Source organism: Mytilus galloprovincialis, chromosome 6 (assembly GCF_965363235.1).
Source record: "Mytilus galloprovincialis chromosome 6, xbMytGall1.hap1.1, whole genome shotgun sequence".
Classification (NCBI taxonomy): domain Eukaryota; kingdom Metazoa; phylum Mollusca; class Bivalvia; order Mytilida; family Mytilidae; genus Mytilus; species Mytilus galloprovincialis.
The window spans coordinates 77054464-77126552 of NC_134843.1; the positions used below are offsets into that span (position 1 = coordinate 77054464).

Genomic DNA, 72089 nt, shown 5'->3' on the forward strand with positions numbered 1-72089 from the left:
TTCACTTTCTTATTTTATCTATTGTCTTTTTTATAGAGAATAATATATACTCATACTATATAATAAACAATATCATCAGATGCATACTACATAAGGTAGAAAACAATCATTTGCAATACTATTTTACAGTATTACAAATGATTTATTTCTACCTGATGTAGAAGGCATTTGATGATATTGTTATCTCTAAATCAATACAGAAGGCAGAAATTGCATGAACCAAAGATGGAAATCCCATAAACCATAAACAGAGTTCATGTAAAGAAACATTAGGGTGCTTATATATTCTAAAACATCCGAACAATTAAAAAGAAACCGGCGAAATGGTAAGTAATGTGAATTATATATTTATTGCAGTCCAGGAAAATATTTTGTCATATACATGTATACACAGTTTGTCTGACGTGTCTTTTCAGAACTATCAAGGACGTGCATGTGATACACGGTCTTTTCAGAAGGAAATAACAGTAATTGTGTATGTAAGAACAAGGAAATGACGTATGAATGCCAGTTAGACAACTATGCACCTAAGTTCAAATAAAGTAAATGTACGGAATTATTGGCAACTGTACGGCCTTTAACAATGAGAAAAATCCCATACCGTATAGTCGGCTATAAAAATAACCAACATGAAAAATATGAAACAATTCATTTGAATACTTTATGACAAAGATATACGACGGAACGTAGCTATAAAATGAAGGATATGCTTACACATTGACATGATTAAATAAAAATAAGAATTTTAGATTATGCTAGAAAAAAGGGCACATGATTGTCCTTACTAAATAATAGCCGTTTTATTATAAGATGATTTTAATTATTTTTTAAACTTATAGATTATCCAATTCAATGTTTTATATACATCTCACCTTATTATGCATACACTTATATAATACAACCATAGAACATGTTATATTTTATACATTAGCCAAACTGTACAGATTTGTACTAACCGAAAAAAAACTGCATGTAAGCATTACAAATTTACCACGAATGATAAAAATATACAATATCATTGCGATTTGTTTTGCCAATATAAAACTTCTCCGCGTCGTTTCATATTAAAATTATAAAATAAGTTGTCTTATTTGAAATCCTACCAAATCTTCATATTATAATTTGTTATTTTTTTTAATCTTTTTAACGGATTCATTAAATGATAAATTGTCTGCCTTAAACATTTCTGTATTTGTATACATTTAGATTGTCTGACGAGAATAGAAAAAAGAAGGACTATTCCTAGTCGATATTTCTATATGTACCGTCCTTGTTTTTTTCTTTAATTCAAGATTAAAAATATAGATGTACATCTTAAAGAATCATTTAAATGACTTGCATGCCAAAAATACATATCCGAATGTTTAATTTTGTTTCGACCCAAGTGAATCAAACTGTTAAGCGCTCAATAGTAAACTTCAATATTCATAATTCGTTAATGTTTGAAGCAAAGACAGATGTATTTTATTTTTTTACTCCGCTAAACCATTTATTTGATGTGTACTCTGTTTAGTTGGCATACAAATTCAAATTGGTGTACATTTAAATTGCAAATAAACAATAACACAAAATTTTTTGATTGACAGGAACTGTCATTATCGGAGAAATGCAAAACCACATATCGATATTAACCAAGAAAATCTATCACGGCGCAATACACTGAATTTTAAGATCAATTAAAAAGGGATTTATTTTCAAATCTGTCGTTATCTCGTATAATGCCATTTACCATAGTCGAAGCTTGGGTTTGGTTGAACAAACAATTACGGATTTTGGTCTCTCCAATATAATAATCTGCAAACAGTTTAGGATGGCTAGAAAATAAAAGTTTAGCCAGATAGTTGAGAAAGTCTTCGATTGTGTAAACGTAAATTGACGAGTTATTAATATTTCCACCAATGAATGCAGCTGACCAGCCCATCATTTTTTTCGAAGGTTCATTTGCACCAGAGGAATCGCAGCACATCGCTGTCCAGAAATAATCTGGTACATTTACCCTGCCATTAGATATTGTCGTTCCACTACTAGGAACAGCACCGGTGATAAAATAACGTTTGGCTCCAGCAAAGTTACAGCTATCATGCGTTGCATTATAAAGTGATCTTTCTAACTTATTCCATATCCGTTTATTAAAGTCTCTAACCTGTGGTGCAACATTAGTCAAACTATTTGTAACCATTCTTGCCACGTTAGTTTCACTGTGATAAAAGGATGGATTTAAATGTCCCCTATCATATCCACTGGCTTTATAGTCTTCATCTAATGCTTGACTATCCCTATACTTAGGTTGATTATTATCGTTAACTAAGTTCCCAGAATATCCTTTGTCGGCTAGCTGTGGTTCAAGCAACCAGGAATCGTGACGTTTACCACCTGTATCAAATGAATCAATCAAATACGCACTGTAATAAGGTATTCTGTGTAAACTATTGTAGTTGATTGCAAAAAAATACCGATTTAACATTGATCTATGTCTTTGACATATTTGTACTGAATTCTGTTCCGTTAAACCATTAAGATATGGTGGAGTATTTTGAAAGAAGCAATGTTTACAATTGACAAAATCTTTCGACACTTCAGATTGAACAGTTAAAGAATTCTGCATGAAAATTAAAAGGTAAAAAATGAATATTCCAATCTTCATTGTTTACCTGCAATATAAGAATCTGAAATTAGAAGATACAGAGGAATGTTATAGAATTCGGAACAAATAAAACAAAACAATGACCAAAATCAAAACGACAAAAAAAAAAAAAAAATTATCATAGTTTTAGTCAGTAAAATAAAAACTTACAAGTTTCAATAAAACTGCACCTAAGATTTCGAGAAAGGATGACCTGTACCTGCTGTATCATTGCTCGTTAAACATGTGTTAAACAAAATATGTTAAACTAAATTATAAGACACAAGTAAAGAAAAAGGACGAGTAAAATGAGTAAAACAAATAAAAGACGTATGTTTTGTCCCTTAAAGTATCTTCCAACTTTCCCATTTCCTATTGATAAACAGGGTTACATGTTTTGAAAAGTTATGCCTGGCATGCGTCATACCTTACTGGTTGTTGTTATTTAGAGATTTGTGATTACGGCAGATCTTTGAGATATCCTATAAATCACAACTTTCATTGACTAATAAAATTGAGAAAGGAAATGGGGTATATGTCAAAGCGAAAACAACACGACCATAGAGCAGACAACAGTTTTAAAATTTGTCAAATCATATTGACACTTTTCAACTTTGTATATGATTATGCCTTCCAAATGCTTTAATTCGATCGCCACGTATGAGTCTTATACATACATATGCATACAAAATTATTAGCCTAGTATCTTTAATGAATTATTGTTCTTTTATTTACATGCGGAACACTTTGCATAGTGTCGTTTAGAAAATAAGGTAGTATTATCCTTTTACTTTACGTTCTTTTTTTACACAGGCTTTTCTCTCATTAGATAGTTCCCAGTTTGGTGATTATGTTGAAGACATTTATATCATCGATGTTGAAATAAAGGATACCCAAAATACAAATAATATTAACAGAAGATGCAGTATGACTGCCTTATGTCTTGACGTATGTCTTATATCTAGCTCAATTAACAATGAGGGTCAATCAAGAACAAACGTAACGACAAAATAATTAAGTCTCAAATTTCAAACCTTTAGTTGCTATATAGCAAAAATTTCATTTTTTTATAGTGATGAAGATTATAACACAATGATGTACCCCTATTTGACATTTTTACCTATTATTTCTGTTTGTTTTGTGTACATATTGTTATCAATTTAATGCCTGTACAAAGTCAGGAATATGACAGTTGTTATTCTTTCGTTTAATTTGTTTGAGTTTTTGATTTGACAATTGAATAATTAAGGACTTTACGTTTAAAATCTTCCTCGGTGTTCGATATTTTTGTGATGCTGATACACGACTGAAAACACGTTGGATATGTATACACAAATATCAGCACATGTATAAACAACATATATAAACATGATGAGTTCAAGTATATAACAAAACGTTTCAGTAGGTAATGATTCTCATATTGGTAAGAATTAGTATCTGTTATCATTTAATTGTTTGCTTTGAAAAAAATACTTTTTTCTTTACTATACTTACTATACAGAATATATGTTTAAACACAATAAATAACTGTACCTACTTACTCGTTTTGTCTTTATTAAACGCCTGCATTGCAATGGCCTCCAATATATTTATTATTTAAATTAAACCTTTATGACGTCATGTTTATCTTTAAATACCCGGGTCTTTTCATATTTCGGCGAAAAGTAATCTATTTATATCAATGAAACAATTGACCTTGATATTGGGACGAATACAGGTTCTACTTCCTTGTCAAGTTATGGGTCATTCCTGTCTAAAAATAGGCCAACCAATTATGAACTTTTTTATCTTTATTTGTTTACTTGAAGAGGATTGAAGACTTGAGCCAAGAAATAGCTTGATATATGTATTGTATAAATAACCATTTGAATTGTTGAATACTGTGAGTTGAACTCTATATGTCTTCGTTTGAAGTTGTATCATTAAAGAAGACAACACACTTCTTTTCAAAATCGATTTGCATTTGTTTTCAATTTTTAACAAACAATTTCAACATGAAACTGGTATTAGCATTTTTAAGTTCTTATAACTTTTCCCCCCGCTTGAATACAAGATTATATATATAAATATCATCAACACATTATAAAACTCTCAATAAAGTCTACGAAGTTTGGCTCTATTGTTTAATATGTATATAGTCATTATCTTCAAATACACAAGGCAATGCCATGCAAATAAAAATAAACTCAATTTAATATCACTAACCATGTTAAATAAACATATTGAATGAACAGAGCACAAAATGGTTTGTCTAATACAGATATATGTGCTATGATTGTCAAAGAGACAACTCTCCACAAGATACCAAAATGACACAGAAATTAACAAATGTAGGACACCGTACTGCATTTGATAGGTTAACTTTGTTTCCTTTTGCTACGACAATGCATGCTACTTTGATGGAGTTTATTCATTTTTCACCGATCGCAAACTGAATTGAGTCTGAATGAACAAGTGTGTTGATGGAAAGGAGTTGATACATGAATGAATTCATTTAAAAATCATCTCAATTACTTATCAAATCAAAACATGTCATTAATACTTACACAACTACACATGTCACAGTTTATTTCTTAATTTTGTTATCATTCGTTTTTGTAGTGAATATTTTTTTTTCTTTTCTGATGATAACAACACTTTTATTATGTTGTGAGGATTCTTACTACATAGTTTATCCAAATTAAATCTTGGAAATACAATTTTGCTTTGCGTGTTCAAATATAAAACAAAAAAAAACTTGACACAAGCTACTTTTCGGTCTGAACATCGGAACGTCAGTCTGTCGGTCTGTTCATCTATCCATATTTCGGTCTGTGAGTCGGATCGTCCGTCCGTCCGTCCGTCCGTCCGTCCGTCCGTCCGTCCGTCTGTTCATCCACCCTTTTTTCGATCTGTATGTTTTGCTTCAGGTTAAATCTTTTTGTCACGGTAGTTTTTAATGAAGTTGAAGTCCAATCAGTTTGAAACACAGTACACATGTTCCCCATGATAATATTTCCAATTTTATTGCCACATTAGAGTTTTAAACCCAATTTCACTGATTATGTCAACGACAAGCAGAGCGTGTTCGTGGTTATCTGTGACAATTCTTTTCTATAAATCATGATGGTGTTGTGAAACTGAAATGGTATTTGGTTAAACCTCGATCTTTAATAATGATTTCTCAGGAAATCTCATTCCTTAAGTATTATTTCTGTTTGCCCAATTTGTGTAAAGGTATGACAGACCTGGTTAGGACATTTTTGTCTTGTTTAATTTATTAATCAACGTTTTCGGTAGAGTTTACTGTGTTGACACATTTTCCGCCAAACCGTAGTTCCATGTTTAGTGCAAGAGTTGTCGTTCTTTTCACAACAAAGAAGTTATTTCTGAAATACGGGATTTAATTCCGGGTGTGCTTATTGAAATATTGTTATTATGGAATAAAACTACTTATTGTATATAATTAATGGTCATGCATATTTGTCAGTGTAATGATCGCGTATACGAGATCCGCGAAATGTAAGTAATTACGGGAAATAGTCCGTGATAATGACATCTTGGTTGCGAACGTAAACAACTTGGTAAGTTGAAATTTAACTGTCCCAGAGATCGGATGTTTTTCGTTCTCCTAACATATTTATTTCACGTTTGGCATTGTGAATTTATATAAGAAGCAAAGTTAAGCTATTTTAGCATTTATTTACACATCTTCAGGTATTAATTGTGTAAAGAGACGGTGAATTCCGTTACACATTGTATTTGACGGTGGCGTTTTTGTCGTGAAACTATTTTAGCCCAACCCTGGCCTAAGTTTGGAATTGTTCATTTTATTATTGAAACGTTTATTAATTGCTATTTGTTATTTTTGTCTAAACACTGACATTATGCAGGTTCTTTGACTTGGTTTAAATTGTGTGAATTATATATTGACTTTGAAGAATTGAAATTAATATTCCTGCATAATAAATTATTTTATTTAGAACTCTTTGTTAATTTGCAGCCTTGTCTACTATTCCGCTCGGTAGTTACATTTTTACAACAATGGTATATATACAACTTCTGGTGGTAATTTTTGAATTTTACTATTTAGATCCATTGATTTAATAAGGTTAGATATTTTTAGCTATTGCTTTTACAGTGATACTGCCCAAAAGTTGCCACGTAGTAATGGAAGGTTTATAATTAGGAAATTAGAATCATTCGATAAGTACCAAGTCAGGAATCTATTTGTTTTACTAGTTTGAGCTTTTGATTTCAAATTTTGATTAGAGTTTTGTACTTTTTTTATATTACCTTTTCCTAACCGACCCTCCGTATTGATGTCAATATGTAAATCAAAATATGGAGCATCCTATTTCACGTTCATTGAGATATATCCGATGAAAATACCAGTGAACAGTCATCAGTTAAATATACAGTCCGCCAAACGTTTAGCACCAACAAAATATTACTGGATAGTTGTTTTTTAACTATTGCGAAAAAATATTCATGTTTGGTGCTTTGCATTGCCTTTAATATACACTAAAAAATTCAGTACGACCAAAAAGATTGAACTCCGATAAACCCGTCAAGCAACGTTTTATTAAAGGTCATTTGAACTTATAAAAATAGACAGTTTTGATACCTTTAAATCATCTTCCTACTGTCCCACGTACATGTGAAATTTGACCTTCATCAAGTAATTGAGTAATATGGCTGAAAGTTTGCAAGCAATTGGCATGTCAAAAGTCGATTGGAGCACTAGAAGCATATTCAACCATTTAAATGTTAATCACACCGTTATTGTCAAACTTTAACAACGTCATATTGGCACAGGAAAGGTAAATGATAAACCAATATCCGGTGGACTACCCGTCGTGACGACAGACTGTTTATTCGTTGTGTTAAAGCAAACCCATTAACTCCGGCCTCGTAGCTTCGACTCCACTGACCTCCAGGTGTTCGTGTTAGTGTTGAATATTGGTACATCGACTTCTAGAGGCAATCTTATAGCATGTCGTGTTGTCAAGAGACCTGCCCTAACAGCCAGGCACCATTTCATCAGGTTTCAATGTTCTAACGACCAGTAGCAGGCAGATTACGGGTTTGGCGGGGAAATTAAATTGGCTATGACCAAAATCAAAATTATTAGCCAACAACTGCATTCGGTGTTGGTGGTGTTTAAGTATAGGGTTGATTCTCATACAGTTGTTCGCAAAGTCTGCAGGGTAACATGAACGGACAGACATACAAGAATCTGGTACTTAGAAAAATTGTAGTCCCTCATTTTGATAATCACGCACTTGCGTTAGGCCCTTGTACATAGACGACACCATTAGACCACACAAGGCAAGGATTGTTACCGATTACAAAGAGCACAGAGATCCACCTTTTCAAAATCCTGGCAATTTAGGCGTGGCATATGTTGATGAAAGGAATAGATATTCTAAAATTAACTTCAGAAGGCATGTAAAGAGTATGAAGCGACGTGTATGGAACTGTACCGGAAGAGAGCTGTTACACATCATGTTGACTCAAATATTGAAATTAAATTTGCCGAGAATACCAAAGATTAATATTAGAGAATTTTAATGGTATTGGGTTATGAATTATCGACAAAAAAAACCTCCGTTTCTGATTTGTGTAATTTGCACTGTTTTAGAATGAAATTCAAAACAGTGTGGCTGTGGCCATTGATTGACACATTAAATTCATCCATTGACTGGGACAATTTAAGTGAACGTTTGTATGTAACGACCACTGCTCACTATGCACTTTTTAAAGACACTTAAACTATGGGGTCACCAAAGGTTCTCAACACCTTAATAAAGTAATTCGAAAAATATTCAGAAATAACACGATGTTTTGATTTATATCAATTATATAAAATAAAACATAAAGGTTATTCATGATTAATTTTTCGAATCTTTTTATAATTAAAGGCGTTAAGAAACCTTTGGTGACCCCACAGTTTATATGTCTATCGTAGGTACGTCGTGGACAGTGGTCGTTACAGACAAACGTTCACGTAAATTGTCCCAGTCAATGGATGAATTTAATGTGTCAATCAATGGCCGGTATTGGAAATTGGCGTCACAGACCATTGATATTTTCCGTATCGCATTAAACAAAATTCCGTCAACCATTACATTGCACCATTTTCCTAAGAAGATAATTGGTTCTAAATGCTTTTCAGCTTCGAACTTTATTTGGCCTTTTTTAATTTTTTTTTAATTGAGTGTCACTATTGAGTCTTTTGTAGACGCAAATACAGAATTTCAATCCTCGTATCTATAATGAGAATATTTCTACTGTGGGAGATCTTTTACAGCAGCACCTGCATACGGGGTATATATCTCCCAATTGATACGATATTCCTGTGCTTGCATTTCCTATCATGATTTTCTTGATAGAGTTTTGCTGCTCACAAGGAAGCTATTAAACCAAGAGTTCCAAATGGTGAAGTTGAAATCATCCCTTCGTAAATTTTACGGACGCCATCACGAGTTGGTTGACCGTTATGGAATAACCGTTTCACAAATGATATCGGATATGTTCCTTACGTCGTAACTACAATCCCCTTCCCTTTCATGAATATGACCTACCGAATTAGACTATTTACCGGATTTGTAATCACATAATCAACACGACGGGTGCCACATGTGGAGCAGGATCTGCTGCCCCTTCCGGAGCACCTGAGATCACCCCTAGTTTTTGGTGGGGTTCGTGTTGTTTATTCTTTAGTTTTCTATGTTGTGTCGTGTGTACTATTGTTTTTCTGTTTGTCTTTTTCATTTTTAGCCATGGCGTTGTCAGTTTGTTTTAGATTTATGAGTTTGACTGTCCCTTTGGTATCTTTTGTCCCTCTTCTTTTACTAAGACCGGAATAGCATTTTCCAGCTTTGAAAACTGTTAATGCATATGTCTGGAGGTGGAGGACGGGTGATGAGTACACATCAGAAGATGTTTACTAAAAGTATGCCTCACTCAATTTCAGAGTTCATAATATATCGTTATCTGTTTCTATCTGAAGAAATCACATGTGAAGCATTGGTGATGCAAAAGGTTTTTCCTCCGCTAGTGAAAACTACCATGTATTAAGTCTCATTCGGGAGTCTCATTCGATGAATAGAGGACGATATTGTGGTTACAACATAACGAACATATCTGTCGTCAATTGAAAAACAGATATACATGTATTTTCAATTCCAATTTTAAAACATAACGGCCAACCAACTCATGGTAACATTAGTACATATTTTTAAAAGGAATATTTCAACTGCAATATCCGAAAATCTTTGTTCAATAGCTACATTAAGCTTGCAATCAACAACTCTCTATAAAGGCAACAGTAGTATACCGCTGTTCAAAACTCATAAATCCATGGACAAAAAACAAAATCGGGGTAACAAACTAAAACCGAGGGAAACGCATTAAATATAAGAGGAGAACAACGACATAACACTAAAATGTAACACACATAGACAAAATCCCACGAGAATAACAAGTATAACATATTATAGGATTAAACACATTTTTTCTAGAGGCTATTGATGTGTAAACCGGGGCGATTTACTCACAAACTGAATAAAAGTCCGAAGGACTTTTATGTAAAGTGTGTGAGTAAGAGACCCGGTTTACACATCAATAACCTCTAGAAAAAATGTGTTTAATCCTTATAATTCTTCAGCCAAACATACGCCATTTTTAATTTACATTATTTGGTTGACGGCTACTATATTTACCACCAAAAGCACAATGGCATATCGTAACTAAGGAGTACGGCGCCATCTTGACTTTCTAAAAACCATAAATGTCCGATAAATGCAACAGAATCTAAAATGAAATAGCACCTACCTCAAAAACTTCATTTTAATTAGATATTATCCGAATTTGAAGCGTACATGTTACGAAATAATCTTTCCCTTGAAAACTTTCATTCGTGTGACGTCGTGTTTTGCCATGACGTAAATTCGCCAAATCCTTCATGAAATTTCGCGGAATTTTATTAAAATTTTATTTTTATACATTTTAGAAGCTTTAGGGCAGTTATTTTATTTCTTTTTTTTTTGTTATATATGTATTAGAATAGAAACAACTGGTATGTAATTGTTTTATAATCTCAATTTTCTGAAAATCCCAGTATCCTAGCAAGAATGTGTATCGCGCATGAATAGATTACGAAAGTAGTTTCGGAAACATGGTTTATCGAAGTGTAAACCAAGAATAATATTCTAATTGACCAATCCAATTCAAGTATTTATAGATATGCAAATGATATAAGAATTATATATATATAACATCAAAACCAAATACATGAATTTGGGATAGACAAGTACCGTGATACGTCTTATCGCAATGTGAATTTGCACTCAAAAATAAGAGAAAACAAACGACACAACGTTATAATGTAATACACACAGAAACGAACTATAATATCATTTTTATGGCAAAATAAGAACATCAAACACACTAAATAAAAGGAATACAAGTATAAAATTCATGACGTGAAACATGCTTTTTTCGCGCCTGTACCTAGAGGGACGATAGATATAGATAGGGACAGTCAAACTCATAAATCGAAAATAAACTGAAAACGCCATAGTTAAAAATGAAAAAGACTAAGTCATGAGCCTGTGGCCTTCGTTAGTCTTGTATGATTTTTTATTTTAGTTTTTTTTGTATAATTTGGAGTTTAGTATGACGTCCATTATCACTGAAGTAGTATGGATATTTGTAAAGGGGCCAGCTGAAGGACGCCTCCGGGTGCGGGAGTTTCTTGCTGCATTGAAGACCTATTGGTGACCTTCTGCTGTTGTCTGTTTTATGGTCGTGTTGTTGTCTCTTTGACACATTCCCCATTTCCATTCTCAATCTTATCTTCCTTATGTAAAAATGGAAGATTAAACCTGATTTTATAGCAAGATATACCTCTCAATTGTACATTGACATCAATGTTTGAGTAGAACAAACAGACATAATAGGTAAAAATGTCGAAAATTGAAAGAAAGCAGTCAGTTAACTGTTATAATCCTGAATACTATAACAACAGATAACAATTTCAATAAAGAAAACAAAATGGCTTATAAATCTATAGAAAAAAGTGAATAAGAAAAAATGAATTACAAGAATACAAAAATGACCATAGCACAACAACACAATGGCGGATTGTATGAAAACATAATTCCTAATTCAGAGAAGCAAGAATGACATTTAATTTTTAGAGCATTTTTTAGAGCGAAGTCTGTTTGAAATGGGGTGCTTTCATGTCAAATGTATATCATTAAAAATGAACTAAACCCGCCACATTATGTATGTATGTGCCTGTCCCAAGTCAGGAGCCTGTAATTCAGTAGTTGTCGTTTGTTTACTGTGACATATTTGTTTTTCGTTCATTTTTTTAAAATAAATAGATAAGGCCGTTAGTTTTCTCGTTTGAATTGTTTTACATTGTCATCTCGGGGCCTTTTATAGCTGATTATGCGGTATGGGTTTTGCTCATTGTTGAAGGCTGTACCGTGACCTATAGTTGTTAATTTCTGTGTCATTTTGGTCTATTGTGGAGAGTTGTCTCATTGGCAATCATACCATATCTTCTTCTTTTTTTTTTTATATAAACAGTAATGTAAAAAACCTATACAAAGACAAATAAATAGAACACTATCACATTAATTTAAGATATTAAAAAACGTCAGTGACTATAGTCTATACTTAAAGACCATTATGTATCGTGCGTCAAGTTGATACGGTATATACGGAATATTTATCAACTAGGTCAAAGTGTTGTTCTCAATAGACCCACATTGTCAAAATTTTTTATGCTCAATATATGAGGCAGACTTAACTTAACAAATCACACAATGCATCATAAAATATTGTTCACCTAGACAAATCAAACTCCCATAAACGAGATGTTTAACTATACGCCATCAAACAGTAACCTTGTTATCTACTCTTTTTACCTACTTTTACTAAAGCTAGTCATGTTTACCAGTTACTTTGAAACATTCAGCTTGTCTACCTCTATTCGGTGTCTTATAGTTCTGCAGTCAAAGCATTCATAAATACATTTTTTTTTTCAAAATAGTCAGTTTTCCCGAGTTTGTTGTCATAAGGATGTGTCGTAGGAAATCCTTCATAGACTTCGGAAAATATACCGGCTATAGTCAAAGCTGATATCGAATTGTATGTTGATAAATGTAGGATTTTTACATGTAAAATAATTACATCCTTTTTTTCTGTCAAAGGCTTTGGCATGTTTGGATGATCCTTTTATGAAAACATACTCCGAAAATTTGCACCAAGTAGCATGGATTTATTGTCATATAATATGGCCACGCATTACTCTATTGAAATGTGTGTCAAGCGAACTAATCAAATATAATCAATTAGAATGTCAAGCACACACTAAATATCTGTATGTATAAGCGTATGAAGAGATTAGTAAAATTCATAACATTTTATTAAAATAATATTTAAAGTTTCAACCAATCATCTTACAGTCTTGTAGTCAAAGTAATTTTATATGTACCAGTTGTTTCGAAATAGTACGTGTCTTCCTACGTTTTTTGTCTTATTGATGCGTCTTGGCGAATCATTTCTAGCCTTCGTAAAATATATAATTATTATTGTAAAAGCTGTTTACATTTAAAACATAAAGCCATCCGTATGTTTTCTGTCATTGGCTTTGGATGATCCTGTGATGAAAAGATACTCCAAAAATTTTGCCCCAAGAAGCATGGAATAGATGTCCACTCAAATTGCTATTAATTGATTCATTGAAAGGTATGTCAAGGAAATCGATATATGATCGATAAGTATGTCATGCGAACACTAAATATATGTCTCAAAATACAAAAAGACATTCAAAAGTAAAATTACAAAAACTCCGATCTCCCAGGGAAATTTTCAGCGGAACGTCCCAACGCAAATGAAAAATCAAAAGCACAAAACATCAGAAGTAAAATAACAAAACTACTGGCTTCTTTATATAGAAAAATTATTAAACAAATTATTAAAATATTTAATATTTTGAATAATCATACAAAATAACTACACACACATCTTCAATCAACAACAGTCAGAAATTACACTGAGATATAAGTAGTCTTGCCAACTGGCACATATTCCTTATTTGTTTATCAAATAAATTGGCAATTATAATGTATAAATATAACATTAGATTATGAACAGTGAACAAACAATGCAAGGGCAGATTTGTTCATAGAAAAGGATGTCTGTGAAATATTTGTAAAAAATACGAAAAAACATATCTACATTGAGTTTAGAAATACCAAAAATGTAAACAAAAATGTAAAATATTTGTACATATTATATATGTATTACATTTTTGCATTTATCACAAAAGTTTCTCGTATACTGCCTTTAAAAAATATAAAAAAAAAAATAATGTATTGTTAAGGAAAAGTTGAATATCTGAGTTAAAAAATATCCTAAAAGAAAACAATTTTCGACAGATACATATTGCAGTTATACAATATACGATATGGTATATTATCTTACCTCCTATACATTTCTAGGAATGTGATTGGTTAAAACCGTCCGCGTGAAGTCCTTGTATATTTGATATTAGGTTAGTAGGGAGGCGGGGCTTATTTCATACACGGTTAGTAGTGGAGTTACGTCCCTTTATATTCCATATTAGGTAGTAGGGAGGCGGGGCTTATTTCATACACGGTTAGAAGTGTTGTTACGTCCCTTTATAAAAACAAAACAGAACTGAGAAAAAAAAAACCTTTAATGTTTCAACCGAGGTTTCAACAGACAAAGAAATTCAATTTGATGATTAAGATTGAAATAAATTCATTAAACACATATAAACCTTACAAGTTGTTATCGTTGGCTATTGTTCTTGTAGGATCAATGGAATGTTTCTTAATGCTAACAGTATTGAAGACTGGCTTGCTCATTTTGATAGATCAGAAGTCTTAATTTTACACGTTAAGATAGTCGGTAAGATAAATTATATAAAATAGTATACTATTTCAAATAAACAATCCAACTGAGTTTTTGTTTGGTTTAATCTCAAATATAAAATTGTATACTATTTCAAATAAACAATCCAACTAGTATAGTAGGCTTTGCATACGATTTTGGACCATATGTTATTACCTCCAGCTATTTAATTGGCCGATTGGTCATACATTTTATAAATATTTTAACATAATATAGTGTGCATCAAATCAAATATGTTCGCATAAAGTTTTAATACTTGAATAATTACTACTTTTCTATTGAATTGATTTGGTCACTATCAATGCATACCATAACACATGCACAAGATTTAGGATATGGGTTATGATCATTGGCAGTTGTATCATGTTCGAATGATTGGAATGATGTATGTTAAATATACCATAAAGTAAGAATTATTGTTTGAATAAGGCTGTTCTAAAAAATATGACAACATTGTTGATTAAGTCTCGTGAAATTTGCGATTCATGTGGTGTATAAAAAGTGTTAATCCTAATGGCTTAATTGATGGTTTAATCATTCTGTAATCAAACTTATTTTAGAATGTAAAACAGTTTTTCTTTGCAATTTTGTTTCAAAATTCTTGTATAACAAAATGCAGTAGTAAAATAAAATATTTGAAGTTGTAAAATAAATTTAAAAAATGCATCTAACATGGATACATTGAATGTAGTGGTAAACACATATTAGTTTTCTACAAAATCAATTATCAGTTTACATGCTAATCAATGCACAAATTTAATATAAATATCTCTATGTGTAGATTCTAACAACTGTGTACCGTGATATGAAAATGGATTTGCGGAATACAACAATCTTGAAAAATACATTATGATAACAATTACTTGGCTATGATTAAATCTATAATACTATAGAATTAAGATCAGTGAAAAGCAATAAAAACAATAGTTGTATTCACTCAAATACACTAATAACCTGGTGTACCCCGGTTATATTGTTCTGTGTATCCTGGAGCTTTGACAACTTGGTCGTATGCTGGTGGCGCCGATGATTGTGTTGTATTTGGACCTGTTATTTCGGTGTAAGGTGGAGGCTGTTGCATATATCCAGGATTTTCAATACCAGTAACACCACTGTCAGCTGGTCCATGAACCTAATAAAATAGTACATATTTATAACTCACAATTGAATAGTAGAACTTTTATGTTTTTAATGTTTATTGTGTATTGTTTCTAAACAAATTTAGTAAAATTCCCATATATGTAACAGTGAAATTTGTTAATCCAGAATGCTGATTTATCCCGGGTTTGTATTAAAAACTAAATTCCTTACCGATATTTTGTACCTACGACTCCTATTTATGTATAAAAACACAATAGTAATTTAATAGATATAGGAAGATGTGGTGTGAGTGCCAATGAGACAACTCTTCATCCAAATAACAACTTTATAAAAGTAAACCATTATAGGTCAATTTACGGTCTTCAACACGGAGCCTTGGCTTACACCGAACAAAAAGCTATAAAGGGCGCAAAATTACTAGTGTAAAACCATTCAAACGGGAAACCCAACTATCTAATCTATATAAAAAACGAGAAACGAGGAACACTTATAAATTACATAAACAAACGACAACTACAGTACATCAGATTTTTGACTTGGGACAGGTGCAAAATTTGCAGCGGGATCAAACGTTTTAATGGTACCAAACCTTCTCCCTTTTTCTGAAACAATAGCATAACATCACAACATAGAAAACCACACGATAAAATATCAATCAAAAAACGTAAATTAACACACTATGAACGAATAAATTTGATCTGCGATACTTGAATGCAAATGCACAGTTAATAAAATATTAGGGACAAACATGCAAGGCCAAAAAGCAAACAAAAGAGTCCAAACAAAGCCATAGCAAAACACCACCGCGAAATATATAACCCTTCGAAATTAATCACTTTTGAAAAAAAAACCGGTTTTTATAATATCTACAGGTAAATGAAAAAAAATCGTTTTAGGTATACTACTTATGTGTATAAAATTCTTCCAATAATTAGGAATACCAAAAAAGTTATGTCATATAAATAAATAATTTAACACTAGATACAAATTGGGGTGAACATCAACAATTAAACTATATAATTAGAGCTAGCTAAAACTTCCCTGTACTGATTTAAGGAGAATAATCTTGATGTTCATACAAATGTAGTACGAAGAAATGAAAATTAGTAGATATTCCAAATAATCAAAGCTGGTATATAGATAAGATCCATATTAATATAAAAAAATTAAAATAACATTATCAAAAGCATTGTTGCTGGAACTACATATTCGTCGTAAAGACAGTTTAAGTACTAGTATTCACAACTCTTGTAGAGGTTCTACGCCCTTCTACACACTTGTGCTCGTTGTACAGCTTGTAATACGAATTATCTTTTAAATGCATGACCAGCGTACAAACAAATGCTCAAAATATGTTAAGCATTAAAATATAGAAATATACATAAATAGATGTTGTCTATTTGAAGGACACATTACCAAAACAAGGATGCTGCATGACAAATGTGTGTATTTAAAAGTCTATTTTTATTGCAAAGGGATTGTCAATTATCACCTATTTTGCAGAATTATGTAAACATCCATAATATAAAATCGTACATAGACCATGAAGAAATTGATAATGAAATACTATATTAAATATACTTTATTTTAACAAATGTTTATACCAAATTTCTCTGTTTACATGCATTTCAACAGAAATAGAAAACTTTGAAAATTATATATTCATCATGTAAAAGTAAATCCTGTTGAACATCTTATTTCATGTAATTTTCCATCATTATAGATTTACACACGCAAACGTTTTATACACTTTAAACTTAAATCAAGGTTGGAAAATGTCAGTCGTTATCTTATAGTTTTTTGCTGCTCTTCATTGATTCTGTTTTTTGTTTTTTTCTCTTATAGTTGATGTTTCCCTTAGTTTTAGTTTGTAACCCGGATTTTTTTCTGTCAATCGATTTATGATGTTCGGTATACTACTGTTGCCTTTATTTATCCATTTGGTTATTGGCTTTAAAACAAACTAATGATACAATTTTTATATATCTCGCCATGTTTTGAAAATGTCAATGGGTGTGTTTTTGTGACATAATTTTAATCCTGTCCTCTTTCATAACCTTTCTGGATCACATGTGATTAACACTGTTTTGTGTGAAGTTTGCTTTATTGTTTTGTTGACAATTTGTTTGTATTTTCTTAGCTTTTCGATTTGTTCATCAATGAGTAAGTTTTTCTTAGACCTTCAGTTTGAATATCCCACGTTCATAACTTCCGCCTATTTATTCATTATTCCTTAAGTCTTGATCGATATCGATTAAATATTCACTTACCACAGTTCTGTGAATAATTGTGGTCGGATGGGCAATAATCACGCCTCGATTACTACATGAATTTCTGTATCTATCTGAACGTCTATAACAAATAGCTACCCAGATGATTATCTTTAAAAATACCACTATAGGAACTATCCTGAAAACAAATATTACAATACAAAACTTGTACTTGTTTTACCACTTTACAGTTTAGGTTCGTATGCATTGTGTGAAAAATAAGAATAGATGAAATTGTAAATGCAAAATGTATTTCGGAAAAAGTTTAGTGCTATAAGACGTCAGTAATATAACAGAAACAAAATGTTTAAATCCAAAATCAAAGAGCGTTTGTAGTTACGTGAATGAGATCACTCCATTTTTGAGCCTAAGGTCATACCACAGTATACATTAAGACATCATGTTTTGCAAAGTTCATTTCGACAAACACTTATTTGATATTAGTTTTCTCTTTTAACTTTTTCAATGTTTATGGGACAAAAAAAATTGAATTAAACTACTGTTCTTCGTGTGACGACCAATATTTAGATTCTGCCATTAATCATGATACATTTTGAAAGTACATTTTCAGTTTATTTAAATGAAAATGTTCGTTATCTAAGGTTGCCACTCCCAGGGGCAAAGACATGTGAAGGTATTTTGTTTATGTCCTGTTTGATTTTTGATGCTTCAACACGTTTTGTTTTTTTTTTTATTTGTAATCTAGAAGAATCTTATCATCTTGTTCATAGCTGGGTGTGATTTTTTTCATACCTAATATTTTGGCGCCATTTGCTTCTAGTTATAGGTTGCACTTTGTGAATACGGCTGTTTCTCAAAACACACCTCTTTTGGGGAGATCTTGAATATTCATAGAAAATTAATTTTGTTTACATACTGGTTCCCAGTTTTGCACTCTGTGTTCCATCTCACAGACACATAACTTGGGAAATGTTACCAGTAAATATAAAATGTGCATATTGTTTACATTGACATCTGTGGTAACCTTTCATTCGAGGAAGGGGTAGTTATGAAAATTAGTGTTAGATTAAACTATGAGAAGTTCAGGGCATATACACGTTGAAAATATGCCGCACAGCCCTATATTTTGACCTTTGAAAAACAATTGTGGTGCATATGAACTTTCAATTCTAGGATAAGATTTTTTTCACAACTTCACAGTAAAAGGAGTACAGTTTTAGCCGTAAAAGGAGTTCCTATGGGAAATTGCATTGTCAATATTTACAGAAATGCAACCTATAGGTGATTTGTCATTGTTTAAAGTATAAAAGATTGTTCACCTTTCACATGTGTCATATGTATGGATCTATTATACAGTTATTAGCTTTTTTATGCTTGTATATAATAAGGTTCTCGTTTGGCTTCAGAAAAGATAGTTATCCAAATATATCTATCTATATCAATGACTGTTATTTTAGTTTTGTATTAGATATAGATTCGTTTGTTGAGTGTTTCAAGGCGGAAAACAGTTAACACAATGATTCAATTGGACTTAACGTAAAATAACTGCCTAACGTCTTTGCTTTCACCAGGTTGAGGCTAAATATTTAAATATTTTACAATTATATAAATCTTTGTTTAAATAATTTACATGTAGCTTAATACTCGTATGCACATTTATCATCTGTGCCTTGTCTGTGTTTGACTGTCTGCGAATGCTTGAGGTTGTATACCGTTTAATTCAATATGTTTATACTTACACATATAATGACGATGTATCTCCCATTCTGAAATAACAAACAAAAAGTTGCACAATACAAGATTTTAATGTATACCATATCCGGTATTAAGTTATCTAAGTATTAGTCATACATATGATGTGGAAAAATCCACAAATTACATTCCATGTAAAAAAAGAATTTTACATCATAAATTCAGTTGAATTTATGTCCTATAGACAGGTAGAAATATACCAATAGATAATAAGATGAACGTGGGGAATACACTTCAGTCTATTATTATGATATTATTTAAACGTATGGGAGACATTTACACACTTTACCGACATGCTTTTAACATTAGGGATCAAACAAATCTGAATAATTCTAAACTTTTTGTCCTATGATTGAGAAAGAATTTTTTTTTTAGAAAGAATCTAAATTCAGGTGAAAGAATAAGATGGAGTTTTTAACATTGTAAAAGGGAAGAACGCGTTATACTTTTATGGCCGTTAATAAACCCTCTAAATGATTGTATACTTTTACAACTGACTACGACATCGACAGGTAAAAGTGTGTCAAATGTAAAGGGTCGTCTCAAAAATAATAATAAATAGCAGTAGATGTACTAATATATAACTTGTATATATCTTTATCTAATTTTATTATTAGTTATAACAATGAACGCTTCTAAAAGGTCCTCGGGCATGTGTCTATGACATGAGGTTCAAATATAAAAAAAAACATTTTTAATAGATATTGTCTTGATACATCTCGTTTTTCTAAGATTCACACCTTAGACTTTGAGACAGATGATGATATTTTATGTTAAAGGGTAGAACAGAGCACCCAAAATGGACTGATATCAATCAAAACGTAGTGAGAAGGAGACGTTTGCAAGGTAGAATCCGTAATAATTCAAAATAAGTTCCTTGCTTAGTTATCAATAGTATACCATAATAACGTATATGCATTGTACCATATACATAACTAGAAATCTTACAGGAAATGTATTATGATGACGGACTATATGTTACACCAAATATTTAGTCATAGTCATACACATGTCTATTTGTATTTCCAATCTCGTATTTGTACCTTTGATAATATGTGTTTATCTTTTTTATCTTTTCACGTAGAGGACTTACCTTTATTTATCAATGTTGTTTTCTTCTTTTAATTTCACATCGATAAAAGCTGAAATACTTCCTGAAAGCTTATATGTATTAATTTTACGTAAGCAATTTGGCGATCCTAATCGACCTAAAGCCGGATGTATATAAACTTACCTTTATAACCTATAAATAGAATATTTTCCCGCAAGAACTATAATGTTTAAATCGAACTAGAGAATGATTAAGAGCAAAGTTTTCGTTCAAGTGGCGTTTTGTACTGAAATGATTCTACCGGTCAACATTCTATAACAGAAAATCCTATTGTTAAAAATTGTTAGCATATATTTATAGAAAATATCATGAACTTGTCATGTATTTGGATACCTTAACCGACACCTTTTAATGACATATGTATATAGGTATAAGAAAATGTGGTATAAGTGCCAATGAGACAATTCTCCATCCAAATAACAATTTATAAAGTAAACAATTATAGGTCAATGTACGGCCTTCAACACCGAGCATTGTCTCACACCGAACAACAAGCTATAAAAAGCCCCAAAATTACAAGTGTAAAACCATTCAAACGAGAAAAACCAACGGTCCAATCTATATAAAATAAACGAGAAACGAGAAACAAATGTAAATTACATAAACAAACAACAACTACGGGACATCAAATTCCTGACTTAGGACAGGTGCAAACATTTTGCAACGGGATTAAACGTCGTATCTCCAATACATGTAATTAAGGTGTTTAAAACAACCCTCATCTGTTAACTGTAAAGAATTTTTTTAAGACCTAATTGGTTCTTATATACGCAGACAATTGATAATTAGTTCGTTGGCAATTGTTTTTCGTAGATCCCATATATCCTCGGCTTTCAAACGTTTTGGAAAAGCGTGTTTGATGGAGGTAAATTCTCGGACATTTCGGACGCATAAAATCTATAAAGAGTAATTTTTATTTAATGCACTATGGTGAATAATTGTTTTTGACTGTTAGTTCAAGGAGGTTTCAACAACTCAGTAGTCAATACAATTTTTAAGAAATTTCTCAAAGTACATTAAGAAATATTTAAGCTACAAAGGTTCAACAGCATCAGGTAAAACAGAAGCGAAATATATTATTGGACATTCAAACTCATTTATAAAAGTTGACTTTAGATAAATTTTGTTATTTTTCTCTCCCTTTTGTTCACTAGGTCTTCTCATGGTTTTTCTCATACATCATTGTCTTTGAATTGTATTGGTTTAATCTTTGACCTCTGTAAATACAAAATAGCGCTTCATACCCACTACATTGGCCAAGAGTTATTTTCAAAATAACATATATTTTATCAAAGATGTCGAATATTATATAAAAAAAAGTTAATCAAAGATACCAGGCTTTCGATTTGATACTCAAGAAGTGTGTTTCTAAACAAGCTACACTTTCGGATATTTATGTTTTACGATAATGCGAAATCAGCACCGGAAATACCGATACGCGTTAGAAATCAATGAATGTGTTTGTAGATGGATGTTTTTTTGTTCTGTTAAATTGTTCCTTTTAAAATTGTTATACGATGATGACTGATGTACCCACATTTTGACTGTTTTATTTATTGTGTCTGTTTAGTTAACGCATCAATGTAAATATAAGGGAATTTGATGAGACTGTCATCAAAGTGAGAGGGTTAGCGCTATAAAACCAGGTTTAATCCACCATTGTCTACATTTGAAAATGCCTGTACCAAGTCAGGAATATGGCAGTTCTTGTCCATTCGTTTTTGATGCGTTTTGTTATTTGATTTTGCCATGTGATTGTAGACTTTCCGGATTGATTTTCCTCTGAGTTCAGTATTTTTGTGATTTTACTTTTTTCGTAGTTCTGATTCCTTGTCCGAATTCAAAGATACCTTTCTGTCATGTTTGTTTTTAAGTTTTACAGATTTCTTAACAACCTTTCAGATATCAAATTGTGTGGCGTCGAACATCACTGAAGAGACATTTATTAAAAAGTCGAATTGTGTATCTGGTGCAGACAAATGAGTACGATCAATGTTATCGTGATGCATCTATTTTGCAAATTATACCTTAGATCAAATAAATATTATCTTTTTTTATTTTGAGGCACTACATTGTGATCATTAAAATTGCTCAAAAATAAAATTTTGCTAAGGGGATCTAAATTGTAAAACAACACATCAATTAATGTGTTACCTTCTCTGTTTGGTATTTGTCAAGGAATCGAAAGGAAGGTTTAATTAACGATAATTTTTTGCTTTGTTCGCTGCAGCATAAACAACGGGAAAATTTGACCCCGCCTAACTTTCCCTGCACTTTTCCAGATTGTTCGCTGTTAAACTGTTAGTTATCGAGTATACACATGATTTATATGTAAAGTCTTCTCACTTGAGATGGGAAATAACTTAAATAAAGGCACGGTAGTATACCTCTGCTCAAAAGTCATAAATCGACAGAGAGAAAAAACATCCGGGTTACAAAGTAAAACTAAGGTAAACATATCAACTATAAGAGGGGAACAACGAAACAACAGAAACACTGAAGTGCATAAAAAAACAATGCAACACACACAGAAACGAACTATAAGATAACAATTGCCATTTCCTTGACTTGGTACAGGACATTTTAATAAAATATTGTGTGTTGAACCTGGTTTTGCGGCTTACCAAACTTCCTGCTTTAATGGCATTGTTCAATATAATACTAAAATGATAACATTACATGACAGGACTGCAGTACAAATAAATGCAAGAACATTACGGACAGAGAAAAACACAAATAAACATTACAATAGGACATTTCGACATGCTAATTTTTATCAAAGGTACCAGTACTACATATCTAATACACCGAACGCGGTCTTTGTCTAATAAAAAAAAAAGTACAAAAAGAACCGATAAACTAAAATTCCAAAACGTTGTGCCAAACATGGCTAATTTTATCTATACCTGAGGAAGAAAATCCGTAGTGTTTAGAATAATTCGTACCTTTACAAACAGTAAATTGACTATATAATTGATGTTCATATCAACACTGAAGTGGGGACTAACCGCAGAATAAAAACGAAAACGTAAAAACAACCCTAGCTAGGACAGCACATAAGACAGCACAAATAAACCTGCATTGTCACACGATAATAACGCTACAAAAGAGACGTCGCAGGTAATTTCATTTTGTTTTAAATTGTTTAAAATCAGGTTTGTAATTTTATTAATATCGAATTGTGTTAGTAATTTGATTATTAATTGTATTATCTTGTTATGTCGGTATTTCTTAATATGACCGAAACTAAAATCTTTTAAATGAAATGGGTGATTAATCATCTTTACTTTTACATACGAATGGAATATCAAAAAAAATAGAATTACAAATAATTCGAAGCTACAATATCAGTCTTTTGTCATACTCAATAGAGCACAAGAATGTGCATATTTGATTTAGAATTATGTTTTCGTAACAATTGAATTGGCTAACCATAACGTTTGACTAAATTACAATCAACAGAATGTTCAGAGGTGTTAAACTAATTCATGTACACACTAGGGGATGCTACTGATTACCCTTCCGGTGCACCACCAGTTTTTGTTGCTCAGTCTTTAGTTTGTTACGTTGTTTGTCTGTTTGTCTTTTTGAGTTTAGTCATGGCTTTGTCAGTTTATTTTTGACTTTGAGCTTTAACGTCCCTTTTGTATTTTTCGCCTTTTTTGCTGTAGATATACGACATTTTAATGATTTTGTTAAAATTGAAGCATTTTGCATATAATGTATCATAAATAGAAATTAATCACTTTTTTACGGATGTTTGCATAAACTTGCTGTCACAGTGTTTATGTCATACCATTTGCTGCATTGTACATAATTTAATTTCTTACAATGTTCTTTTAGTCAAGTGTTTTTTAATTGATGGTAATCGTATTTAATTGTTGTTGATTCTCTTCAGTCACTCAAGTTCATGTTTTTTTTACATTAACCTACACTAGGGGTATTCTTTTGCGGGTATTTTTCAAATAAGCGAAAAAAATACGCCGTGAAAATTTCACTTGCCAAATTTGTCATCAAATCGGGAAAAAAATGATGCGGTATACAGAAGCCGTTAGGTGTTCATTACATTCGCACAAAGCTTTATTCGATTCGCTTTTCAAAACATCATTCTCTGTAAACAATGTTTGGAATCCTAATTTAAACCAATTCAAACCCATACATCATTATGACCTGCTCGCATTGGGAAATTGAAGCAGATAAAGGTACATATCCTTCAATTTGAATCAGATTTATTGAAAATACCTCAAAAAAATCGATCAGAACCTATCGTTTTGCATATCTATACCAAACCAATTGCAAATAAAGTTTTTGATAATCTACAGTGTTACAGATTATAAATATCAACGACTTCTTCTTAGAACTTCCCGACACCATCTGTGCAATTAAAATAAAAATTCGTAACATTATTGGTATTGAGACAACTCTTCATCAAAGACAAAATAACATAGACGTTATCATCTAGTGTTCCATTCATATGTAATCCGGCTGGCCAAGATACTAAGACCAAAACTTTGAAAAATACATTTCTCCATGTTCTCTGCGAAATGTGTTATTCACAAATTTTGAGTATAAATCCACCAACTGAAAAAAACGACTGCAAAACCCTAATGGATTTAGTTGAGGATTATGCCAAAATGGGCTATAAAACGTTTATACTCTTTGCGAATAGGTTATGGCTTGGATACAAACGAGTTTAAATAAATGAATAGGTAAACCAATGCTACGTCAATCTAGCATCTTTCCTTTATTAATATGGTTTTCCTCCAGTAGATAAGGCACAAAACAATATCGTTTTGGTGTAAATCTCGGTACATCAACTGTGAGATAAAAATCAATTTAGGAATTTACCACTAAGGAAATCTTCATTATTCATAGGGTCTGTTCTATGTTCAATTGGAATTGAACAAAGATGGAGAATTGTAACTAACGTCACTTCGTTAGATCCTGAATTTACATAGGTTACCCTACAACCCACGATATATTACTAAGTCTAACCAAGGTGCTCCACGAAACTCTTCTTTCTTAACTATCAAAATCAATTTTAATAGCAATGGCATCAATGATTAAGAATTATTTGCATACTATCTACTTTGAGGGCGGTGTGAATCAGACGTAAACTACTAAATATTTCCTAAAATTGCATGAAATACAAACAATCCATGTCTCTTTTCACGGTGAAAAGAATTAAAACGAAAGGTTTTTTCTCCCCTTTACATTTGGCTGTAATTTTGAAGTCTTTTTCTTTTTTTGTCATATAGCTTTCCAACTGATGGGTTATTCTACATTCCTGTCTTTCAAATGATGTGCTTGAGCCTATCGGATGAAGTTTTATCAAGAAAAGCGAGTTAGACAAAAATATCTTGTATATCAGTTCCATGTAATTAATTTGAAGTTACCTCTCCAAAACAAATAATAACCCTATCACAAGTCGGTTGACCGTTATGGAAATACTTGTATCTGTTTCACGGATGACGACGGTTTTTCTCGAAATGTTTATAAGCAGAATCCCGTGCTTTTTCCTCGATTATAACATCCCTGAATGAGATCACTACCGATTATTTGGTGGCGCTCATGTTACTCGTTTTTTGTTGCTATACTGTTATTGTGGATTCATTATTTGTCGTTGGATAATCTTTTATTGTGTATTTCGTGGCTTACAGGTGAACCAAGAAATAAGATGTTCAACGAATAACAAAATAACTTTAGGCTTGTAAGCAGAAAAAAACACGGAATCAAATATCCACAAAGATGTGAGTTTTCCTTATTCCACGATAATGGTACCCACGAAAATAAAGAAATCCAGAGTAAATGTCTTTATGTCGTTTTCGTAGTTTGATTTTGTTGTTGCATGGAGTTGTTAGTGATCCATTGACTTATAAGTTTGAAGATCATGATGATGGAGAATGTAAAATATAGAGAGATTTTTAAAATGTCTCTTGAATGGGTAAGATCTATAAAATTTTATTCAATATTCATTGTCAAAAAAATCATACACACCGCTATAAAATGTGTTAAATAAGCTGAAGTTACAAGTTACAGAATAAATAAAATTACAATTACGCTTAAAAAATGTACTTAGTGGTACAAATTGTGTTAATTTCTTATCTGCACTTGTGCCCATCTGACAATACAGACAAGGCTTATTAAAGTGAAGCTTCTATAGCGAATACACTGGTTATTTTCTTAATTTGATTCTAAGAACTTATCAATTAATACTTATCAATGCTGTTATGTTAATTAGTTTTTAAACATTAGAATAGTCATTTTTTTACAAAATGCACTTTACATATCTTTTAACATCATAAATACATCCTTTCAAAATTTATAGAAAAAGAAAGTATTGCTAATCAACAGCCTTATTGAATTCAAGCATACTTTCTCTTGGCATTAGATAACAAGATATATATAGTTCATGGTCAATATTATGAAAACAAAATATTTGTATATTAGTGTATAAAAAGGCGATGTGGTATGATTGCCAATGAAACAACTTTCCACAAGAGACCAAAATAACACAGGAATTGACAACTATAGGTCACCGTAAGCAACTTGAATAACTAAATGAAGATAGCTCCTAAATTAAAGTAAATATGTGTCTATCATTGATCTAATCATTTAGACTAAACAAATTGAAAAGTTCATGAAATCCAAACAGATCGAGACCGGTAGCTTCGAAAGTGTAAGCCTCATACACGCATCAATTTTATTCTAATACATATAATATGTAAGTGTTGAAAATCATTGATGAAACTAAATTGTCAACCATTGATACTCTCTCCTTTAACCATCAACTCTTGTGAGGATGTTTTGCGTCCAGTATTGAGTTTGTGGAAATTGTAAAAAAAAATGAGAAATTGGAGGTTCCTGAGGAAAGGTCTCTGATAATTGAAATTAAATCACAACTTGTTCATAGGCATTGAGCGATTGAAATTTTTTAACCCAACAAATGCTTTATTCGTATGATAAGTATTTGTTCTATTTGGTGGATACATTAAGAACAAAAAAGCATTTTAAATAATAATGAAAAAAAATCGTTATCAGCGTTAACATCATATTATATGTCAAATAACATCAGATATTGTAAAATGAACAGGAGTAATTATTTGTTTCTAGAAGTCTGAACCATACAAAGAAAAGCATTATGTCAATATTAATTACTTTTATTTGGTTCTGTGATTATCGAAATAAATTATCACGTTTTGTTTAACAAAGCCATGGCTTAAGTACAAGCATTTTAGATAAAACAGTGAAAGGGAAGTACAATCGTGAATATCGATTTGATATGTTTACAATGTAAAAAATATTTGTTGTAATTTTATAAAAATTTTTACAAGTTGACATAAATTAGTTTTACAGGCTTTAAAGCTTAAACTTGAACAAATTTTAGAAGAGTTTAAATGATATTAGAAAGTCAATATATTACAGTGTATATATCTCCCAATTGATACGATATTCCCGTGCTTGCATTTCCTATTATGATTTTCTTGATAGAGGGTTGTTGCTCACAAGGAAGCTATTAAATCACAAGTTACAAATGGTGAAGTTGAAATCATCTCTTCGTAAATTTTACGGACGCCATCACGAGTTGGTTGACCGTTATGGAATAACCGTTTCACAAATGATATCGGATATGTTCCTTACGTCGTAACTACAATCCCCTTGCCTTTCATGAATGTAACCTACCGAATTAGAATATTTACCGGATTTGTTATAACTTACGCAACATAACGGGTGCCACATGTTGAGCAGGATCTGCTTACCCTTCTGGAGCACCTGAGATCACCCCTAGTTTTTGGTGGGGTTCGTGTTGCTTATTCTTTAGTTTTCTATGTTGTGTCATGTGTGTTATTGTTTGTCTGTTTGTCCTTTTCAGTTTTAGCCATGGCGTTGTCAGTTTATTTTCGATTTATGAGTTTGACTGCCCCTCTGGTATCTTTCGTTCCTCTTTCAACATGTATAAACCTACAATAATAAAAATATGTCTGATTTGATACGTTTCAAATTAGTACAAGTAAGTTATTCTGTATCATTAATCATTATCTTTCTGCCAATTTTGTATGCAACATACGTGCATTGAAAACCTCAAAATGAATACAAGATAATTAATGCTTTAAACAAAGATAGTGGTAAATATAAATGCATCTTATTCCTGTATATTTATATATTAAAATATTACGTGTAGATTCTTTCTACTTTGTTTCATTACTATTGAATATAAACTACAATTATTATTTGTCCATTATACCAATATATTAGCTAAAAGTAATATCATTTAAATAAAGGTGAATGGTAAGTATTCACAAGCAATTGCATTCGTATCCATCAAACTTAAATACACTAATAACGCGATGCACCCTGATTACAATCTTCTGCAAAGCACTGTCCTTTTGTCATTTGCTCGTATGATGGTGGTACCGATGCTTGTCTTGGGTTTAATCCGGTTGCATCGGTATAAGCTGGAGGCTGCTGCAAATATCCAGGGTTTTCTATACCAGTAATACCATTTTCAACAGGCGCTTGAATCTAATAAAATTAGATATGTATGAAAAGAGGTCTTAATTAGGTGTTGACCTTTTCGCCGCTTTTGAAATGAATACGGATTAAGTATGGTCTTATTGTTATTGTAAACTGACAGACATATAGTCAGAAAGCGAATACATATGTTCAAACTCTTTTATGTCATTTTTTAATAGCAATAAACAAAAGAACTGTGTGAATTGGCTTTGATACTATATATGCCCTTGCATTTTTACTTGATAACATTTTTGTTCGCTTTTGACCCATCGAAACAACATCTGATACAAAAATATAATAATACTTTTAGATATTTGGATGATATATTGGCTCTCAATACGACTTCAGTATGTATACTAAAAAAATTAATCCTGTTGAACTTACTTTAAACAAAGCTAATACTAACAATGACCACTGGCCTTTCCTATATCAATAACGGAAAGCATGATACAAAAATTTATGATAAAAGAGATGGTTTTTCATTTTCTATCGTTAATTATCCATTTTTAGGTGGTGACGTTCCCTTGTCAACATCTTACGGTGTTTTTATATCTTAACTTGTACGATTCGCTCGTGTATGTAACAAGGTTTTAGATTTTAGCGAGAAAAATTTATGTATTACTGAAAAATTATTACACCAGGGTTTTCGAAATAACAAACTAGTCAAAACATTTACCACATTTACACAACTTTGTACTTGTTTGGCTTTATAACTATTTTGATCTGAGCGTCACTGATGAGTCTTACGTAGACGAAACGCGCGTCTGGCGTATTAAATTATTATCCTGGTACCTTTGATAACTTTTTACACCACTGGGTCGTAGCCACTGTGGGTGGACGTTTTGTCTTCGAAGGTATCACCAACCCAGTAGTCAGCACTTAAGTGTTAACATGAATATCAATTATGTGATCCTTTTTATAAATTTCCTGTTTACAAAACTTTGAATTTTTCGAAAAACTAAGGATTTTCTTATCCCATGAATAGATTACCTTAGCCGTATTTTGCACAACTTTTTTGGAATTTTGGGTCCTCAATGCTCTTCAACTTTTATAACTATTTATATCTGAGCTTCACTGATGAGTCTTATGTAGACGAAACACGCGTCTGGCGTATTCAATTATAATCCTGGTACCTTTAATAACTTTTTACTAAATTGTATCATCGGTACAAGGACATCATTCAAAAAAATAACTCAACATGCATACATCTTATACGTTCAGGTATTTCACATCTAATCTTGTATGGTAATATTCATTACAAAGCACAAACATGTCAGTATTCTCCTCAGAAGCTAAAAAACCTTTAAACAGACTTATTAAGAAGGGATATAGTTACGATACTGTTGTCAGATTATTAAAGATTGCATATGTTGGCTTTAATATTGATTCACTTATAGGGTCTTTGCATCGGAATTAAACATGTATATTTAAAAACCAGTTGCTGGCATAACACGGGTTAGGTTCTTCTCATATGCGTTATGATGGTATGATACTAAACCCCTAACGGGCGGGATTGTGCCTGATATTCATATGATGAAGATAAAACCTTTCAATCAGTTTAATTGAGGTCTTGAGCTGGCATGTCAGTAACTGCTAGTAGTCTGTTGTTATTTATGTATTATTGTAATTTTGTTTATTTTCTTTTGTTACATCTTCTGACATCGGACTCGGACTTCTCTTGAACTGAATTTTACTGTGCGTATTGTTATGCATTGAATTTTTACATTGGCTAGAGTTATAGGGGGAGAATTGGGACCTAAAAAAAACATGTTAACCCCACCGTAAGTCAGATCAAGAGCCTCTGGCCTTTGTTAGTCTTGTATAATTTTTATTTTAGTTTCGTGTGTATAATTCGGAGTATAGTATGACGTCCATTATCACTGAACTGGTATACATAGTTTTTTAGGGGCCAGTTGAAGGACGCATCCGGGTGCGAAAGTTTCTCGCATGCATTAAAGATCTATTGGTGTTGTCTGGTCTATGGTCCTCTTGTTGTCTTTTTGACACATTCCCTATTTCCATTCTCAATTTTATATAAGCAATATTGAGATTTATCAACAATTTTAGTGTTTACTTTAAATCATTTGTATTGTAAAATGAGTTTAGATGAGTACATATGATACCTAGTGTTTTGAACAGAAAAGATATATATAAAAATACATGCATAAGAACTAGATAGATTGAAAAGAAATCGAAAATGCATTACTATATATTTGTTTTACATATGTTAATAGATCTGTATTTCCATATATATATAGTTTAAGCTGTTTATACTTAATATTGTATCTCATTTTACTGAATCGTTTGAATTTCTAATTAGTTTCGTATTATAATAAAAGTTAATGAATTAATTGTTTTGTGTTAAACGCCACTTCTGAGAGTCAATGACGAGTCTTTTGTAGACGGAACGCTCGTTTGGCGCGAATACAAAGTTGCAATCCTGGTATCACTATTTTATTGAAGGAGGAAGTCGGAGTGCCAGACAGAACCATCGACCTTCGGGAGGAAAACAGATGATCCTAATTAATTAAGGTATCAGCCGAGCGCACCAGAAACGTGCAAGGTGCGAGAATTTAGGACTTCGGTTAAAACTTAAAGTCAAATCCATCTAAAGACAACTTATATAACCTAAGATAGCTTTAAAAATTTGATAAGCTATTTGATGAAAAACATATTACACATTTATCAACACATTCAAATGTTTCAGGACAATTTTGCAAAAGTAAATATTCACAATGAGGGTTTTTATTGTGCATGAAACATGAGTTTCTTTTCTGAAGGGCACATTTCGTTTTAAACTAAAACAAATGTTATTTCAGATGATTCATCGTGACACTAACTTACCACTGTTCGTTGAATTATTGTGGTTCGCTCAGATCTCTTTGAACATCTATAACAAACAGCTACCCAGAAACCTATTTTTATGACGAGCACTATAGGAATTACCCTGGAAAAAAAAGTTACACTAAATGGATGTTTTTATCTTACAATTACACATTTCATTTTTATTGATTATTTAATACAAATTGCATGAACAACTTCTTTGACTAACATATAAATCTCAGTGTGTTAATTTGCATTTAAATTTTTAACACACTATTAGTCAGATAAAATGCTTAACTCAGAATCAAACTCTTTTAAAGATAAGCAATATGTTCAATAACATTCTTTATCCATGTTACCTGATATTATCAATTACAACTCGGTCGGGAATAGTACAAACGGTGGAAATCTACCTAATAATCAATGACATGGTACTGCCATTGTAAAAGCGATGCATTGAGAGTGACGTTTCCGACTGATAAAGTATATAAATAAAATCAGCATATATATATATCAGGATTGATACAATGATAAAAATTAAAGCTCAGCATATATATATATCAGGATTGATACAATGATAAAAATTAAAGCTCCCTTATGGGATTTTCCTTGGACGATATTTGGTCGTTCATTATATGCCCTACTTTGGTTTTCATTCCAACGCAATTGATGAATTTCATTTCATACTTTTTATTTTTCCAGGGGAATCATATTTTGATATATAATTTGTGCATAAAGTGCCTACAGTCTATTTAGGTCTCAATTATATCCAGGTAACACATGTTGCACAGATTGCACATGTGTTCGTTCAATGTACTATATAATATGGATATTTATCAATTTATTTCTTCGGTTTTGTATTTCTTTGTTATGTTTCAAGAATTCAAATTCAACTGAAGTTAAAAAAAATTCTAACCTTTAAAGTCAGCAACAATTAATTTATCAACAGTTCTAATCTTAAGCTTACTTACTGTTTATACCTGTCTAAGGCGTATGTGATATGAAGGGTTCGAACTTACATGTTTTTCTTCGATAACAATAAGCTCGACCTTGCTTTCTGATAGAGAATTATTCTTTGATATATAAAAATTACCACATGGTGGAGACAGAAATACATAACACCCTCTGTGATAAGAATAATGTATATATCCGGGAGTAATACACTAATATTCATTCACTTTTGGGATACTTATATACTTATACATAAGGAAACCATATGTGTACAATTCAATGTCATTATAGCCTTCCTATGATTTATGTGTCAAATACGACTAAGGTAATCCATGCCTGGCATAAGAAAATCCTTAGTATTGCCAATAATATATACCTTTGCAAACAGTAAATTCATAAAAATGACAATTTAATCTGCATCTGCTTTTTAGGGTCGGTATACATTTTTTTTTTATATTGGGAAAATCTTTAATATTTTAGATTACTATATTTTCATTTCGAAGCAGTAATGTTCCATTACATTTCAGACAGAAAGATTTGTATATTTGAATATTTAACATGACAACGTTCATACTTACACAGTCAAAGGAAAACTGTCGTCTCCCATTCTGAAATTGCAAACAATATGTATGTAATACAAAACAGCGAATAACAGCCACTATTTTAGCGTGTAAAATTTCATATATGATATGTTAAACAACATATATTTCGTACGTTTAAATTTAAAAAAGCGTGTTTAATTATACCAGGTCTCATAATGATCGGATAAAAGATGTATAAATGCTTTTACAGTTATTGCTTCGAGGGAAACACACATTCTATATTGTCATGCTTTTTCAACACTTTTTGGTCCAGAAATGTCTCCAGGAACAAACACACAGCTGTAATAATAACTAGTTATAAAATTAAAAACGAAATGATTAAGGTAATTAGAAAATGCCTTTAAGGATAAGGTACCGGTATTTGATGTTTCCACTAACAAATGTCAAATCTATCAATAAAATATGATTAATCTAAAAAAACAAATTAAAAAAAAAATGCCTTTTATACATATCACTGAGTCAAGCTATTCAGCCTAAACTATTATCTTTCAAGATGCTATGCATTTACTGTTTATTCTTGATTTTTTTCTACACAAACGACAACATTCTGAAACCAAGCTTTAACTTAATGGAAAACATTGTGAAACATGATATTTTTAATAAATGTTTACCTTTGTGCGTTACCATGTGACAGTTTGTTCTTAAAAACCGATGGTTTAGCGTACCTAATGAGACGAATGTCAACAATTGACTCCCGTACATCATTGATTTAAAAATATGTAAGGCTCTGCTTGTCATAAGAATTTAGAGCACGAATATCGTACTCGAACCCAGAATTCAACCAATCAAAATATAGGATTTGGTGTTTCGAGGATAAATTTTGTACTTCGACAAAGTTTCTTGAAATTCTGTGTTTGGGTAAAGTAAAAATTAACCTTGTTTTTCAGTTGTTATACGATAATCTTATGAATTTTAAAATGTAGACCACTACAAAAACTTTCTTTTTTGAGATTCTACTGAAATTGGCATCAAATTCATTTTGAGTCCCGGTCTTATAAAACAGAATAACGTTTAGTAACATCAACTGACAATCAATGTTTTCTACCATGACAAGTACAAGTTGATTTTATATTAGTATGAATACAATAACAAGAAGAGATAACAGAAATCATTCAAAAGATAAACATTACCACAGAGCACATAAACCACCAACAAGCACAAGTTGATTTCGTATTAGTTTGAATTCAACAATAAGAAGAGATTACAGGAATCACTCAAAATGTTAAACACAACCCCTGAGCACATTATCCACCAACGTTTGGCCCCTAGATGAAGATAAGTACAAACAAATATAAAGGGAACGACTGGGCACTTTTATTAGTATTAGGCCGAATCGCAAAGCTTTTGTTATGTATTCAGTTTTAACCTGATGAAATAGAGTGATGACATTTACTCGATATGGTATGATAGGTTGATAGTATAAATATTGTAATGAAATCATTAGTACAAGTCATGTTCAAGAACAATCAAGGACGTACTGTATTTGAAACGAAAAAGGAACTTTATTCACGCACGCTTTTCTGGATAAACCATCATTGTGAAAGCTTAAATCCAATCATTTGAAAGCCAAGGATGTAAAAACACACACAAAGACAAAGAACATAGTGATTAAATTGGGGTCTTCAAAATGTCCAAATTCATTTTAGGATAATTTAGCATGAGGATCCTTAAGTTTCCAATGCTTTAATGATAGGTTAAGTTTGTTATAAATCATCCCAGTATCGAAATCAGATAATAATACCCACAGGGTTAACACTCTAGCGTAGCGGTATTGACCTCGTACAAGTAAACTTGATAAAAGTTTATCAATTGCGTGCGTCCGAACTTCTTTTCTGTGTAAAAATTCTTCTGAAACGCTCAAACCAAAATAATTGAAAGCCATTGTTGAATTAAAACCGAAAACGTCATGAACCAAATACATAGAGGGAATCTAAAAGGTACAGCTTTCTAATGGCATGTTTTCCTGAGGAAATAATCACACATTCAACTAAGACAAACTATACATAAAAAGATATTTCTTGTAACAAGAAAAAATAATCTAAAAAATATGAATTGTGTATTTCAAATCTCGTTTTTATACATTTTGATTTAGATGACTTACCTTTATTTTTCAATGTTTGTCGTATAAAACTGCGTATTTGAGTTTTACCAACACAAATTTGTCTACTTCCTGATACCTTATATTTTCTATTTTACGTAGGAAATACAATAAAGTTGACGACCCAAAACGACATGAAATACCTTTTGCATCATTTTAAAAAGTGTTTTCTTTTGTACTTTACAATTTGAATTAAAGGTATGATAAAAATTTAAACGTTCACTTAAAATTGCCGTTTCATTAGGTCTTTCCACTTGTTTTGTTTTTTTATTCCACCTAATTTTTTTCTTGCGAAAAATATTTGTTTCGCAGTGTGTCGCTTTGATATTTTTCTTATGGTATTGTATAGTTTATGCGCTTTTAAATTTCACCCTGCTAGACGAACAATTTTTTTTGTAAGTCTTATCTCCCCGAACACTGTGTTCCTTGTGACTACATCTCCTCCGTAACCACAGAAAAAAGCGACAAATTTATTTTATAACATTGCTCGTTATATCCTTAGCATGATGTGTCCTATTTTGAACAAGCGATATGAACACTCCATATGAGAGTTATTCCCCCTTATGCATGTGATATAAGTAATATGCATTTCTAACTGGTAAACCATAAGTGATAGAGACCTATTCTCTCTTTTAATATTTAAAATTACATGTATGGTGGTATAACTCATTTACCAAATATGATAAAGATCTAGGGTAATTTGATTAAAGGTGCTTGGTGTATGACATTCAAATTGAGCTCAAGGTCAAAGTAACATTTTATGTTCTAGATTTTGACCTTTGCTTTAACTTCATATTCAGCATGATAAAGCCATGGGACTTTTTCATTAGGTTGCAATTTACATGACCTTGAAAGTCCAAACGGAAATGACTTTAAGTATTCCGGAAAAAGCTTTGTTTTGTACTTGTTCGATGTAAAAGTATATAGGACCATATATTTTTGGAATCAGTATCCAATAAACCTTCAATTGTTCTATGAACAATTGGTTTTGAATTTTTATATGATGTTATTATTCTTATTGACAGCATCCTATTTAAAGTTCCTGTGTAATCACGATAATTTCAGTTGTATATTGAAAAATAAACATCTATCCTTTGATCCGTAATACGGTTACAGCACCGCAAGTCCGATCGGAAATGGAAGACGGTACCGAATGGTTTTCATATCAGTGGTAATTAAAGGGCGTTGGGATTCTCCCAAATACTTTTAAATATCACAAATCGGAAAACTTAACGCTTTTTATCGGCTAGACACTAAGTTTTTAACCAACAAAAAAACTGATAGGGAGTAATTTACGTCTATTTCAATTTGCAAAAATATAAAAACATTTGATTTTTACATCCTTTTCATTTTGCTGTTATGTTTTTGTTCTTTTTTATCATACAGCTAATCAATTTTGCCGGTTCGTTTACATCCTTTGCTTCAAAATATTGAATCCTATTTTGAATTAAAAAAAAAACAGAAATACGCGTACCAGAAGTAGCATTAAGTAGCATAAGTAATTTCTTCGAAAAATCTAATTCGTGTGTCATCTGTGCGATCTGGACATACCTTTCGACAAAATATCATTAATAAGGGAAGTCAGCACATCCAAATTATCTGTCTTAATGTGTAGTGATATTTTAGAAATATTTACTTTTAAAGATAATTTCTATCAACCTTAATTAGATACTCAATGTCTTAAACAATCATACTAACCGCTATAAAGTGTAACTAAACAACATTTACAAGCTACAGCAAATAGTAAAATCACAAACATGCTGATCTCCGAGGAAAATTCAAAAAGGAAAGTCCCTAATCAAATGGCAAAATCAAATGCTCAAAAGAATGGATGACAACTGTCATATTCCTCACTTGATAAAGACAATATTTAGAAAATGGTGGATTTAACCTGGTTCCATAGCTAGCTAACCCTCTCACTACTATGCTGTCCGAGAAAAGACGCAGAATGCATACCTTTTAACCTCGTGAATTTATCTTTTAAATATTTATACATCAAAATAAAGTTTTGCAAAAAATAAAAATAATACTAATAGCATTACTGTAAAAAGGATGTTCGCTACACTGTTTCAAAATAACAAGATCGTAAAATACTGCTATAAATAGATATTGTATAAATAAAGGAACTATGAAAGCACAAAAGTGAAGGGTCCGTCTGATTGTTTTCCAGATATAAGCCATTGACAATTTGGCTGGAAACGATTCTCTCTAGATCTGCCATACATTTAACATAGGAACATTTTTTTCTGTCATTTTGTTTTTTAAATAACAAGGATATACTTTTTTCATAATGGCACTTTTAACTATATGTAATTAAATTATGAAGTTTTGAAAAGTAGGGATTAATGGCCAATTTTTAATGGCACTACATGGATAAAACCAGAGGATTATGAATATCTTGCTATAAATTAAAAACGAAGGGCAGACATCCTTAAAGCATCCTTTATCGTGGCCTTATATAACTAGATCTATATAGGCGAAGGTTAAATTTTGAAACAAAAGTTATTGGTATATGTTTGTAAACCATTGTAATAAATATACAAAATGATTTCCCAAATTGTGTCCCGTTATATAATCATTTGTTCAGATCACAATTTTAAAAGTAAAGTTCCTGAAATTCTAATAGGGTGATATCGGTTGCATTGAGGGAGTAAGCGTCTTCTATCATACACGCATTAATTTTAAATTTAAGTCACATGTATGTTGTTTAAAACTTTGATGACAATGTAATTTACATCCATAAGGGCTGTTTCCCGTATCCTACAACTCTCGTGATAATGTTGTACTCACAGCTCTAATATGTTTGTAGTTTGTAATACCAAAATTGAGAAATAAAACTCCTGTTCGAGACATTATCACTGTAACATTCCTACTCACTATCGTGTCTATGAGATTTAAAACAAACATATGTTAACAAAGCAGGGCGACAGAAACTAGAGGGACTGTCTGACAACGACATGGCTACAAAATAAAAAGACTAACAGAAAAAATAATAGAACACAATACAGAACATAGAAAACTAAAGACGAAGCAACACGAACCCCACCAAAAACTGCGAACGATCGCAGATATATCAAATGTTTTGTTTTCCTCCTGTGAGAAATTAGAGGTTATTGAGGAAAGGTCTCTGGTAATTTAAATTTAATCACAATCGTTCATAGGCATTGAACGGTGTGTGACTAATAATTAAGGTACTTAATAAATGCATATGTTGTATGAACGTCAATGAGACAACTCTCAACTAGAGACCGAATTGCATAAAAGTTTACAAGCGAAAATCACTGAGCGGTTTTCAACAATTATATGCCTCAAAAAGACAAATTTAACCTTAATTTATAATGAAAAAAAGAAACAATCTGATATTCATAAGTGTTATACTATATTTATCATGTGACGAAACATGAGATACTGTGACATAAACTTGAAGAAATATATTTCTGTAGAAGTCTTAATACAAAAAAGAAGGATGATTTCGTTTAATGGAAATTTCAATTTTCAACCAGCATATCTTAATACTGTTTTGACATAAACATGCCTTTCTAACTAAATTGGGGTAAAACACAAACTTGTAAATAGAAAAGTACAAGCATTTTTATTTTTGAAAATAAAGAAGTACACTTATAAATATCTTTTTGATATATTTACAGTGTAAAAATGAATGTTATTATTATTTAAGATATTTTACATGTTGACATGAATTCTTTTTAAATGGACATCTATGAGAAAACCATGCAGATGGTGCTCCATGCAAAGTTGTTTGATTTTGATGAAACTTTGCTGACATGTTGAGGTTGACCTCATATGAAAGTCATGCAAGTTTGAAGCCCTTACATTGCTGGTAACCATGGCAACGATAGGGATTTAGGGTATTTTCGAGTTTATTTATAGATGCATTTACTGAAATGCATAGATTTCATAAATTTCTCAAATAGAAATAAATACTATAATACTTCTGAGTGTTTAAATACTTTAATAGCACAGATAGGATGTGTATGAAGTATAAATCACATAATTTTATTAAACATAATGATATATATAGAAAATAAGGGTGTGGCAAAACACATAAAATGATAAAAAATATGGCCTTTTCATCAAATCACACTAAAACAGACAATACAGCGCAAAAGTCGCTTTAATTTACCCTAAATTTCAGAAATGCTTTGCATTTTCTTTGGTTCAAAATATTTTGAAGGGATTTCGGTTGCAAATTAATTTTACAGATTTTATTGATAATTTAGATAGCCTCTCCCCCTTTTTTGTATTTTCGCAATAAATTGAGGAAAGTCTCATATTTTAATGAAACCAAGCATTCAAAAATAAATACTTGAATTATACAGATTGTAACATGCAATATAGGTAAATCAAATAGAAAATTCAAAGTGAAATGGATTTTTGTGTCACAAACAATAGTAAGTATAGGCTTAAAAAAAGGGGGGAGCTGCCAAAGACAATTTTTTTTGGTATTTTTTTTTATTCCAAATTCCTTTAGTACACTTGTCCCTATTACTTTAAAGAGTAAAATCCATTCATTTCTTCCTAGTAATCCAATTTTTGGTTATTGCAGCTTGCTAATTACAAAAGTTGTATTCTGGTTACTGAAAAATGATATGAAATTCAATGTCAAGTTCATCATATTGAAAAATCTTAAGTATTGACATTCAGAAGTTGTGTCTGACAGGTAAACAAAATTAAGACACGTTGCAACCTTTTACTTGCATGCTGGTTACCATACAAGTCATTTTGATCATGAGTACCTGAGACAGTGTGGATAAAATGTACAAAAGGAGATAGTCCAATAAAAATGCTGATTTTTAAAACCTTAAAATTGCATATACATATTAATTTAAACTAACATACACTTCATCAATTTAATAAAATATAAACTAATCTCTCCTTGGTTATCTGGAGAAAGAGTTAATAGTGCATTTGAGCATATACTTTTGGTTTGCTTTTGTTGTAGTACTTTCTACAATTCTCCTAAAAAAATGTCTAAATTTATAAATTCTCTTTTAGCATTGATAAATTTTTAAATATTTTAATCTGTATAAATGATCATAAATGTTATTTTTTTTATAGCATTAGTATTATATTTAACAATCAATGAAGATGATACAATAACACTAAATGGTGCTTACATGCAAGAATAAGATTATTATAAACATACATAAAAGTTGATTCGAATTGACTTAAAAGTTAATTTCGAATTGACTTAACAGCACAAGACAATTATTGCATTAGGTATGGAATTTAGGGAAGTATTAAATTGTTGCCATACTATCTTATAAGAATTTACATACATGTAACTACATGAACTATGAAAGGTAATTTACTAATAATTCAGTCAATAAAACTAGTTAGTCAATCTAAGAAACAATTTCTGACAAATGAAAATATTATTATGTTTATCAAATGGCCAAGTACATTCGTAATCTTCTTGATTGTCTTCAATACTGATGACCTTTTAATACAGAAGTAATTTTAGACTTCTTATTCGCTGATGAGAAAGCCTTGCTGATGGTGAGACAGTGAGAACATTCTATTTCCTAGCAAATATCTCTCTCTTCTCATTTGTGTTGCAACTGTGTGTTGACTTGGTGGTTTTCAAGACTTCAGCGAGATTCACATTGCCGTTTTTTTCCTTTTTTTCAAAGCATATGAGTTCCATTTCAATTTATTTTTATCTGAGCTTGCAATTTTTTAACAACAACAGGAAAAATCAAAGACAGATCAGAGCCTTATTCAAGTATCAGTAATATTATCTAAGTTTTTCTTTATCATAAACATGTTTATCAACAAAAATGTGTCTCAGCAATCAGTCTTCTTTCATGAACTCCACTTATTTTTGGATCACCAAATGTCTGTAAAAAATAATAAGAAAACAATTGTTATCCATTAAATGATTGAAATTTCCTAAAAAGAAATTACTTATTAACTTTGTCTTAGTGTAAAATGTGTTTCGATTATCACAACTCTGACATTCCAGTACATAGAATAAGAAATAAAGTATACTAGCTAAAAATGGACCTAAATTAGATATTCAAAATCTAAAGTCTAAAAGACATGATTAGATTTATCATATCAAAGAACCCCATATATGCAATTTTTAATGAATTTAAACAAAGTTTAAGTTTGGACCCCAATTTGAATCAACTTGAAAACTGAGCCCAAATCATAAATCTAAACATGCTAAATGCATGATAACAAAAAAAACTTCAATAATATTTTAATAAACTAACAAAGGTTTTTTTTTTTTTTTTTTTATCTTTTTTGCAATTTGAAAACGAATATTAAAAATCTAAACATATAAGAAGTATTTAACCCAAAAAAGTACAATACACCATTTAATTTTGCATAATATCAAAGAACACCAATTATTCAATTGTTTTATGAAATCAAGTTTAACTTTGGACCCTTTTGACCCTATAGCTGATATAGACCAATTTAAAAACAAGCCAAAACATTTGAAGTTGGTAAAACAATAAGCATTGGAAACAAATATAGAATTAATTTTACAGCTACTTTCCTACGGCATGTAAATCTAAGACTTCAGTTAGCTTGCATGGTTTGTTTGTATATTGTACAATTGCAATTGACAATAACGTCTAATCAAACTTAAAAGTACTCCATAAAGGTTCAAATATGCCTATATTTATTGTTTGAAGATATCAACCTTAATTACAAAGCTTGAATCAATATTTATACAAACAGAGCAAGCAAACCTACCAAAGTTTTACTCTACATGCATTAGGAAAATAGCTGTAATAATGGTAAAAGTGTTTTTTTCAAAAATGAAAAATACAAATGTAGTCTTCAGGTTTACCATAAATGCATGTATACTATAAATGAGGATCTCAGTGTCAAGCTGACAAGAACACATATTTTTTTTCTAGGTTTAATTCTCATAAAGAGAACAATTCCAATGTTGAGTAATGAAAATATTGTTGTGTAAATTGTACTGATATGACCCTTAATTGATCATAAAATAATAATTTGAGTGTTCTTTGTGTTATTTTTACTTTGTAACTGGTCAATTTCCAATTTCTATATATGATTATATTTCACAAATAATGCCACAACACAGGTCTTATTTGCTGTCTATTTAGTAGTCTCTTGTTATGACTTGTTTGATTCATTTTTTTTATCAACTATATCATATATTTACCTATATGATCTCTATCATATCTGCTTTCATTTTAACATTATTTTTGTGCTTTTCCATCTTCAACATTAACCTGTTGATAAGAAATAAAATATTGTATATTTGTACATTTGCATGATCAGTACAGTGCGTTACATCTACATGTACATTGTACACATAATGCATTGTACATTGAGTTGGCTTAACATAATGCATTGGTTCATTGATAAAAAAAGGTTTATAGATATGACAATTAATTTGTGTAAATGTCATAAATGCTATGATATCAATCACATCATCAAGTAATTCATTTCTTCAGTATTGTTATTTTGTATTTGTTTTATCTGAGTAATCTGTAATGTTATAATCTCATGTTGCCCGTTCTGGGCCCTTTAATTTGGAATACATTTGTAAGCATATTCTATTCAGATTCTATTTTATTAACGATAGAAGTAAAGACATGTACAAGTTTTCTAAATTCCATGTTTATAACTGTGATACATGACCTGCACTAAGGAAATGTAAAGAAAAAGTCTCACAGTAACCAATTTTTAGAGAGAAAAAAAACCAGCTCATAGTCTGTAAAACATTTTTTTGAGTTTGAGAACCATATATTGTATCAATCTAGCTGCATTGTACAATGTACATGTAGTAAAGGAATGAATAAAGACAGCAAATTCACAACTCTTTGGGAGCTATATTGTGACTTTAACAGTGCTTAATCAAAACCTGTCACAAAAATCTTAAGGGTAGGGATAAAAATAAAGGTAGGTAAGGGTAGTGCGGTTAACACACATACTTTTTAGTTGGCATAAATGTACAGTAGTTTTCGTATGTTTATGTAATTTATACTTGTTTCTGGTTTCTCCTTTTTTTATATAGATTAGACCATTGATTTTCCTGTTCGAAGGGTTTTACACTAGTAATTTAGGGATCCTTTATCATGTTTATAGCTTGTTGTTCCGTGTGGAAGGCCATACATTGACCTATAATGGTTTACTTTTATAAACTGTTATTTGGATGGATAGTTGTCTCATTGGCACTCATACCACATCTTCCTATATCTATCTACTGAATGTTTTCTATTTCAATGGGTTGTATTTTAAAAAAAAAAAGGGATTTGAAGCAACCATTATTTTTAAATTAGGAGAGAGAAAAACAGAGTCAATGGACTCTATTGACAATTTGGCAAACAAACTCAGGGCGAACAGACCTGATACCAGAGGGCTTTGTAATAGAATATATATTTTATCATGATTATTATAGATTTCTTGAGAGACTGAGAGAGAAAAAAAGTTTTTCTATTAAAATTTAGAAGGCAAACACATAAATCTTTTAGTTTCAGAAGAATTTTAAATCATTATAAATGTATGTCAACGAAAATTAAATCAGTGTTTGCTTCAAGAAAACTAAGTAAATTCCCCCCCCCCCCCCGTTTTTTCCCCCAAAGAGAAATGGTCTATGCTCTTCTTCCTATATTTATGTGTTGATGTGATGTTTCTACAGTAGGTCTTTTTATGGTGTCAAATTGCTTTTTCTAACAACAACAAAAATTAACAAACTTACCAGAACCAACTGAAACTGTAAGTTTTGCATTGGAATTTCCGTTGCTAGATTTGGAAGGGTCATGAAAGGATGGCAGCAACTCATTTTGTCTTCTTGTCTACTGCAATCCAACTCCTGTCCATGTTTGCAGCATATGCATTTTAAAATGTGAGTCTGAAACCTAGACATGATAGTGATAGTCTAGCCTCATGAGTCATGTCTAGACTATCTGATCAGGATCAGACTTATCCCAGTGGCAGTGAGAATGTCTTTGCCACATGGTTTCCTATGTCTTTGTTAATACACTCTTTCAATAAAAATAAGTTTTTGGCTACACCATATTAATCAAAAATAACATTATTTCCTATCCTTCTGCACATTTGTTGATTTCCCTCCTTCTGTTATTGACACTAAATCTACCTTTTATTGTGAAGAGTTTTACAAAGGGAGGTAATTTTAGCTATATTTTTCAGTTTTTCATCTTTTAATCAAATAAGCTTATATCAATTTGCAACCAAAATCCCGTTAAGGAATACTAGTTTGTAGTGAACCATAACATTTAACCAAATTTTTTTTTCAATTTGAGTGACTTTTGAGGTTTTATGGACATTTTCAGTATAGGCTGAATTCAAATTTAAAAAAAAACACAATTATGTCAATAAAAATAAAAACAAAAATAAAGGTTGAAATAAGATCCAAATTACAGTTTATTTTAGTAGAAAGTCTGAATTTTAAGGCCAAACAAATTTTTTTTGTCATATAATACTTTGAACTATTCAATAATAAAAAAAAAAAATGTCCATTTTCAACAACATTTTCCAGCAAATTTGATACTAAACTAGAATTGCCCTGTATTCACATGATTTGAGATAAATTGTCATTTTTTAACCAGAGAACTATTAGATGTACTTAATACTTTACTAGGAACCCAAAATCAGCTGAAAATTCCACAACCCCTTTCATAAATTTTTTTTGATTTTGCATGGTTTTCTCGTAGACATCCATTTAAACGTTTTGGACAAATTTAAGAAAAGTTTAAATGAAATTTGTTAATAAAATTATTAAAAGGTATAACCCACAATAATACAAATTTGTCTGATTTGTAAAGGTTCAAAATGTTAAAAGTAATTCATTATATATCAAATTTGTTATCATCATGGCAATTTTTACTGAGAAAAAGATTACAACTTGTACATATCATTATTCTACATTGGCCTAGTCGATGTTCGCGACAAATCGGTTCCCTTTAACAAATGATTTAGACTTAGACTAAAGGTATACACTTTTAACATGTGAATATCTTTTATGTTACAAATATGTGAGCAAAATTATTCAGTTCAGTAATCAAAACTAAAGTGTAAAGATGAAAAACAGTGTAGAAAAGAAAGTTTATGATAAAATAATTCACTTGTGGCATGAAAATGAATCATCTAATAATTCAGTACTTACATTCAAAAAACGTGAGACTAATAGTAATATAAGGGAAAAGGGGACTATTAGTTATGTTAAAAGAAGTCGGTTTCCGTTCCAAAAATTCAGCACTTCACAGATATTTCCTTAGGCAGTATGATGTTTTGAGCTGAAATTGAAAAACTCATGCGTAAAGGAGATGAAATTATCTATTACTGAAAAGTTGATGAACTTTACCATTTGATTATAACAGCACCTTCTGGAGTTAGTCATGGAGGCATCCACACCACTATAAGAGGTAGAAAATAAACAATTTACAAATATCAGAAGAGAAATTATATATGTATCATAGATATATGTACAGTGTATTTTGAAAATAAAGTCGCTCTGAAGCCCCTATATGAGTTGTTTGTCTTATCACTTTTACAACCCACCATTTTTTCTTTAAAAATGCCCTGTACATAGTCAGGAATATGGCCATTGTTATATTATAGTTCGTTTCTGTGTGTATTACATTATAACGTTGTGTCGTTTGTTTTCTCTTATTTTTGAGTGTAAATTCATATTGCGATAAGACGTGTCACGGTACTTGTCTATCCCAAATCCATGTATTTGGTTTCGATGTTATATATAAATGTTATATTTGTTATTCTCGTGGGATTTTGTCTATGTGTGTTACATTTTAGTGTTATGTCGTTGTTTTCCTCTTATATTTAATGCGTTTCCCTCGGTTTTAGTTTGTTACCCCGATTTTGTTTTTTGTCCATGGATTTATGAGTTTTGAACAGCGGTATACTACTGTTGCCTTTATTTACAGACTTAAATAGTCGTTGGCAAGTATACCTTGTTGACTATCATGTACAGATGGAGAATATAAGTACATTATGCACTACCAGGATCACTTTACCAAATACGTGTACTGTACTCTAAAGATAAAAAGAGCTGCTGAACTGATTTACCAACTCACTTAATTTTTTTCTTACTTTTGGGAACTTCACATATACTGCAAAGTGATAATGGAAGGTAATTTACAGCTTATGTAATTACGGAGGTTACGATACTATTGTCAGGTCATTCAGAATGGCATATTGTGGTATTAAAATTGATTCACATGCAGCAGAAATAAACACATTCATTCTTAAACCAGTTGTTAGCATGACACGGGTCATGTCTTCTCATGTATTTTAGGATAGCATCATACTAAACCACTAACGGGAGGGATTGTGCTTGATTTTCATTTGAAGAAGACATTATTTTTAATCAGTTTAATTGAGGTCTGTAGCTGGCATGTCAGTAAATGTTAGTATTCCATTATTAATAAATATGTATCATCGTCATTAAGATTTGGTTTTTTTATGATTAGATATATCTCAAAGATAGTGAGTTGTATAAGTAGTTTTATTTTCTTTACAAACATTGTACAAGTAATTTCTTGTACAATTTATTTGTACAAGTAATAAATTTTTTGATGGAACCATGCAATTAATAATTTGTACAAAGTGTTTGTACAAGTAATAACCCGAACAAAATAATAACATGTACACGACATATAAATATCAAAATATCAATTCAAGCAGAACAGTCTGATTCTTTTTCTATTTTTCGAAATAAGTATTTATATTTGTAAACTTATTTTTTCTGTCAATTTTGTATGCAACATATGTGCATTGAAAGCCTACAGATGAATACAAAATAATTATGTTTTATAAAAAGTTATTGGTAAATCTATATACATCTTATTCCCTTATTATATTAATATAAAAACATATCACATGTAGATTCTTTTGACTTTGTTTAATGATAATTGCATACCGTAAAGCGGGTTATTTTCGCGGAGTGTAAATTTTCGCTGATTTTTGCGGATAGAACAAAATCGCCAAATTAAAGTATACATGCAAAGGTATCGATAACAGTTTTTAATCCGCCAAAATAATAACCACCAAAATGTTTCGTATACCTTATTCAATGAATATCGCGAAATTTTACACCGGCGAAAATAACCCGCTATACGGTATAAACTACAATTATTAATGATGTCTTTTATAACAATACATTTGTTATAAACAATATCTTTTGAATAATAGTAAATGGTAAGTAATTACAAGCAATAACGTTCGTAATCATTAAACTTAAATACACTAATAACGCGATGCCCCCGGATTATACTGTTCTGCATAGTACGGTGCTTTGGTCATTTGCTCGTTTGATGGAAGTACCGATGATGGTCTCGGGTTTGGACTGATTGCATCGGTATAAACTAGAGGCTGCTGCAAATATCCAGGGTTTTCTATACCAGTAATACCATTTTCAACAGGCCCTTGAATCTAAAATATATATATATGTATAACTCACACTGGAAAGTATAAATTATCTTTTTGTCGCTTTTGAAATGAAAACGGGTTGAATTTATTCGTATGGTATTATTGTTATTGTTAACTGACAAACATTGTATAAGCAATATCAAGATATATCAAAAATTTAAGTGTTTACTTTAAATCAATTGTGTTTAAAATTAGTTCAAATGATTACATATGATACCAAGTGAAGGAAATAAAAACAAATATACTCACACCACATCTTTCTATATCTATTAATATTAATATATTTTAAAAAGACAACGAACCATTGCATTATTATTTAACAACAAATTCCGGTAATAGATATGTACTTACACATATATTTCTTAAACATTTGTTTCTGAATATTAAATGTCATTTCTGAATCGTTTAAATTTGTTATCAATTTCTTAGTGTAATTAAAATTGTTTTAATAATTATTTTGTGTTTAATGCCACTTTCACTAAGTGTCAGCCGCTCTTGAACAATTTTACGGAATTTCCGGTCCTCAATGCTCTTCAATTTTACTTGTTTTTTGCTTTCTTACTATTATGATCTGATCGTCATGTATGAGTCTAATGTAGACGAAACGCGCGTCTGACGTATCAAATTTTAAGCATGGTACCTTTGGTAACTATCAGCACCATTTTATTGCAAGAAAAAGCCTTAAATAAGGTAGGAGCCGATCGCACGTGCAACGTGATATGAGTGAAAAAAATAGTCTATTCTATCTAAAGGCAACTTAACCTTATGTAGTTTTAACCTATTGGATGAAAACTATATTTTTAAAAAAATCCACACATTCAAATGTTCAAGGGTGAATTTGAAAATGTAAAAATTTCCAATGAGGGTTTTCTAATGTGCATAAAACTTGAGTATTATGCACATTTAGTTATGAGCTACACATGTTATTTTTTAATGTTATTTTAGATGTTTCACCAATATATTTACTTACAACAGTGCGATGAATAATTGTGGTTTGTTCATTTCCTGATCTGTTTGACCATCTAATTCTATAACAAATAGCTCCCCAGCAACAAATTTTAACGATGAGCACTAAAGGAATCACCCTGAAAAAGAGTTACGCCAAATAGAGTATTTTATCTATCTGCGCACGAAACATACTTGCATTCATATGTAAGTCACAGCACTTGTTCATGAAATTTGTGATAATTAAATGGTTCACAAAAATCAAATTTGTAGTTAGATAATTTACCACGAATTTCATGAACAAGTGCTGTGACTTACATATGAATGTAAGTATGTTTCGTGCGCATTTAAACTTCAAACACACTAGTAGAAAGGTAAAATACTTAACTACGAATCAAACGTCTTTTCTTTTTTTAGCCAGGGCGTTGTTAATTTATTCAAATACATTAATACATACACGTGAATCGCACACGTTCAGATATATAATCACCATAAGATTGTGGCAAGGAAACGTCACCATCTAAAAATGGATAACTAACAATAGTAAGTGAAAAATCATCTCCTTTTATCATAAATTCTGTTATTAAGCCTCCCCATAAAGATAAAGATATCAAGATGCAGGAAATGTCAGTGTTCGTTGTTTGCATTAGCTTTATTTAAAGTCAGTGCGGCAAGATAAACTTCTTTAATGTGCACACAGAGGTCGTTATTGTTGAGAGCCAATATATCATCTAAAAGTGTTATTAAATTTTGAATTAGATGTTGCGTCGATGGGTCCTTGCTGATTTTAGTCAATGTTTGTTGTGCAATGTCGTCACCAGTAGCTTTTGTTAACGAAATTAATGTTTCGTCAGTTTCTTCAGTTTCTACAGTGTCAACTATTTCTTTTGAAAGAGCTGACGATGACAAGGCAGCTTTAGGGTCACTTCCCAATAATGCTTTATACGGCGAATGATCAATTGTTCATGGTTTGACCTGGAGATGAAAATGAAAACATAAAAAAATTGCATACTATTACTATTTATGTCAGCGTTCGCCCTTTCTGAAAACTCATGACTTTGAGGCTGACATGGTCTACCATGTACCAAGTTAATCTCTGGCCAAAGAAGTTTAAGTTTTGTAATTACATAATTTTTGAATTCCCTTCGATTATGACTGCAGAATATGTGGAGCTCCCAAATGTAAAAACAAATGTCAGTATGTTGGTAAGCCACTTCAACTGCTCTTTTTGTCTTTAAAGAGCATAGTACACTGAATTTGTGAAAGCGATCCTGGTAGTGCATGATCCACTTATAATCTCCAACTAGATAGGATTGATAGTCAACAATGTCTATTTGACACTAAGAACTAAATAAAGTCTCTAGAAGTTTTGGAAGAACGACTAATTTGATAGTTTCGGAGATAAATGACTAGGTTCACTAGGTTCACTAAATGGCCCTGTCCCAAAAAAATATTTCATCAGTTATTAATTGACTATCTGCATGTTTTCTATATGAAAACAAGTTTCAAAATTCAATATTGCAGAAACCCTCAAAAATCACAGATTTCAGGAATTTACATGTATTTTTTGTTCAGATTCATCATTTAGGTTGCATTTCAGTAAATATTGACAATGCCAATTTCCCATAGGAACTCCTGTTACGGCTAAAACTGTACCACTTTTACTATGAAGAAAAATTGTGGTGCATATGAACATTCAATTCTAGGATAAGATTTTTTCAAAACTTCATAGTAAAAGTGGTACAGTTTTAGCCGTAAAAGGAGTTCCTATGGGAAATTGCATTGTCAATATTTACTGAAATGCAACCTAAATGATGAATCAGAACAAAAAATACATGTAAATTCCTGAAATCTGTGATTTTTGAGGGTTTCTGCAATATTGAATTTTGAAATCTTATCCTAGAATTGAATGTTCATATGCACCACAATTTTTTTCAAAGGTCAAAATATAGGGCTGTGCGGCATATTTTCAACGTTTATATGCCCTGAACTTCTCAGAGTTTAAACTAGCACTTATTTTCTTAACTACCCCTACCTCGAATGAAAGGTTACCAAAGATTTCAATGTAAACAATATGCACATGTTTATTTGCTGGTAACATTGCCAAGTTATGTCTCTGTGAGATGGAACACAGAGAGCACAATTGGGAACCAGTATGTAAACAAAATCAATTTTTTATGAGTATTCAAGTTCTCCCCAAAAGAGGCGTGTTTTGAGAAACAGCTGTATTTACAAAGTGCAACCTTAAGGTAATTGATTTTCAAAATCAACATTGTCTGATTATTTCGCTGCTGATATTGTCAAAGTCTTTACTCCTTACAATGTATAATGTTGTGGATGCCTCAATGACCAACTCCAGATTGTGTAGTTTTAATCAAATGGCAAATTTCATCAACTGTACAATGATAGATAATTTAGTCTTCTTTGCGAATGAGGTTTTCAATTCCGGTACATTTGAAACATCATACTGCCAAAAGAAATTTCCTTGATTTGCTGACTTTTATGGAACTTAAATAGGCTTCCCTTAAATTACTAATAGTCGCACGTCTTTCGCCCGTGTTACAAGTAATTACCTGAACAGAATGATAACATGTACACAACATTTGCATATGTAAACCATATGGATACAATCCACTATCGTTAAAAGATTCCTATGAATTATGGTCAAATTGGATTGGAATACGTCAGCAAAATCACGCCTGACGTTTGTTATTCTTTCTGAATCCTCTACTTCTTATTAATTTTGTACAATTTGTGTTCCCCACCTATGATAGTAGAGGGGCATTATGTTTTCTGGTTTGTTCGTCCGTTCGTCCGTTGTTTCGTTCATTAGTCCGTCTGTTCGTTAGTCCGTCTGTTCGTTCGTCTATCGGTTCGTTTGTTCGTTCGTCTATCCCGCTTCTGGATTAAAGTTTTTGGTCATGGTAGTTTTTGATGAAGTTGAAGTCTAAACAACTTGAAACTTAGTACACATGTTCCATATGATATGATTTTTTTAATTGTAACGCCAAATTAGAGTTTTTACCCAAATTTCTTGGTCCACTGAACATATAAATGATAGTGCGAGTGGGGCATCCGTGTACTATGGACACATTCTGGTTTCGTTCAGCACAATATTAATATTTTCGAAACACTATTCAAATAATCTTAAGTAGTAATCTTTCGGCATCTGCTTTTAGCGTCGGTATACATTTTCAATCATTTTGATATTACGAAAAAATCTTTAATATTTCAAATAACATTAATTCCATTACATTTCAGAGAGACGTATTCTTTTATAAGAATATTTACATAACAGTGTCCATACTTACATAAATAATGAATTACTGTCTCCCATTCTGAAATAACAAACCATGTGTATGTACTACAGAGACACTGATGTAACATGTAAGACGTCATACATAATGTGTGAAACAGTATAGATTTAGTTCGTTTAAATTGGAATTATCATAAATTCTCTGTTAGAGATAATGCTCATAGAAGCGTGCATAAGTGTATCAGGTCGCAAAGTGAACGCCTAAAACAACGGATCATGTATATAATAAAATTAACGGTACTAATTTTCTTGCACCAGATACGCATTTCGACAATACATGTCTCTTCCGTGATGCTCGTGGCCAAAATGTAGCATTTACAGTAATTGATTCGCTGCAAAATGTAAATAACTATATTTTTGTTTCGTGTTGCAAGTGACGTACAAATTCCAAATTGCTATGCATTTTCTGCTGATTCAGCAATGTCTTTGCGAAACACAGTTCTGATAATGACTGATTACAAAATGGACATCCCTGAGTCAAGATTTACCTCTAAAATTCATATCTTTCCAGTTGCCATGCATTTAATTTTTATCATTGAATTGTTTTACATAAACGATAACTTTCTAAACCAAAGCTACAATTTTTATAGGAAATATTGTGAAAAATTCAAATTTTTAATATTATTTACCTTTGTTCTTTAAAACCGATGTTAACCTGTGTCTAATGAGATGAATATTAACAGCTAACTCCCTGACATATATATTTAAACATTTCTCTGCCGTCATAAAAATTTCGAGCACGAATATCGTATTCAAACCCAGAATTCAACCAATCAAAAAACAGGATTTGGTGTTCGAGAAAACATTTTGTACTTCGAGTTCTGAATAAGGTTTATATGGCATCCGTCGTGTTGCTTATGTTATTAAAAATCCGGTAATTAGTTTAATTCGGTAGGTTGTAACCTATATTTTAGTGATATAAGTATGAATACAACAACAAACATATATAGCAAGAATCTCTCAAAATGATAAACATTACCACAGAGAACATTATCCACCAACGTGTGGCCCCTTGATAAAGATGAGTACATACAATATAAATGGAAAAACTGGGCACTGCTACTAGACCGACTCGTAAAACCTGGTTTTTTTAGTATTTAGCTTTACCCTGACGAATATTCTGATCTCATTTACTCGAGATGGTAGAACTGGTTGATAATTGATTGTATAAATATTTTTTATGAAAATCATAGGTACAAGTCCTGTTCAAGAACAATCAACTAAAACAAAAATGAAACTATTTACCTCATTCGTCCAGCATACCTTTCTCGATTAACCTTCATTGTGAACGATTAATCCCATAATGTGAAGGTTAATGATAAATAAACACACACAGACATCAATAAAAAATTTATTAAAGGAGATCTTAAAAGTGTTCAAATTCATTTTAGGATAACTAGCATGAGGATCTTTATTTTTGATAGTTTATTAATATGTTAACATAAAATTGATGAAATTTTGTTATAAATCATGTAATAAAATTGAGAATCGAAATAGGGAATGTGCCAAAGAGACACCAACCCGACCATAGAAAAAAACAACAGCAGAAGGTCACCAATAGGTCTTCAAAGTATCGAAACACTGACTAATGGCCTGATAATACCCTCGGGATATAACATCTGATAAACTTAATTGAAGTTTAATAATCGCGAACTTCCATTAACTTTCTCCGGAAACGCTCAATCCAAAACATTTGAAAGCCAAGGATGAATGGATATCGAAAACATAATGAGCCAAACGCATAAAGTGGGTCTATTTTCTGAGTAAGTAATCACATATTCAACTAACCCATAACAGGGAAGATATTTCTTGTAACAAAAATGAATTTAACAAACAGATATGAAAATGTGGATTTCCAATCACTTTTTATAACTTTTCATTTTCATATTTTAACGCAGATGACTTACCTTGATAAATCAATGTCTGTCGTATAAAATACACGAATTTGTCTACTTCCTGATACCTGATATTTTCTATTGTAGGTAGTACAATGAAGTTGACGACCCAAAACGACGTGAAATACCTTTCGCATCATTTAAAAAAATGTTTTTTTTTTATTTTACTTTACAATTTGAATTGAACATAGGATCATTTTTTCTGTTTGACAGCATCCTATTTTAAGTTCCTGATGGGTGTTGTTCTAACAACTGTACATTGAAATTATAATCATGTACCCTTTGAAAAGTTATTTTACTACATCACTGTTAGTCCTATCCGAAATCGAAGACAGTATCGCAGCGTTTTCACATAAATCATAAGGGGAGGCGAAGGCGAGAATCTTACCCATCCGGGCGTTGGAATCTAGACCAATTCATTGAAAGATCACAATTCGGTAAACTTAACGTCTGTAATCGGTTAGACACTAAGCACTTAACAAACCAAGAAAAGATAAATATTTATTTACGTCTAATTCCATTTGCAAAATTGTAAATACTTTTCATTTTTCTACCCTTTACATTATGCTTATGTCTTCTTTTTTTTTTTTAACAAGTAGGAGTTAATAAACACAATTTTTAATGTCAATTCATGGATAAAGTTAGAGAATTCCGAATATCTCGCACACATTCAAAAACAGAAGGCGACATACTTAAACCATCCTCTCTCGAGGCTTCATATTACTAGATATATATAGAGGTAAAGGTCAAAATTCTAAATTAAAATTATTGATATATGTTTGTAAACTCAAGTATCGAAAATAAACTGACAACGCCATGGCTAACAAAAACAAGAAGACAAATAATAGTACACAAGACACAACATAGAACCACTATCATAGATAACAACAACGCATGTATTATGCAACATTGTTAGGATATGGTTAATAATCATTGACATATATGTTTCATGTTTAAATGACAGTGATGCTGTATTTTAGATATACCCTAAAGTAAGGATTACGTTTGATTTAAGCTATTCTGAAAATGTATGACAACAACATGAACAAAATTAGTTAGTAGCTGGACTGCGATTGATGTGGAGTAAAACAGTCTTAATTAATACTAACGGCTTAAAAATTATTTGTTCATTCTGAAATCATTCTGAATTCAAATTTAATTTCTTGAGCTATCTTTCTTTGCGCTTTTTAATTTCTTTTATAACACAATGCATGTAAAATGGGTACATTGAGAATTGTAAGCAAAGAATTTTAATTTTCTACAGAGTCAATCATCAATTTACGTGTTAATCAATACACTAAAATGTAACATACCTATCTATTTATAGATACTTTCCACTGTATACCGTGATATCAAAATGGATTTACGGGATACAACAGTCTTAGATAGTTCATTTGTTTGTTTAATATAACAACAACTTGCTTGATAATGAAATACAATTGAATTCAGGTAAGTAGTAAGCAGCCCAAAAGAGTCGTTTTCATTCAAAGACAATAATAATCCGTCGTATTCCGATTACATTAATATTGTTCTGCGTAGCCTGGAGCTTTGACGACAGGTGGCGCCGGTGATTGTGTTGATTTAGGCCTTGTCATTTCGGTGCTAGATGAAGGCTGTTGCATGCATCCAGGATTTTCAATACCAGTTATATCATTGTCATCTGCCCTATGAATCTGTTTAAAAACTGCATTTGTTATCTCGCAATTGAAACAATAGAATTTAAATGTTTTATAGGTTTTTATCTTGTATTATGTTTTAAATAATTAGATCAATTGATATATGTATATAAAATACTGAATTTATGTAATCAGGGGTTATGAAGAATTCCTGATTTTTTGAAATCATTAACGATTGTATATAATGTATCTACGATTACAATTTTTGTAGAAAAAAATCAATGTCAAGGAATACAACCGAGATTTTGTAATATGGCATTGGGAATAATAGCACAAAAGTAAACAAATACAATTTTTTTGATAACAGCAAAGCTGTAAATATTCTGATTGAAGTTTTAGAATAGATATTTACAATTCCTATGAATCTACACCTGATTGATACCGCTGGTTGAATGTTCTTGCTTAATTTTTTTATTGTTGGAATTAGATTGAGAATGGACATGGAATTTGTCAAAGTGACAACTACCCAACAAAAGTACAGGAAACAGCCAAGACTTCTTAAACATTACATATTTATTATATTAAAGTGCATCCTGTTAATTCAGGTCATCTTCAATCACAATTTCACAGACGGACGCCTATAATACACTATCAACTTGAATAACTTGTATTCCTTTTGTAAAGTGCTTTTAAACAAATGAATGATACGACTTTTAGAAATTATGAAATAAACTTAAACACTCAAGAACCACAACCAAACATGCTATCCGTAAATGTTATCAGGGCCATCACAATTTTACGTGTGTTTTATCTATCTTAAATGTAATCCCGTCCTCTTTGACTCGAATGTAACATAACAAAATGAGACGTTTTACCGAATCTTAAGGTACATGCGAAACAAAATGACACTACATTTCAGCATTCACTCGTAACTTTAAAGTCCACAAGCCAGAAGCTCATTTTTATGAAAATTTTTGTTGGATTCTGTTGGCCTTTATAGAAGAATTTTACATGCACATTAGCAATTTTACAAACCAATATCTAAAGACTTGTGGTTAAGCGTAAAGACTGAAATTAAGAATACAATCTGCTTAATCTTCAGGAACTAATGAGATTTGTGATTTGTGTTGTTTTGTCTTTAGTTGTGAATGTTTTGTTTCATACAGAATTGGTTTGTATTTCGGTGCTATTCGTGTTTTGTTTTTTTACATCAATGAGTTGGAGTTTGAATATCCTTCATTGATATCATCCGAGTCTCTTTTTAATACACTGTGGAATTCCATTTGTTGGTCATTAATATTGTGGATAAAATCATTGAAGATAACTTTTTTGTGGATATTTTATATCGTGGTTTTGCCAATCACTTCATACACATCCTATAGAAAATGTGTTATTCGTTGAACATTTGAATTCGTTGTCACCTGTAAACACGAAACCCACGAAAATTAGTATCCAACGAATAATAATGAATCAACAGTAGATACATATTAATATAAACTACAAGTTGGTAATCAAGACAATCAACGACGTATTACTGTCACAAGTAATGTATAAGATTATATTCATTTTCTTTGATATGAATTGGGTTTTTTTTTTGTCATACTAATAATTATATGCTGGATATCATAAATAGTTCTGATCTTTATCTTATGCAGCTGATTCAATATCCAAGATTATATCAACAAAAAAAAATGAAGATGAGGTATGACTACAATGAGACAACCCTTCATTAGAGACCAAAGTACACAAAAATCAACAACTATAAATCATTGTAATGCTTCACCAATGAAAAAATCTCTTATCGCATAGTCCCCGATAAAAGGCCCCGAAATGACCAAGGTAAAACAATTCAAACCATAAAACTAATACACAAAATAATGAACGAAAAACAAATATGAAACACAACACTCATAGTAACTGACAGTTAGTTCAATGGCAATGACAACTTACAAAAAAAATCATGCATCTAATATGTTTGTTGTGATTTGAAACGTAATGAGTTAAAAAAAAAAAAAAAAAAGAAGGATATACGTATGCAGCCATTCTTGTACATACTGCATATTAAAAGTGAAACGGACAAAATGACATATATGTTACAGTTATCTTATTGGCAATCATACCACACCTTCTTATTATCATATAGAAAACAATAAGGTTGATAACTAGCAGAAGAAGATCTAAAGAGACTACGTCGCTCACATGAATCTACTTGCATCTTCATCACTAGTCTTTCCAACTTTGAGGACTAAGTTTCTCTCTACTGTACTTGTTCCCAAAATTGCCATTGGATAAACATCATTATTTTAGGGCAATCATTTATATAAGGAGTCGATTGATAATTTCGGCATTGTTAAAGAATTTGTAACCCTTGCTTTCCTAATATTTTGCAGTTCAATTTTTCACTCTATTTATTACATTTTTTAACATTTAAGATAAATAGAAGGAGCCCGCGTAATCGCTGTACAATTGGGCAGTGTTGAAACAAAGAGAGTAAACACAGTAATAAGGTGGATACAGTGAGGATTTGGACACGGTTGATGCATGTATTTTTATTTCTTTAAAGAGATGAAAATGAGGAACATAATACAAAAGACCGGTTTCATATCGGTTGGAAAATTAAAACAAACTAATATCCTAAGAAACATGTGGCAAGTTGTGACTTTCTAATATCATTGTGATTTTCTATTTGAAAGGCCAAAAAATAAATTTAAAGATGCCTTCTTCTTACGGAATTCATAATATCTCACATCTATGCCGAATTTACACTGAAGAGCATACATATATTCAGGTAACTAACCCAAATCAAAAACTGAGATTTTTCAACGAAAAAGTAATTTGTACAGAAGCATTATTGAAATATTCAAGTTATGAACAATCGATTTATTGAAATTATTTTTTTAATGCATTTTGTATTTAAATTTTCATATCCTAGTTAAAACTTTACCTACATGCATTATTCATCATTATCATCATTTCAACACCAAAAAGAACTTTATATGTAAATATGATAATTTCAGAACGTAAAACTGAAGAAGTTGGCAATCTTTTAACATTGAGAAACACTTGTATATAGAATGTTTTCCGCTGTTTTACTGCACATTTTGCCAGTCTTAGCTTTGTATTGCTCTGTTGATGAATTTAAGTAGTGTAGTGTTTTCTTCAAATTTAAAATTTTCCCATGAACAAGTTTATTCTAATGTTTTAATCTTTATTTTAATTGATATCGATTAACTGTACACTTACCACTGTGTGTTGATCAAGTGTGGTCGGATTCAATCCTTTATTACCTCATAAATTCATGTATCTGTCTGAACATCTACAACAAATAGCTACCCAGAAAATTATCTTTAAGAATACAACTACAGGAAGTATCCTGAAAACAAATGTTTCAATACATAGAGTATAATGATGTGTGCTTGGTTTTCATATGATGAATACATTATCTATCACTTAGTTTAATTGAGGTCTGGCATTGGTCTTGTTAATTTATATCTTTCGCCCTTCTTTTATGTATTATTGTCACTTTGCCTAGTTTCTAGTGTTACATATTCTGACAATAGGTATCGGGCTTCTTTTAAACTAAGTTTCACTGTGCGCATTGCTGTGTGTTTGTTCATTTTACGTTTGCTAGATGTAAAGGGGAGGGTTTCGATCTCACAAATATGTTTAACCCCGCCGCATTTTTGCGCCTGTCCCAAGTCAGGAGCCTTTGTTAATTTGATGTCTTGAAATTTAGTTATTAATTTTAAGCTTGTCATTCCGTCGGGCATAGTTTACCTGCAAAGGTATTTTGTTTTTGTCTTGTATGGTTGTGATGGTGCAACACGTTTTGTCTTTGAATTGACTTATAGAAACTGTAAGTCTGGAGTATACCTGACTGCTATTATTTTGATATTTCATCTTTGGGTGACATTTGCCCGTAGTCAATATTGTTTTATCGCTTTTTTAAATGTAAAATTAAAAGAATGCTCACATTGAACATGTATCATAGGTATGGATGTATTATACAGTGATTATCTTCATTATTACTGTATTTTATATTACGGTTCTCGTTTAATTGGCATCAGAGAAGAGATTAGCCAAATATAACTATCTTTATCAATTGCCTTATTTTGTATATAATATAGATTCATTTGTGGAGTGATTTAAAGGAAAGACAGTTAACAATGGTTAACACAATGATTCAAATGGTAATTAACAGAAAACAACTTCCTGATTTAATTAGCTTTAATTTGGTTGAGGCTACATATTGAGTATTTTCACCATGATATGACTCTTTTCATATTTGTATGTTGTAGCTTAATACTCGAATGAAGAATTCTTATCTTAGTTCGAATGTGTACAAATATTTGATGTAAAATACAGTTTAAATTCATCGTGTTTATACTTACATACATAATGAAATTAAATCTACCATTCTAAAATAACAAACATAACTGTGCTCAATACAAGATTATAATTTATTTACAGATCAAGTATCTCGTAGTTTGTCATATATGTGATATGGGAAACCGACTAATTACACTGCATGTAAAAAAGAATTGTATATCAGATAGATTATGTTCGTATAGACAGATAGAAATATGATATATGAATAAATATAGATAAACTTGGAGAATAAACTCCAATCTATTTATATGATCTTATTTAAACTTATACAAGAAATTTACACATCTGAGCATTTCTATACTTTTTTTCATATGATCGAGAGAAAAAAGCGAGTTAATAATTATATGTATTTAAAGAGAAATTAAATTCTGGTTAAGAATTAAGAGGATTTTAACATTAATTAATTATCAATAGGAATGCGAACAATTTACTTTAACGGTCGCTAATAAACCTTTGGAACGAATGTTTTTACCTAAGGTGTAAGAGATTGTCTCAAAAATAGTAATGAATAGTAATGAATAGAAGTCTATATACCAATAAACTAGGAAGCAAAACGTTTGCATGCATATCTGTTATGTCCTTACAAACAACGGTATATTGCTGGGTCTTCCAAGTACTCCACGAAACCTCTTTCTAAACTAATAACATCTATTTTATCAGCAATCAAAGACGGGCTTCAAAGTTATTGTTATTCTAGAGGTGGCGTGAATCAGATGTGGATACTGAAGAATTACAAAGATCTTTTAGAGTACATACAATCTAACTCTCTTTCATCTTGTAACAGTATTAAAACATTTGACTTTTCTACTCTTTACACAAGTATTCCACATTCCAAACTAAAAGACAAATTGAAAGAGCTGGTATTGCTTTGCTTCATACAAAAGAATGGCCAACGTAGATACAAGTATCTTGTCTAAGGGAGGGATAAATCCTACTTTGTAAAGGATCACTCTGATTCAAACAAAACATTCTCTGAAACTGATATTATCAAGATGCTTGATTTCTTGATTGACAACATATTTGTTACGTTCGAAGGACGTGTTTTTCAACAGACTGTCGGCATTCCAATGGAAACAAATTGTGCCCCTCTACTTGCCGACTTGTTTCTTTATTATTATGAGGCTGACTTCATGCAGGAACTTCTTATGAAGAAAGACAAGAAGTTAGCAATATCCTTTAACTCTACTTTCTGCTATATAGATGAATTTAAAATTTGGTGACTATGTGGAACGCATCTATCCCATCGAGCTAGAGATAAAGGATACTACAGATACAGTTAAGTCGGCCTCATATCTTGACTTACATCTAGAAATCGACAATGAGGGTCGGCTGAAAACAAAAGTTTCAGACAAAAGAGATGATTTCAGCTTTCCAATTGTGAACTTTCTATTTCTAAGTAGCAGCATTCCAGCAGCACCTGCATACGGGGTATATATCTCCCAGTTGATACGATATTCCCGTGCTTTCATTTCCTATCACGATTTTCTTGATAGAGGGTTGCTGCTCACAAGGAAGCTTTTAAACCAAGAGTTCCAAATGGTGACGTTGAAATCATCCCTTCGTAAATTTTACGGACGCCATCACGAGTTGGTTGACCGTTGTGGAATAACCGTTTCACAAATGATATCGGATATGTTCCTTACGTCGTAACTACAATCCCCTTCCCTTTCATGAATGTGACCTACCAAATTAGACTATTTACCGGATTTGTTATCACATAAGCAACACGACGGTTGCCACATGTGGAGCAGGATCTGCTTACCCTTCCGGAGCACCTGTGATCACCCCTAGTTTTTGGGGTTCGTGTTGTTTATTTATTAGTTTTCTATGTTATGTTATGTGTACTATTGATTGTCTGTTTGTCTTTTTTCATTTTTAGCCATGGCGTTGTCAGTTTATTTTAGATTTATGAGTTTGACTGTCCATTTGGTATCTTTTGTCCCTCTTTTATGCTTACCATCAAGATATTATTTCATGTTTTGGTTACTAGTATATTAAAATCACGTTTGTATTCAAATGAACTTTTATTTTCAAATTGAGTATAAAAACTAGCAAATTTTGAAAAATGAAGCATTTGAATATCGCATCAGAGAATGAGCTTTTAGCTACCTTGATAAAATTAGGAAATTGAAAATAACCTGTTTTAAGATTATAATAATTAAACAAACAATGTGTACGTCTATTGAAAAAAGTAAAATCACAAAAATACTGAACTTAGAGAAAAATCTAATCGGAAAGTCCATAATCATATTGAAAAATCAAATAACAAAACACTTAAAAAACGAATGGACAAGAACTGTCATATTCCTGACTTGGTACAGTCATTTTCAAATGTAGAAAATGGTGGATTAAACCTGGTTTTATAGCGCTAACCCTCTCACTTTGATGACAGTCTCGTCAAATTCCGTTATAACTAAACAGAAATAATAAATAAAATAGTCAAAATAAGGGTACAGCAGTCATCATCGTGTAACAATTTAAAAAGACACAATTTAACAGAACACAAAAACATCTATCTACAAACACATTCATTGATTCGCGTGTCTGACGTCAGAAAATGTGTATACGTCACATAAATATGTCGTGCAATGTATATACAAACAATTTAAAAATTTCACATAACAATGTTAGCATACAGGGTTAAAAAATCAAAAGTATGTAAGAATCAATTTCAAAAATAGACCAAGATTTAAAAATAGTTCAAAAGTTATATAGAATTTATAAGAATCCACAGATAGTTAATTCCACTACGGATTGAATAATTTTGACGTCTGTGATTAAACGTATTTTGTAATTCATAATAGAAATATATTATAATGAAAATGTTTGTAGTTGTGTCCACAGTGTCTCTTAATTTTGACAGCTGGTGTCTCTATTGTGTAGCAATCTCTGTATACTTATAAATTCATCAAATTAATTTTGTATATAATGGTAATACTATTAAACTCGTCACTTTCCTTCAAATTTTAAGATTTATTGTAAGTATCGTTAAAGTTGTTGCTTAATGACGGCGATTGAGGATTTATTTTTATCTCCCAGGACTTCACAGTCTTCTGCAGAGCAGTATAGCGGGGCGTATAACCCGATAACCCAGGTTGTATATTATCAGTTCCTGATGGTATCTTCATGTCAGAAGTCACTTATGTTGTACATACATGATTTACTGTATTTCCTATCATGATTTCCTTGATAGAGTGCTGCTGCTCACAAGGAAGCTTTTAAATCAAGAGTTCCAATTGATGAAGTTGTAATCATCCCTTCGTAAATTTTATGGACGCCATCACAAGTTCGTTATGTGATTTTGTCGCTGTCATGGAATAACCGTTTTACAGATGATATCGGATATGTACCTTATTTCTTAACTCCAATCCCCTTCCCTTTTCATGAATGTGACCTACCAAATTAGACAATTTAATTGATAGGGAGTAAATCGAAACGGAAAGTATTTTTATTTTAACATATAGGGCATTGGCATTACACGAATTTAACATTCTGAAGTTTGTATGCGTCTTTTTCTTAGACTACTTTAGTTCCATTACACTTATACAATCAATGAATGTTTCGTTTCTGCTTTTTAATTTGTTTATACAGGCGATAGACAACGAATGGACAGTGCTGCCAATAATTGTGATTTATGAAACAGACCAAACTTAAAATATGCTACATGTAACTAAAAAATGGATAAACATCGGTAAAAAACACCGTTTTCTGTCATTTACCGCCATAAGATTGTATCACAGAAACTTTGTTTTTCGTATTTTTAAAAGCATAATAGAGAATAGAATTAGCATTGTCTAATAAAATTAAAAAAAAACCTCTTAGCTTCGAACAGTTTTTGAAATCATACTTCTTCTTTGCGTTCTATGGTTGGTGTTTTTCTTTTTTCGGTTACAATTGATCAAGTGTAATAGTAACTAAAAAGCAGTATTGCTGTATCATAATATCATGGCGGACAACAACCAACCACAACCATAAGAATACACCATCATTACATAACACTGACATAGCATGTTGATGATTCTTTAAACCTTTATCAAAAATAGTTATGTGATACCACAACGTACGAAAAAGACCTCTAAAAGCAGATGAAGATGACAAATGCTTGACTCATCTGATAAGCACATTGCAATGCTTGGTTAAATATCATTATGAACTTCATTCTTTTTTCCTCAAAATGAGTAGATTTTTTTTAATTAAAACACCGTGATAACTATAACAGCAACAAAAACAACAATGTCTTAAAAATAAAGACTGACAACAAAGTGTGGGAAAACATTTCTAAAAAAGTTATAACATATTCAAACAAAGACATAGCACAAGTACATGTATCTTGAACATAGAAAGGAACAGGAGTTTCAGTCGGAACGTAACTACATCATAATGTTTAAGGCAATGAATAATTGTAATTTTAGTAATACCAAAATTGTGTTATAATTATGAATTTGTCAGAGCAGTGTATAACTTACAAAACTGATATGAAAATAACTCAATTATGACATGAATATGCTCTTTATAATATTAAAACAGATCTTAATTGTACAAAATCAGGTATATAACATGTTTGAGTAAAACATTTCTGAATATATTTATACATCGTCAAAAGTTTACTGATTCGAAATTAATGATTGATATGAAAGCGTTACTCAATTATTACATCTTGTATCATTTCTTTGTTTCTGAAATGTGCATTCATATGTTTATTTAAAGAATCTTTTTTCTTGCAATTGTGCATGTAACATATGTACAGGGAAGGGAAAATGAGAAGCAGCAAAAAGAGTTAAAGATTTATACAAAGTTATTCAACATTTCAAATGCCCTCGATTCCCAATAGATTTAATAAATACTAGGTATATTCATGTTCTTTCGACTTTGTTTCATGATTCTCACATGGAAATTACGAGAATTAAACAAATATTACTGTTGACTTATCATAGCAATATAGTCATTCAAGACAAAAACACTATGAATTAATGTGAGTAGATAGCAATACGAAAAGTATTAACAGTCGTATACACAAAACTTAATACACAAATACTGCGGTGTTCTAACGATAATTTTGTCTAAGGCACGGTGATATTGTGTTATGGTCGTAGGGTGGTTGTGCCAAAACAGCTTGTGTTGCATTATGATCGGGTGTTTCGGTGATAAATGGACGCATATATCCAGGGTTTTCTATACCAGTAATGCCATTATCATCTTCCACTTTCATCTAAAAACAAAACACATTAGTATAAATCACTTTGAAAAGGGAACTTTAATGTGTGTTATTGTTTACCTTCTTATCCCTTTTGAAATTATTGTTGTTTTTACTAATTGTTAAAGTATTGCTAACTGGCGACCATATAACGAAACAAAAGATTCATCAACATTTCAAATGTTTACTACACTGTATAAAGCATTTACATTTGAAAATTATTTTCAAGTATTAATATTGATAAAAAATGCTGTAGATGTCGAGGATTTATACTTATACAAATCGATAGACCATAAATGGATTAAAGATGCATTACTGTTTTTCAAAAAATAAACTTTCATGGTAAGATGTCTCTATGTAGAAACATATCTCGTAAGCTTTTGTTACATTATTATACACTTACCACTGTTTGTTGAATAATTGTGGTTCGTAAATTTCGGTATCTCTTTGAACATGTATACCAAATAGTAATCCAGAATACAAATTTTACGACGAGCACCATAGGAATTAGCCTGAAAAAGAGTTACGGATGATATTGTCTTACAATTGCACATTTTATCTTCGAGCAACTCTTCTTACCACAAATTCAGAAAAAAATATTTGGCTGACATGTTTAACCCCGCCACATTCTGTATGTATGTGCCTGTCACAAGTCAGGAGCCTGTAATTCCGAGGTTTTCATTTGTTTATGTGTTACGTATTTGGTTTTATTTCATTTTGTTTTCATAAATAAGGCCGTTAGTTTTCTTGTTTGAATTGTTTTAAATTGTCATTCCAATGTCTTTTATAGCTGTCTAAGCGGGAAGGGCTTTGCTCATTGTTGAAGGCTGTACGGTGACCTATAGTTGTTAATTTCTGTGTGATGTTGGTCTCTTGTGGAGAGCTGTCTCATTGGCAATCACACAGTAGTCAGCACTTTGGTGTTGACACAAGTATCAATTATATGGTCATTTTTATAAATTTCCTTTTACAAAACTTTGATTTTTTGGAAAAACTAAGGATTTTCTTCTCCCAGGAATAGATTACCTTAGCCGTTTTTGGCACGACATCTTTGAATTTTGAAAGTCTTAACGTTTTAAAATCGTATGATATCTCACATCTGTATTACTTTTTTGTACAAGCACTGTGCATACCTTTTTTGAATCAATATTCCCGTACTATCTATTCTTTTTTTCTGCGTTTGCTTAAAAATGTCGGCTACATTGTTCATCTTAAATATTTAATATTTTTAAATCTCTACATGTCCATTTAAACGGCATTTAATTTTTACATAACATTCCAAAAAAGAACTATTTGTTAAACACATCAATTTTCATACTTACACAAATAATGGAGGAGCATCTCCCATTCTGAAATAACAAGCGAAATGTAGTTATAACGGAACTGCAAATAATAACTTATCCTGCTGCAAGTTCGTTGTCCGTATGCACAATGTGTGAAGCACTATAGATTTCAGAGGCGGATTAAGGGAGGGGGCGCCCCCCCCCCCCCTTTTTGGGAAAAAATTTGGTTGCTTATATAGGGAATCACTGAAGCGGGACTGGAGCGGGCCCACTCTTAGGTCAGTCAGTGGGCCCCCACTTATAAAAATTTCTGGATCCGCCACTGGATGTCGTCGGTTTAAAATTAACATCAAGAGATGGCGTCTCAAAACAGGACTGGTAGTGGCTACTTTCAACGATAAATCATGCTTCGAATGGTGCTGAACGTCAACTGACCAACAATTAACTCGATCAAGTGTACGGAGTAAAAATAAAATATAAACGAATAATAGGATTCACCAAAATTTTTGAACAGTAAAATAGAGCACGTAAATCCCCAACACATGCCCCCTTAAAATACAAGGGTCTAAAACTAAAGACAAACTGAAACAACAACGAAGAACCCTGCTTTGTTAAAAAATCATTCGCAAATGTAAATATTTAAGTAGGAAGAGTAACCTGACACGCTGATCAAACCAAACGTTTCCTCATGAGCAAAACACACAATCCGCCAAAATGAGAGGGGCAATAGAATCGCCAAAACAGTATGGTGTCCATTCCTCGAAGAATAGGAAATGTTAAAAGTACAGAATGTCTATGAAGTCATAAATTTTTGAATCAACCCCTACTTAACTTTATTAAAACTAACATTTGTTAATTCATGCGTCAGTAGTGCTTTTGATGATTAACCTTCATTAGAAACGCTTAAATTCAAACATTTGAATGCCTCCGATATATGAATACCTACGAGCGTAAGGAGTTTGATGACTAAAAGGGATTTAGAAAGTTAGTATAGCCAACTTTATCTGAGAGATTTGCAGCATGAGTTTCTTAAATTTCTAAACAGAAAATTGAAGAAAAGCTTGTTATAATTCAACTCAGTACAGAAGCACTGACTACTGTGCTGATGATAAAAAAGGGAACCAAGTGCTTTTAAACAATATTTAAACTTATAAGTTGTGTGCGTCCGAAGCAAATTCTGTGTTTAGCACCCTAACATGTTTAACCCCGCAATACTCTGTATGTATGTGCCTCTCCCAAGTCAGGAGCATGTAATTCAGTGGCTGTCGTTTGTTTATACGTTACATATTTGTTAATCGTTCATTTTTTTGTAAATAAATTAGGCAGTTAGTTTTCTTGTTTGAATTGTTTTACATTATCATTTCGGGGTCTTTTATAGCTGAATGCGGTATGGGCTTGCTCATTGTTGAAGGTCGTACGATGACCTATAGTTGTTAATTTCTGTGTCATTTGTTCTCTTGTGGAGAGTTGTCTCATTGTCAATCATACCATATCTTCTTTTTTTATACTAGTATTAGATATCTCACACCCAAATACTGGAAGGCCAATAAAATTAAAAAAAATATCAATACCCCAAGGTTCCAAACGCAAGGAGCAAAATGTTCATTGAATTAAAAAAGTATAGCCAAATTGATCTTAGGTCGTCTTTGCTTTGGGAAGTGATCCCATATCCAAATCTAACGAAATCGTGTAACAGAGAATATATGGGAATTTTATGCGACTGTCATACAGGTTTAAACCACCATTTTCTACTTAATAAAAAAATGTTCGTACCAAGTCAGGAATGTGATTGTTGTTGTTCATTCGTATGATGTGTTTGAGTTTTTGAAATTGCCATTTGATTAGGGACTTTCCGTTTTGAATTTTTCTCAGAGTTAAGTATTTTTGTGATTTTACTTTTTGTTATATGGGACTAAACATTGCAAGTTTTTAGCCATAAAAATATGAGGATGTGTATTTCCAAACTGGTTTTAGTAACTTCTGATTAATGTCAGTTTTGTGAATATTTTATTTAAATATATTATTAATCATGGTTGAAATCGCACGGCAGAGATTGCATTGCAATCTTATCTGGTAACTAGGTACATTGTTTATATCTCCTGCGCCTCTATATCATAACGTTATTCATATTGACCAATCAGGATGCAGCATAGGTACCCTTGATATGTCTGGCATTTCATATCAACCAATCAAGAGCTAGTATTCATATTTCCCGCCTCATTAATTAGCCAATCAAATTTAAGTAAATTATCATCGTCTGGCATCATCGGCAGTTTCAGCATTCAAAATAATAACTTGCAGCAGCGAACACCTTGTTTAAACTAAGGCTAAAGGTTTTTATTCCCACCCTCCCGACCCTCATTCATGTATATATATGTCATGAAAATCAGTTCATGAACTGTCTTTTAAGTTCGTATTGTCATGTTTGGTTTATTTGATTATTTTTTTTTATATTGTTTACCATGTATATTGTATTCATTGTATTTTCATGTGTAGTTTAGTCTTGATGTTTGAGAACCACAGTTTTTATTACACATCATTTATCTTTTGTATTCATGCATTACTTACATTTTGTATTTGCCTTAATTCATTTAGCATTATGTTCAATTATTGTATAATTGAAATAATTACATGCATACTTAATAAACTGTGGTTAGTTTTCCCAAACCTGTCTTTGTTTAAATATATAACCAACACTGCCTTATGTTCTATTCGGCCGCTGAATCCTTCGGGTGTATCCAAACTTGATTTGGGACGTTATATAAGTCATACCATATCAAGCGTTGGCAGGGAGGCTGAAAAGAGGCAGTGTTTATCACCATTGGCAAAGGGGGGAAGGGTGGGTCTCTATTTTCATAACATAAGATTAATATCATTAATTGCAGATGTCTTACCTTTCTTTATAAATATTTGGTGTACAAAAGAATGTACTTCTAAAACATATCAACACAAATCTGACTACTTCCTGAAATCTGATATGTACTATGTTACGTAAGCAATACAATCAAGCTGACGACCCGAAACGAAACGAAATACAGATGTTTATTCGTTTAACTTTTCTATCTTTTAAAATATTGTTTGCTCGTCACAACTTCAGAATTCGAAATGCAGAAGAGATAAATTCAGTTCACAGTTTTCTGAAATTTGTCGTTTTTCGCTAACAACATCTTATAATAATGGACTTCCCTTTTTTACTTCATTGCCATTTTTTATAACTTTCAATTGTTACTTTTAAAAATTCACTACATACCTTACATAGCTCCGACTGTGTGATCTGATGACCTAATCGCAGTACTTATATGTGCTATTTCTAAAGAGATGAATGAATCAATATAGAACTTGCATGAAGATAACTTAAACAAAATTGAAATATTACATTGTTTTAAATGCATGATCAGGATATGTTAAACCAAAAACAAAATTGAAATTAAATCGTTTTTAAATGAGTTTACCTCGTTGTGGTTAAAATACATACTCAAGTATGGCATATGACAGTCATATTTTGAAATAGGATTTCAACACAATAAAATAGTTAAGATCTTTCAAGGCAGTAATTCTTAACATGTAAACTATTCATTAGAAGAGAAATGTAAGATAAAGTCTCAATTCAATCACAAAATCATTTTATTTTTAATTAGTTATCAAAGGTACGAGGATTATAATTTACTACGCCAGACGCGCCTTTCGTCTACATAAGACTCATCAGTGACGCTCATATCAAAATATTTATAAAGCCAAACAAGTACAAAGTTGAAGAGCATTGAGGATACAAAATTTCAAAAAGTTATGCCAAATACGGCTTAGGTAATCTATGCCTGGGATAAGAAAATCCTTTTTTTTTTTTTGAAAAATTCAAATTTTTGTAAACAGGTTCTTTTGTTCTCAAACACTTTGATTCTTCTGAAACAAATTGATTATTCTTACTGCTAGTACATGATACACTGTGTTTCACGCAGCTTAAAAGAATGGATTCTTACATTTGGAATACCGTGCATGTTTTTTGTTGTTGAAGAGAATGTAAAAGCTCTACGGATCGTATTAGCACGGATTTCCGAAGCGTATTAGCGCCACACATTTTTTTTTAATTATTTTTCTTCCTACCTTTGCCAAATAACGCAAACCTTTGCGATATATATATATAATGCAAACCTTTGCGTTATAACGCAAACCTTTTAATGTTAATATCATTATAAATGCAAACGTAGTATATAGACAAAAATAGGGCATTGACTTGACATATCAACGATATAAGGATGAGGCTTAGAAACGGGGAAATGTGAGGCTGTGCCGAGCTATTTCCCCGTTTCGTGCCGAATCCTTATATCGTTGATATTATGTCAAGTCAGTGCACTATTATTGTCTTTATACTGCAATGATCTAGAAAAAAACATTTTCAATTGTTGTTTAATGCGTTAAGGTTATTTATTTGATTTAAATATCGGAGGAAATCCCCTTCAGAAAGGCCTCATATCATGCTCGCGGAGAAATATACAACACAATGAAATGTACATTTACCTGTTGAAACCCACACTTGATGGTGAACGAAATCGTTTGAGTATGGACTAAAATATCAACCATAAGCATAAAACATAATGATTTATAGGTTGCAAACAAAACATATAAACAAATGAAATATGTGTTTCCAATAATTGCAAAAGAAACAAGGTTGAGTCGTTCCATGCATCGTTGTATGCATTGGAAACAAGAACAGGTTCAAGAGGTCGTAGGAATAATTAAATATTATTTCGGCAACTTCTATTTAAATTTTCATGAGGAAAAGTGATATCGGGTCAGTGACTGTATATGACATAGAAATATACAATCAACGCATGTTGACTGCTCAAATAGAACGAGTGCAGTATAATTATAGATTATCGTTGATCATCTCAATGAGATTGATTTTCTCGCTTGAGCTGGTACAGCGAAAGTGAGAAAAGCAATCGAGTTGAGATGACCAATGATAATCTGTTTATCGCTATTTTACCTATGACGACGTTGTCAATTTCATGTCAATTTCGTAAGAAACGCCACGTGGCCTCCTTAGTTTCTAGCGATAATTTTTCCATCTCAAGCGAGGAGCATGATATGAAAATTATCACAAAAAAAGATCAAAGGAAAAATGCACAAAATAGCGATAAAGTCTAATATTATTATAAATGCAACAGTAGCATAGTTTAATATCATTAGTAAATGCAACAGTAGTATAGTCTAATATCATTAGCTAATGCAACAGTAGTATTATATATATAGTTAAAAGGGGCACTAGCTACGAGATATATAAAAAAATCTAACGT

At 31.5% G+C, this 72089-nt stretch overlaps 2 protein-coding genes and 2 long non-coding RNA genes across 4 annotated transcripts; all 4 read right to left on the minus strand.

Moving 5' to 3' along the window:
- Positions 1 to 15122: 15122 nt before the first annotated feature.
- Positions 15123 to 20868, minus strand: LOC143080373 (uncharacterized). The gene is made up of 4 exons (XM_076256198.1): positions 20738 to 20868; positions 19632 to 19658; positions 17932 to 18070; positions 15123 to 15692 (listed from the first exon to the last, which is right to left on the minus strand). Exons 2-4 carry the CDS (start codon positions 19655 to 19657, stop codon positions 15507 to 15509), a joined length of 351 nt encoding a protein of 116 aa, XP_076112313.1. The 5' UTR covers position 19658; positions 20738 to 20868; the 3' UTR covers positions 15123 to 15506.
- A 7903-nt stretch (positions 20869 to 28771) lies between these two features.
- LOC143080374 (uncharacterized) lies at positions 28772 to 35863 on the minus strand. The gene is made up of 4 exons (XR_012979701.1): positions 35747 to 35863; positions 33622 to 33651; positions 32114 to 32216; positions 28772 to 29278 (listed from the first exon to the last, which is right to left on the minus strand). It is a non-coding gene; the product is annotated as an uncharacterized LOC143080374 (long non-coding RNA).
- Positions 35864 to 39693: 3830 nt separating this feature from the next.
- Positions 39694 to 54380, minus strand: LOC143080375 (uncharacterized). Its single transcript, XM_076256199.1, has 6 exons — positions 54326 to 54380; positions 52414 to 52440; positions 49128 to 49242; positions 44448 to 48160; positions 42906 to 42975; positions 39694 to 41601 (listed from the first exon to the last, which is right to left on the minus strand). The coding sequence occupies exons 2-4, from the start codon at positions 52437 to 52439 to the stop codon at positions 47975 to 47977; spliced, it is 327 nt and encodes a 108-aa protein (XP_076112314.1). The 5' UTR covers position 52440; positions 54326 to 54380; the 3' UTR covers positions 39694 to 41601; positions 42906 to 42975; positions 44448 to 47974.
- A 10208-nt stretch (positions 54381 to 64588) lies between these two features.
- On the minus strand, positions 64589 to 69804 carry LOC143080376 (uncharacterized). The gene is made up of 4 exons (XR_012979702.1): positions 69690 to 69804; positions 66835 to 66861; positions 65916 to 66024; positions 64589 to 65527 (listed from the first exon to the last, which is right to left on the minus strand). It is a non-coding gene; the product is annotated as an uncharacterized LOC143080376 (long non-coding RNA).
- Positions 69805 to 72089: the final 2285 nt, after the last annotated feature.

What these genes read in the sequence shown, in the direction of transcription:
- LOC143080373 (XM_076256198.1), bottom strand. Translation starts at nt 19,657, where the DNA reads ATGGGAGATACATCGTCATTATATGT. An exon ending in GATACATCGTCATTATATGT is followed by an intron (nt 18,071 to 19,631) that starts GTAAGTATAAAC and finishes ATTTGTTTTCAG; the next exon opens with GATAGTTCCTATAGTGGTAT. An exon ending in CAATTATTCACAGAACTGTG is followed by an intron (nt 15,693 to 17,931) that starts GTAAGTGAATAT and finishes CTATTTTATTAG; the next exon opens with GTTCATGGACCAGCTGACAG.
- LOC143080375 (XM_076256199.1), bottom strand. Translation starts at nt 52,439, where the DNA reads ATGGGAGACAGTAATTCATTATTTAT. An exon ending in GACAGTAATTCATTATTTAT is followed by an intron (nt 49,243 to 52,413) that starts GTAAGTATGGAC and finishes ACTCTTTTTCAG; the next exon opens with GGTGATTCCTTTAGTGCTCA. An exon ending in CAATTATTCATCGCACTGTT is followed by an intron (nt 48,161 to 49,127) that starts GTAAGTAAATAT and finishes TATATATTTTAG; the next exon opens with ATTCAAGGGCCTGTTGAAAA.